At 38.0% G+C, this 71445-nt stretch overlaps 5 protein-coding genes across 6 annotated transcripts; 3 read left to right on the top strand and 2 right to left on the bottom strand.

Annotated features, from left to right (window-relative positions):
- The first annotated feature begins 2170 nt into the window (after nt 1-2170).
- Nucleotides 2171-4489, top strand: LOC113053158 (immunoglobulin lambda-1 light chain-like). Of its 2 annotated transcripts, XR_003277176.1 has the most exons (4): nt 2171-2319; nt 2519-2895; nt 3160-3250; nt 3961-4489. XR_003277176.1 is itself a non-coding variant. In XM_026217946.1 (3 exons), exons 1-3 carry the CDS (start codon nt 2268-2270, stop codon nt 4296-4298), a joined length of 702 nt encoding a protein of 233 aa, XP_026073731.1. In that variant the 5' UTR covers nt 2172-2267; the 3' UTR covers nt 4299-4489. The 2 variants fall into 2 exon arrangements, 1 of the variants encoding a protein (XP_026073731.1); XM_026217946.1 differs by lacking the exon at nt 3160-3250 and having other exon boundaries at nt 2172-2319; nt 2519-2816; nt 3947-4489.
- A 13733-nt stretch (nt 4490-18222) lies between these two features.
- LOC113053150 (immunoglobulin kappa light chain-like) lies at nt 18223-20391 on the top strand. Its single transcript, XM_026217934.1, has 4 exons — nt 18223-18380; nt 18696-18988; nt 19253-19286; nt 19868-20391. The coding sequence occupies exons 1-4, from the start codon at nt 18329-18331 to the stop codon at nt 20194-20196; spliced, it is 708 nt and encodes a 235-aa protein (XP_026073719.1). The 5' UTR covers nt 18223-18328; the 3' UTR covers nt 20197-20391.
- Nucleotides 20392-23673: 3282 nt separating this feature from the next.
- On the top strand, nt 23674-25834 carry LOC113053145 (immunoglobulin kappa light chain-like). The gene is made up of 4 exons (XM_026217921.1): nt 23674-23851; nt 24167-24450; nt 24721-24754; nt 25315-25834. The coding sequence occupies exons 1-4, from the start codon at nt 23800-23802 to the stop codon at nt 25641-25643; spliced, it is 699 nt and encodes a 232-aa protein (XP_026073706.1). The 5' UTR covers nt 23674-23799; the 3' UTR covers nt 25644-25834.
- Nucleotides 25835-40042: 14208 nt separating this feature from the next.
- Nucleotides 40043-57623, bottom strand: LOC113053138 (ubiquitin carboxyl-terminal hydrolase 36-like). Its single transcript, XM_026217908.1, has 21 exons — nt 57482-57623; nt 53172-53433; nt 52835-53056; nt 52591-52701; nt 52288-52390; nt 52131-52198; nt 51717-51787; nt 51509-51591; nt 51245-51356; nt 51024-51164; nt 50761-50861; nt 50537-50672; nt 48896-49249; nt 48347-48553; nt 47762-47877; nt 44888-45553; nt 44581-44768; nt 43147-43332; nt 42849-42964; nt 42595-42729; nt 40043-41720 (listed from the first exon to the last, which is right to left on the bottom strand). Exons 2-20 carry the CDS (start codon nt 53422-53424, stop codon nt 42598-42600), a joined length of 3366 nt encoding a protein of 1121 aa, XP_026073693.1. The 5' UTR covers nt 53425-53433; nt 57482-57623; the 3' UTR covers nt 40043-41720; nt 42595-42597.
- Nucleotides 57624-60314: 2691 nt separating this feature from the next.
- LOC113053130 (metalloproteinase inhibitor 2-like) lies at nt 60315-67013 on the bottom strand. The gene is made up of 5 exons (XM_026217897.1): nt 66730-67013; nt 63767-63867; nt 62887-62995; nt 62650-62774; nt 60315-61659 (listed from the first exon to the last, which is right to left on the bottom strand). Exons 1-5 carry the CDS (start codon nt 66851-66853, stop codon nt 61462-61464), a joined length of 657 nt encoding a protein of 218 aa, XP_026073682.1. The 5' UTR covers nt 66854-67013; the 3' UTR covers nt 60315-61461.
- Nucleotides 67014-71445: the final 4432 nt, after the last annotated feature.

The raw sequence follows: 71445 nt of genomic DNA, 5'->3' as shown, positions 1-71445 counted from the left end.
AAACCTAAACAAAAACTCTAAACTTTATGAAACTAGGGAAAAACATGTAACAGGTGACTCTTAACAAGCATGCAAAGTTTCATGGAGATCGGACCATAGGTGGCGCTATAACAGTAGAAAAGGTCTCAAAACACAAGATTTATATGGTAAATGGCCTCAAATTGTTTGAAAATGCTAATATATTCTCTCAAAAACACTAGATCTTCACATCAAATGATAGATCTCCTCATTCTGAACAACTTTGCCTCTGGGACCAATGTTGTCAATAAAGCTGTTAATTAAATATTCAAGATTATTTAAAAAAGTTACTTTGCCAAAGTAGTCCAAGGCTTTAAGCTGAAAATCAATAAAACCACTGAAGTACAATTCTCTAGACTCTGAAGGTCAATAATTATCAAAAACATGTTGAACAATTGCATTTGGACAACTATAAACCAGTAATTTTATAATATGTTATTTTCACAGTGTACACAAAGGCCTATTAATACAAACAGAAAGCCCACAAATTATCAAAACTGTGTAAAATAATGCCTAATTTCATTCTAAACAAGCATTCAAAATTTAAGAGAGATTGGGCAAAAAACATTACACTATAACAGTTATGTTTAAAAACAGTGTTGTTTGAGTAAATGCAATTTATAACCACTAGATGGCAGCGGAAGACCACTAATGGGCTCATTAAGCAAATTGAAACAGTACTTTTGAGAAGATTTATGAATTCATGCCTAAACAATAAATAAAAAAACACTGTTACAACATTTTAAATCTCACTGAGTTAAAGTTTTCCATTTTGTTCATACAGACTTATCAGTTTTTAAAATTTTGCCACATTATGATTACAGTGAAACCTGAAAATGACATCCAAACTCTTAAAAACTAGTTTAATCATTTAAATTCAGTGCGTGTGTCTGTCTGTCAGCCTATTCTCCGTTTTGGATGTGTTTAACTGTCATCCATACGTCCAGGTTGGCTCAGACCACCTCAGAGGCCTTAATGTGCTTGAACCCCGTAAATGCTGCTTGCAGCTTTAATTGTACTTATTTTTACTGTCACTTATTTTCAGGATTTACTTGTACAGTGATAAAGATCTACCAGTCGATCACGATCGGTGGCTTGGCCACAGGGTTGCCAGGTTTTCAAAACAAAACTAGCCCAATCACATTATTAAAGTGCCCCCAGTGGCTTTTTGGAGCAAAATATCATGTTATTGGGGTCACTTAAACCCGCGGACATGAAGAACAACCCACAGCAACAGTGTTAAAGTAGGGAAACCCACAGACTTGGCAACACTGGTTGGCGAACACTTCTAGGGACAAATGTTTTATATACATATATATACATGACTTGTACATGGCATTGATTATAAAACCTATTAATTTCATATATTAATGCTAAACAAAGCATATATTATTTATCCTTTGGTTTGAATCATTTGTAATGAGTCGTTGTCGCTGTCAAAGCAGGAAAAGCTGAATCTTTTAAGTTTTCTTAGAAGATCTCCAGGACATGAGTGTGTGGTTCTTTGTAACATGAAAAGCTGTTTTATCATCATCATCATAATCATTATAAATGCTTGCATACGTATTCACATCTGCTGTTTAAAGTGTAACCTGCTCCTGGAAGAACCCAGATTTTGTTAGAGAACATACCTGAACCACAAGCATCTTGAAAAACAAAGAGCAATACTTGCAACACACACTCCTTCTCTGTAACCTTGCAGGTAAGCAGGTAAGCATCTTTTTCAGTGCACAGTGTGTGTTCATCTTTTTCAGTGCACAGTGTGTGTTCGTGGTCCTCTAATAGCCACAGCATCATGGTCGAATAATATAACACATAATATATTTATTTAATAGCAACATACAGATGATAATATAAATTTGTAATGGTAAGATGCAGGTAATTATGCAAAATGCATATGCAAGGCAGCTCTCATGCATGGTTACTTCTTGTGTGTGTGTGTGTGTGTGTGTGTGTGTGTGTGTGTGCGTGTGTGTGTGTGTGTGTGTGTGTGTGTGTTGGGGTTGATCTGTGCAGGTGTGCAGATTACTTGGGTTTCTCCCCTTTAGCTATATTGAGAAAAAGCACAGAGATTCAGAAAGGATGAGGAACCGAAACACACTTGAACCACCTGCTTCTCTTTTTTGATCTCTCTCTATCTCTCTCTGTGTGTGTGTGTGTGTGTGTGTAAGCTACATTTTTTTAATATAAAAGAGCCGTGTATCTGAATGCTCTCAGATCTTCTCTGATCATCTACACAAGGTAAAGCCATGAAGATCCTGAACGCTGTGTCGATCACTGGACTCCTGCTCTCTCTGACTGGTAAGACTGTCACTATCAAACAACACTAATATTAATTTACAGATTATAAAATGACTTGAGGAGTAAACCACTTGTGGACATTCGGTCAGAGCAGAGTAATCAACGATGCAATGATGAGATGAAGCTGATGTGTCTTTTTAGTATACATGTCCAAATTAGTGCAGTTATTTAACGTTCATGTCCTTCTTGTATCTTTTAGGTTTAATGGCATATAATTTGAGTCAGGAGAAGTCCAAGTCAGTGAAACTGGGTGACAAGGTGTCGATACTCTGCACTGCAGAAGATGATGATTATTTCATTTCATGGTACCAACAAAAAACCGGTGCTGCTCCTCAGTTTCTGCTTCGTAATGACATAAGAGCAAGTGATTTACCAGCCAGGTTCACTTACACTGACTCAGGCAATCAGGATTATCTGACCATTGATGGAGTGAGAGCTGAAGATGAAGCTGTTTACTACTGTGCTTGTATTGACAGTACAGGAGGCACAGTGCTTCAGTCCAACAGAGCCGTCGTACAAAAACCTCCTGCATGACCTCCTCTGAAGAGTGAGGCCAGAAATCTCCATGAATGTGAAGTGAGTGGAATGCTACACATTATTAACACATTAACACATATTAACACATTAACACACATTAAATCATGTATGATTAATTAATTTGATTCATGTGATCCATTCATTTTCACACTAATCATTTCTCACACTGAATTTTACACATGATTCATTAGTTCACACTGATCAGAGATAATGAACACAGGCTTTATAGAGAGTGTTATCAAGCTTTGGAAGTGGGCTCTGTACTAAATCCACTAAACTTTCTGCTCTTTTGTCCGTGTTCAGAGGTGGTGAAGTGTTCAGATTACAGCGCTGAGGTTTTTGTGCTGAGCTCAAACACCGTGAGTCTCTGTGTTTGCTCAAGGCACCAACCTTGGTAAGAAAACATTTGTTTTATTGATTCAATCCTTATTTCAATGTTTAGGTCAATATGGGTGAATAAGAACATTATTGACAAAAGTTAATCTTTTTTTAATCATTTTAAGGCTGGCAAAAATATACAATTTTAATTATGTTTTTTTAATAATAATATATTAATTTTTTTAAATACACTCCAATATTTAAAATAAATTTTTTTGTTAGTTTTTTTGTTGTTGTTGTTGTCGTTTGTTTGTTTGTTTTTACAAAAAACACTATTGATAATATACATTTTAATATATGCAATTATTTATTATTATTAAACAGAAGAATGAATGAAATATATATATATATAAATGAAGTCTGTGCATTTTTGCAAAGAAGTGGATATCAGGTTGATGCCCAAAATCTGTTGAATGTACCTAAATATAAAAAAATAATAACATGACAAAAAAAAAAGCAAACCGAATGATTAGAAACAATAACAAAAACATTTAAAATGACTCTTTGTAAACTAACAAGGAAGTAAATAATAAAGCACTGCAATACATTGTAAGTAATAATTTGGCATATTAATTAATAGAAAAATCAAATCCACTGAATCTACTTTTTAATCCAAGTTTTATCCTTAACAGACATAAGCCGTATAGACTGTTTAATACTGAGTGAAGAATAGCAACAGTGTTCTTGACGATGGTGCCTCGTTTAATCGAAGTGTTGTCCCTGTAGTGATATCAGCTCGTCCGTCGTCTCCTCCGTCCCTGCTCCTGCTGGCTCCTGCTGCTCCTCTGCTCTCTGAGGGAGATGTCAGTGTGCTGTGTGTGGCTCAGGGCTTTTACCCTGACGGTGTCACCGTGTCCTGGTCTGAGGACAGCAGCGGTGTGACGGGGGACGAGGTGCAGACGGCTCCGTATCAGCGTCAGGCCGATGGCACCTTCTCCCAGACCAGTGTCCTGAAGCTCAGTAAGCAGCGCTGGAGCTCCGGGAGAACCTACACGTGCAGCCTGAGTCACCCGGCGCTTTCCACACCGCTGAGCCAGAGCACCAGCCTCAACCAGTGTGTGTAGACCGATCACACACAGCTGTGTTACATACAGAGAGAAATATATATAATGCATCTCAGTGAACACAACTTGTCTTTAATAATGAGTGTGTTGTCCATTTAAACAAGTTCTTCTGTTATTGTGAAAAGAGTTTTGTGGAGCTCTTCTTTGTTGCTTACTCTAGTAAATAAAGCATTTAAATGTTTCAAATGAAAACTATAGAGTCTAGATGTTTTGCAGTGTTTGTTCCCTTTTTTTTCAAATGATAAATAAAAGTTTCATTTTCAGTTTTCAGTTTTCTTTTCATGAGATCTGATTTGCATATGGTTGATCATCAGTGCATGAAGAGAACAAGAAAACCTTTTTTGGACAGAGAATTAACAAAATGCAGTGAAGACATTCAATCAAGAGTTTATGATAAAAATATGCTGTAATGCAACAACTGTAGAGCACATCTATAGCACAGTTAAAAAAGGCTGTGACACATTTTAAATTATAAAATCAAATTCAATCCAACAGATTTTAGGCTGTCAGCTCCGAAAACAAAAGTGTTTCTCTTCTCTCTCGCCATCTTTTAGTGACATTCATGAGAAATTCAATATCGAGATGTTTGTGTGCACACATTGGACTCAAACTTCCAGAATGCAATTCAGATAAAGATTCATATGATACTTTTTTTTGTGCACTGTAAAACATTTCAAGTCGGTTTAAACTTAGAAACGAAAGTTCACCTGCTGCCTTAAAAACACGAGTTAACTCAACTTAAATATACTCTTTGTTTTAACTCAAAACGTGTTTTACAAGTTATCTAGCTAATGAACATTCGTTGTTTCAACTTTATTCTCTGAGTTTAAACAACTTATAAGGTTACATTATTGAAAACTCATAATCAGCATAAGTCGTCTACTCAAAAATATTTTTATTGTAGGAAAGTCTGTTGCATAAATTTAACATTGGTTTTATGATATTAAACAGTTTTATTGTTACCAAGAATTTTACAAACATTTCATCTTTTAAAGATTTAAAAATGTAAAGAACAGAATGAAAAGTAACAATAAGTGGAATGTGTGTAATCAGTCTAGTGTGCTGGATAAACTGGTTCCCACAGTCGAGTCCTGCAAGCACAGCAGAAACACCATCAGGTGCAGGTGAACACAGATTACAGCAGCGTTATTCACTGCTACACACACTCACTCACACACACACACACTCAGCAAAAGCTTCAGAAATTCTCAATTTACAACCTTGTAATAAAAACACATCTAAACATTTATGCTTCTGATATTATTCAGCAGTACTTCTGTTTCACTTGAAATGGTGGGTAATATAAATTGAACAGTGTCAAGTATCCGAAGTGTCCTCTAAAGACTGCAAATGTTACATGTTCCCTCCGATATATGGTTTGAGACCAGTCTATAAATTGTATCTCAGGAGTTTGTTTCGAAGTCCGTGTATCTTGGCAGAACAGTGGTCAGTTTTAATCTTCATGATCACTTTCTGCAGGAATTTGAAGGAGTATCTCATACTGCGAGGATATTCAAGGTTAAGGGAGTAGATTGTGCCCATTAACAGAGCAAAGCCAGTGGGTATGTCTCTCAGATTGTGGAGAACAATGGTCTCCTCTACCACCACAGCCACGTTGGAGACATCAAGAGGAAATGCATCACTCAGGACACCTTCATGTCCAATCAGTAGTCCAACACGCATTCCCTTCATGACATCCAGGGTTTCACCATGAACCTAAAACAAATGGACAGTATCAATCTTAACTTAAAAGGCATTTAATAGATTTGGTCTAATTATGATCACTGATCATAATATAGATGTGCTCTGTTTGACATAAACCTGGCTAAAACCTGATGATTACATTATTTTATAAGTCCACCCCCCAAGATCACTGTTATAAACATGAGCCGCATCTAAAAGGCAAAGGGGGAGGTGTTGCTTCAATTTATAACAACGTTTTCAGGATTTCTCAGAGGGCAGGCTTCAAGTATAACTCGTTTGAAGTAATGGTGCTTCATTTAACATTATCCAGAGAAACAAATGTTAATGATAAATCCCCTGTTATGTTTGTACTGGCTACTGTTTACAGGCCACCAGGCCACCATACAGACTTTATTAAAGAGTTTGGTGATTTTACATCCGAGTTAGTTCTGGCTGCAGATAAAGTTTTAATAGTTGGTGATTTTAATATCCATGTTGATAATGAAAAAGATGCATTGGGATCAACATTTATAGACATTTTGAACTCTATTGGGGTTAGACAACACGTTTCAGGACCTACTCATTGTCGAAATCATACTCTAGATTTAATACTGTTACATGGAATTGATGTTGATAGTGTTGAAATTATTCAGCCAAGTGATGATATCACAGATCATTATTTAGTCCTGTGCAAACTTCATATAGCCAAAATTGTAAATTCTACTTCTTGTTACAAGCATGGAAGAACCATTACTTCTATCACAAAAGACTGCTTTTTAAGTTATCTTCCTGATGTATCCAAATTCCTTAATATATCCAAAACCTCAGAACAACTTGATGATGTAACAGAAACTATGGACTCTCTCTTTTTTAGCACTTTAAATAAAGTTGCTCCTTTACGCTTAAGGAAGGTTAAGGAAAACAGTTTGACACCATGGTATAATGAGCATACTCGAACCCTAAAGAGAGCAGCCCAAAAAATGGAGCGCAGCTGGAGAAAAACAAAACTAGAGGTATTTCATATTGCTTGGCTGTAAAGTAACATATCCTACAGAAAAACATTAAAAACTGCTAGATCCGATTACTTTTCTTCTCTTTTAGAAGAAAACAAACATAAGTTAAAAGAACTAGTTAATTATAAACCAATTTCGAATCTCCCTTTTCTGTCCAAGATACTAGAAATGGTGGTATCCTCACAATTCCTTCTTAGAGAAAATGGTATATGTGAGGATTTCCAGTCAGGATTTAGACCGTATCATAGTACTGAGACTGCTCTCCTTAGAGTTACAAATGATCTGCTCTTATCATCTGATCGTGGGTGTATCTCTCTATTAGTTTTATTGGATCTTAGTGCTGCGTTTGACACAATTGACCACAACATTCTTTTGCATAGACTTGAACACTTTGTTGGCATTAACCGTGCATTAGCATGGTTTAAATCGTACTTATATGACCGCCGTCAGTTCGTAGCAGTGAATGAAGATGTATCATATCGATCACAAGTGCAGTATGGAGTAGCTCAAGGCTCAGTACTAGGGCCGCTGCTCTTCACGCTTTATATGTTACCCTTGGGAGATATCATCAAGAAACATGGTGTTTGCTTTCACTGTTATGCTGATGATACTCTGCTCTATATTCCTTCGCGGCCCGGTGAATCACACCAATTTGAAAAACTAATGGAATACATAGTCAATATAAAAAACTGGATGACGAGTAATTTCTTAATTTCCTATGCTCTCAATGTCAAATGCAGAAATGTTAATCCATGCATTTATGACTTCAAGGTTAGATTATTGTAATGCTTTATTGGGTGGTTGTTCTGCACGCTTAGTAAACAAACTACAGCTAGTCCAAAATGCTTACTAGAACCAGGAAGTATGACCATATTAGCCTGGTCCTGTCAACGCTGCACTGGCTCCCTATCAAACATCGTATAGATTTTAAAATATTGCTTATTACTTATAAAGCCCTGGATGTTTTAGCACCTCAGTATTTGAATGAGCTCCTGTTACATTATAATCCTCTATGTCCGCTACGTTCTCAAAACTCAGGCAATTTGATAATACCTAGAATATCAAAATCAACTGCGGGGGGCAGATCCTTTTCCTATTTGGCGCCTAAACTCTGGAATAACCCACCTAACATTGTTTGGGAGGCAGACACACTCTTGCAATAATTAGATAAAACGGAACCGGAAACACTTCCCATAACACCCGTTGTACTTACTACATGATTAGAAGAATGGCATCTACGCTAATATTTGTCTGATTCTCTCTTGTTCCGAGGTCACCGTGGCCACCAGATCCAGTCTGTGTCCAGATCAGAGGGTCACTGCAGTCACCCGGATCCAGTACGTATCAAGACCAGATGGTGGATCAGCACCTAGAAAGGACCTCTACATCCCTGAAAGACAGCGGAGACCAGGACAACTAGAGCCCCAGATACAGATCCCCTGTAAAGACCTTGTCTCAGAGGAGCACCAGGACAAGACCACAGGAAACAGATTATTCTTCTGCACAATCTGACTTTGCTGCAGCCTGAAAACTACTGGTTTCGTCTGGTCAGAGGAGAACTGGTCCCCAATCGAGCCTGGTTTCTCCCAAGGTTTTTTTCTCCATTCTGTCACCGATGAAGTTTTGGATCCTTGCCGCTGTCGCCTCTGACTTGCTTAGTTGGGGTCACTTCATCTACAGCGATATCGTTGACTTAATTGCAAATAAATGCACAGACACTATTTAACTGAACAGAGATGACATAACTGAATTCAATGATGAACTGCCTTTAACTATCATTTTGCATTATTGACACACTGTTTTCCTAATGAATGTTGTTCATGTTGTTGCTTTGACGCAATGTATTTTGTTTAAAGCACTATATAAATAAAGGTGACTTTGACTCATCCAAGCTTTTTAGAGAATATATCAAAATGAAGTAAAATCATGATATGTCTTAGTGCAATTGTCATTATTTCATTGGACCATTTCTATATAGAAGTCACAAAACAAGCCACTGGAGAAGCACTAATTAGGCTAAAAGCCACTGTACAGTCAATTATTATAAACAAATAATAACAAACAATAGCAATTTAATTAATTGATTACTATTATTATTGAACCTGGAATGAAAAGAAACGTCAAAAACACAAAAACAGAATCATGACAGTTAAGTGAATACTTTTAATCTCCATCCTTAGTGCTTCAGATTCACTGGTACGTTAACAATGCGTAAATATATTTTCTTACGTAACACATCTTGATTATTTCGGCAGTATCCTCTGAAAAGAAACGTGGAAGACCAAGTAAGGCAGCTGTTCTTCGGTTCTGATTTGTGTCCTACAAACAATTATAAACAACACTGAGTGACTGCATTATACAATTAGAATCCCTATGTTAGTAAATATTGATTAGGGTATCAATTCAGATGTCCCAATTTTATTCCGATTCACAAGAACTCGATTTGATTTAATTAATCAATTTTCAATGGCCCCACCACAAAAAAGTAATAAATTAATAAAATGGTTAAGTTTTTGAAGTCAAAGTCACCTTTATTTATATAGCGCTTTAAACAAAATACATTGCATCAAAGCAAATGAACAACATTCATTAGGAAAACAGTGTGTCAATAATGCAAAATGACAGTAAAAGGCAGTTCATCATTGAATTCAGTGATGTCATCTCTGTTCAGTTAAATAGTGTCTGTTTTTATTTGCAATCAAGTCAACAATATCGCTGTAGATGAAGTGACCCCAACTAAGCAAGCCAGAGGCGACAGCGGCAAGGAACCGAAACTCCATCGGTGACAGAATGGAGAAAAAAACCTTGGGAGAAACCAGGCTCAGTTTGGGGGACCAGTTTTCCTCTGACCAGACGAAACCAGTAATTCCAGGCTGCAGCAAAGTCAGATTGTGCAGAAGAATCATCTGTTTCCTGTGGTCTTGTCCTGGTTGTCCAAGGTCTTTACAGGGGAATGGTATCTGGGGCTCTAGTTGTCCTGGTCTCCGCTGTCTTTCAGGGATGTAGAGGTCCTTTCTAGGTGCTGATCCACCATCTGATCTGGATACATACTGGATCCGGGTGACTGCAGTGACCCTCTGATCTGGACACAGACTGGATGTGTTGGCTACAGTGACCTCGGAATAAGAGAGAAACAGACTAATATTAGCGTAGATGCCATTCTTCTAATGATGTAGCAAGTATATAGGGTGTTATGGGAAGTGTTTCCGGTTCCAGTTTACCTAATTAATGCAGCCTAAAAATCCTTTAACGGATTTGGATATTAAAAGCATATTAGTATGTTATGTGTATGCCAGGATAAAGAGATGGGTCTTTAATCTAGATTTAAACTGCAAGAGTTTATAATTAACACATCTGTTTTTTTTCAGAATTTAGCAGAAAGAAATTACTCGTCATCCAATTTTTTATATTGACTATGCATTCCATTAGTTTTTCAAATTGGTGTGTTTCACCGGGCCGTGAAGAAATATAGATCTGAGTATCATCAGCATAACAGTGAAAGCTAACACCATGTTGCCTGATGATGTCTCCCAAGGGTAACATATAAACCATGTATCCTTGTATTGCAATAAATGTTATGACACCCAAAATTTTAGATACCACTAAAATTTAACAATTAGATTCCATATAATACCACAGCTCATACTACTTACATCACTTTCAAAGATTATAAAAAAACAAGTAAACATTTATTAATTAAAAGAAAAAAAAGAAAAATAATAATAATGAAATGATAATGAAATAATCAGTGCTTTTCAGGTAGGTTATCAGTATTTTTTATAAACCAAAATGTAATTAAGTATACTTAATATCAAATGTAAAATAAATGTTAAATAATTAGTTCATTGTTATTCATACCTCCTTGTCAAGGCACTGCATAAAACTGCTAATGCTCAACCTCCTGCTTGACGACACAGCTGCTTTTTAAAGCTCTAAATGACTTGGCACCAAGGCATCTAGTGCATTTAAGAATGACTGCAGTAGATCGGTGGTGATGGTACTTCTTACGGTAATTGCCCACCTTGAATTTTAAACTGAAAACCCATCCTTTGGCAGAACCTGGCTCTTCGAGACAAGGGTCCTTTGCTACAAGAGCTTTGGCTACACTTTCATACTGATCCTTAGTAGGATATGGAGTGTATTTTGATATCATATCAGCTAGTTTGTCCAGTATTTCACTCCTTACACCCTTGGAGATAACAATGACTGTTCCATCTCTGGCATAGGAATCATTTGCTGCTCTCAGTATAAGTTCAACATCATGGGAAAAGTCAGGAATTACGAAAGGATCAGACCAATGCACTGATGAAGCATTAGTTGGTGAATTCAAATTTGCAGAATCTATTGTCAAGTGAGAAACTGAATCAGAAAATGTGAACAAAAAATTATTTCAGTGTTGCTCAATCAGTTGGTAGATCTTTGATATCTCTCAAATTGCAGAGTTCATTTCCAAAATCTGGATCTTCAAACTGTAGAATGAAGTTTTCTTGCAAACCCAAACTGGTACGTAGTACTTAACATCATTTCTCAACTGACTCAGGCAAACTTGAGTTGCCTTGAGTTGCCATTTCTTGAGTTGACACAGTAATTCTGAGAAGCATCTTGGAGGAATCAGCAGCTGTAACTAGAGGACAATAAAATAAAACGAATGCAAAAGGCCATAGAATTATAGACAAAAGTATGGATGGGCATTTTTAAAAAGTATTGTATTCAAATTAGTTTATTTAAATGACGTATAACGATAAAGACGTTTTTTTTTTTTTTTTAATGCATCAACTTATCCAATTCTGAACAAGCTTACGATAAGTCAATTTCACAAAAAGCTTACATTATATCTTAAGGTTTTCTTTTAGTTGATAACCTTAAACAATATGTAAGTTTAAATCACATTAAAAGCTTCCTTTGTACATTGTGAATGAATGCTGATGCTTTTATATACGGTCACCTTCCCTCACAGCCGCGAACACGTGTTGAGTGCAGTGCGCACGAGCCGTACGCAGCCCAACATTAAATCGGTTACCTGACCATCGACAGCTTTAATCAATTGCATCGCTTAGCGACAAATCGATCATCGATTAATCGTCGACATCCCTAATTTAAAGGATTAGTTCACACACAAGTTTTCTTTTTTTAGGAAAATGACCAATCATTTGGCTAGATAAGACTCTTTTCCTCGTCTTGTATCGTGTGTAGACTTTGATGCTTGCACTGAAACTTACATTTTGACCTTCAACCGTTTGAAAGCCGTTGAAAGTCTACTATATTGAGAATAATCCTGGAAAGTTTTCATCAAAAACCTACATAAACATCTTGGATTACATGGGGTCGTGTAAATTATCAGGAAATGTTCAATCCTTTAACAATTGGTGAGTAACAATTGGACATTCTGCCATACTCAACTGTCTCAAATCTTTAGTTTGCGTGCTTGCTATTTATCAAGGGTTCACTGCATTTACAGCTAGCAAAGCAACGTAGTAAAAATCTAATAGTATTTTTACTTTTCCAATAATTGCTAATTACAGATCAAATATTTAAAAATGTGACAATTCGTGCACATCCCTAGACAAAAGTCATGAAATTTTATAATGAATACAGAACAGCAAGGACCGAATTAAACATATTGTGTCATTGTATTAGGTCAGCAGTGAGTTCATAAATAAAACAGTAAAAATAAAAATATAAAAAAAAGTTCACCTTACCTTATTTTATATTATCCTTCTTAGCTGACTCAGGAGCACTCAGTAGGGCAACACACCTTGATGTGAAAATAACTTTGAGGAGTACTCAACAGCCGCAACTGTGAATAAATAAATAAAAACAGTAACAGATATCAGAAGCAGCAATTAAGACAAAGCCCATTAAAAATTGTACTCAAATAACTGCATGGTCTGCATTAAATTTGTTAAAGTAATTGCATTAAGCCTGCAGTGAGTAAACAAGCTAAACACCAAGATTTTAAAGATTTGTTTGTTTATGTTTACTATACCTTATTGTAACATGAATGTCCTTGGAGTAATGAGCAGCTTTCCATCAACAAGGTATGCGACGAGGGGGATGTAGTCTTTCAGCTGTTCAGGTTGGACAACCACAGTTACTGCAGGGTCTTTTTTGGTGAGCTGGTAACACCTTAGATTTTCCAAGAAGCCAGCTGTGAACAGTTCAATAATGAAAAGCATGCGCCCATCCACTAAACAGATTTAGAGTACTTTTCCAAAATCTGGTAGTCCACTTGTGTACCCAACTGAGATCACCATTCCTTTGGAATATTTTGTGCCATTTAAATACACAGTGGATGTTAATGAAACAGTGTCCAGACCTTTAAACTTGTTCCATGTTGCCAACCTGATAGCAGCACCCAAGATGTCCACAGATACAACAGATACATGACCAGTTTCAATGCTTGGCTTAAAAACACTTGGCATCTCCAGATGCCAACATTAGTTGATGTCTTGTGGCTAACGTGTGAAGAACATTTTTGAATTTGCCAGAATCACGGACCAGCTTTTTAAAGAAAGAATGTTTTGCCTCAAATCTATTCAATTAGGGGAACGAATTATTGGATTAACATAGGATAATGTTCCAAATAATGATGTTTAGGATGCAATTTAGTACATGGAAACACTTTTAAAAGCAACTGTAAATGGTCAGAGATTTTGGCTTGCAGGTAGCACAGGGTTTCTGTTGTGAATGAGGAGCTGGATAACAACTCAACAATTTCTTTCAATCAAGTTTTTTCCCCCTCTGGAACACAGTGGCCAACTAACAGTTGAAGAAATCTCAGAAGTGCCCAGTTCTCGTGTCCATTGCCACCGATAGTTTTTTTTTTTTTTTTTTTGAAAGCTTTTTTATGTTGTCTGGGGTCTGTTAGTTTTTTCATAGAATTGAAATGGGAATGTTTTTATTCTCTCATTGAGGTCATTCAATGTAAAGTACTTCGTAGAAATCAGATCTGAGAGGCAGATGCAGAGCTCCACGGGTACAATTCCTTCAAATGCATCATGTAGAAAATCCGGTGGAAATTCTTTTGCAGCATGAAAGTGAGCCAGTCTGTTTAGAGGACAGTCTCTCTTTATACCATCAACACAAGACACATCACTTTGCTTAAGCACATTAACAGCTTCATCGAAAAATCTTGGTTTTCTCAAGGTAAAAACCCCACTTCTGACATTATACTGCTGAAGATCTACACGACTTGCCGTACAAAATCTGCAAAACCTGTCAACATTGAAAGACTCTTGAAATCCAACAAGTGAGTGTGCACCCAAATTGTCTGCAGATACATACAAAACTGTCCCTTTGAGATCCCTAATCAGAGGCTCTTGAACCTTGCTGTAACCATATTCTTTTATGTGTACAGTTTTGCACAACACAGCTAGATAAATTGGTGATAATGTTGAGCGAAGTCATATGGGTAAATTGGCAATCACCCAATATACCCCACAAATGTTGTGCTTTTTTTGAAGTACCTAACGGATTACAAATTTCAAAATCACCAATATATAGTCCAAGAGCTATACCCTTTTCTTCAGAATCTTGTTTTCTCCATCTCGAAATGAACTGTAATTACCTTCATGTTGACTGGATCTCTCTAGTGTCTGAAGTACCTCTTTTCGTTCCAAAAGTTTACGGAGCAAATCTAAAACAGGAACATAAACAAAAGTATGATTTTTTTCTTGTGCATTTAACACATACTCAACTGGTTCAATAAGAGAAAAGTTATTTTTATAAAACGACTGTCTTTTGCGCTCCATGCCAAGAGGCCCCTCCCTTGAGAGAAATGTGAGTGGGTTCAAAGTTTGTAATTCCTCAGTCAATAAAGTTACAACAGAGGCATCAACAATTCAATTATTGTCTTTCAAAATATTATCATTGAGAGTCTTTATGTTTTGATGAAAAAATTCTCCAATGTCAAATAACTCATCAACTATTTCCTGTACTGCTGAATTTGATACATGTAAAAATGTTTGAATGCGGAGAAATAGAGATCCCAACTGATTTTGGATGGCTTTGCCATTTTCAAGTCCAGATCCAGCCACCTCTAATACAGATTCAGTTTCAAGTATATCTTCAGTATCTGAAACAAAGTCGTCTTCAACAACAGGCACAGAAACTGCAAGCTCTGCCACAAGCTCTGGTCTGAAATTTTCTAAAGTGGAAAGCTTATGATAGCGACTTTTATGAGAAGTAAAAGTAGATAGCACAACAGACTTGAAAAAACAACCTGCAAAGGGACAATTAACAATTTCTCTATTTTTCAAATGAATCTTCAGATGGATGAAATATTTGTAAATGTCTCAATGCTCTAAGAATTAACCTGTATCCTTTTTTATGTTCTTTTAAATGACTTTTAAGTTCTGCTTGGGTTTGAAAATTTTTTAAACAGTCTTTGTGAATACAGATGATGCCTGAACTCCTTCGATGATGCCCATGACACTCTTTGTAGTGCTGTAATATTCTTCCCTGACCATTAGTAGAGAATGCACAAACCCTAAATATCCACTTCATTAAGGGAACATTCTTGAAATCTGTCAAGAGGAAGAAAAATATGAAAAAAATGACAGACATAAGTCAAAATAATCACTAAATAAAGGTGTTAAAAATGTCAAGAATTTTTTTTTTTTTTTGCCATGCATTGCCATTAGATTTGTTGTGCCAAGTTCACACGTAACGTTACTCCGTCTTCAGTGCATATACAGTATGTGTAAGCGGTGCAGAAGCAGCAGCAAGAGCGCATTAGTAGCGCGAAAGCACATTAATATAATATATCTCTCTGCTCGCACGCGGATTTCCTTTGCTCTTGCATAAAACCAGCCGCGCTCTCTCAAATACATGCTCCTCTCCCCCGCACACTTCAAACGTCTCTCCTCTTTCTGAAACAGTTTCCTGTCCCCATACCCGGTCTGCTCTGATCTGCATTCTGATTGGTTCTGACAGCATACTGTAGAAGGTCAGGGCCGCGGAAAATCGTGGTATAAAGCTATTTAGAAATCGTGCATGCTCAAATTATGGTTTTATGATGATTTCGATTAGATGCACAGCCCTACGCTTGAGACGTGTTTTATATTCATGTTATGTTCTACACTAAACATAAACCCTCAAACAGCCAGCTGATCATCACCCTGTGATTTCCACTTAGAGTGTCCAAAAATGAGCTGTGTAATGTTGGCTAAGTTAACGAATTCATCGATGGCAACGGACATTTTGTTCAATAACCATGTACATAGTTACAAACACTGATCTCCATGATGGTGAGTTCAATAAAACAATCTAAACCTTTGTTGATTCTCAATAAGAGCTACTGTAGTCATCTGACAGAAATAAAGTCAATCTGGTTAGTAATAAGTGAAGCTGGTAAGGCTGTTTTTGGAGTTATATAATTCTCCTCTATTGAGATCTTGAGAAATAAAATGTATTTTTATTTCAGTTGATTTCATCTTCGGCTGTGGCTAAAGTGAGTTATAGTTCTTGTGTTTCTCTTTCCTTTGGTGATTCTTCTTGTTAACAGCAGCTGTTCATCATTATTGGTCAATCATCACACAATTATCTTCTTAACTCCAGCACTGCTTCAATGCTACTTTAACAGTCTGTAGTGTGGAAACACATGAGCACTGAGAAGTGTTTAACACCGGAGACTTTGCAGTGAACTATTCATAAATCTTACCATGACTGACGCATTTAAATCACATTTGTGTTTATTCACTTATGTTAAAACTATGCAATCTAAATGAATGGAAAATTTGTATGCAGATGAAATACATACAATTCAAATTTAGACCGAAACATTTGTTTTGTGTTACTGTTGGAAACGTGTTAAAAAACTAGTCGAACAGCAGTCTGTTGACCTATTAAAACCATTTGCATGGCTAAACAATGGATAAATATACAGGGATGGGCAGTATTTCAGATACATATTTAAAATATGTATTTATATTTATTTTTATTTTTATTTTTATTTATATTTATACACTATATTCTAATTCTATTCTTTATTTAAAAAACTTGCCCCTTTTACACTTGCACTCTATTCATTTACTAATTGGTTGTTTTCTCTAAAAACAAAACTCACACTAGCTCCTCTAATCTTTTTGTATTCAATCTGTTTTCTTTTTATTTATTATACACTTAACAAAAGCAAAATATATAGCCCATTTGTTTGGTCGTAGTCTTTGCTGTAATATTGATTTTTTTTGTAGTATTGAGCTCTTTTCCTGCTTCATGGGGAGTAAAATTATTCATATTAAAAGTTAAAAGGCGCACATTAACATACTATATAAAACATGAAGTAAAAACAACAATTTATAACATACTATATAAAACAATGAAGTAGAAACAATTAAAAACGTGTTCTCAGTGATATTGAGTCATTTTTGCCTCTGTTGAAAAGCTGTAGATATAAAAGGAAATGTTAATGATCAGTGAAGCGAAGCGATCTAGTGGAACAAGTCAACTGTGCTCAAACGAAAAAAGCCAGAACAGAAAGTGTAAGCAAATTCACAGATGAACCTCTATTAATATTAATAGCTATTAATAGCTATTAATAGCTGCCTCTCTATTAATAGCTCTATTAATTGCTTTCACCAATGAAGGTCTAACAGACAGCTGTGTGCACTTCTGATACAAAGCTAATAAACAAAATTAGTGTAATGTTGTCATGCCAGAAAGTTTTATTTTACTATAACAACACATCATGAGGTGTTTTATTCCTCTTAGACCACACAAATTCCCCATCCTTATGATCCTTATTTACTAATGAACCCATCATATCTTTTAATGGGGGAAGTCTGTGAAATTAGTTAATCTTTTTCAGTCTCTTTTTTTATTAAAACAAATACAGTTTGTCAGTGACAAACAGCAAAGCACAAACTCAATCCACAAAACCTTCTTTAAAATCAAAATCTATAGAATTGAGAACGAATCAGAACAAGCACATTAATATAAACCTGCTGTACTTCTGTCAGTCAGAGCTGTGTTATAGATCATTAATCAACAGCGCTGTGCTGTAGCAGCAAACAATACACTACCAAAAAATATACTTTGTCTAGAATTCTTTGAAATTAATTTAATATTTAAGTAATATGTAGTAAATTTCTGGTGTTACTATCCACTCCCTCACCCTTACCAGAACCAACATCCCCCCACCCACACCTTTTTTTTTTTCCTTTTTAACTTGTATGCAAATTTGAAGATGCACTGATGTGGTGAAAGTGTGTGTGTGTGTGAGAGAGAGAGAGAGAGAGACCAAGTGTTCTTGCTCTCCTTATAAACATCAAGCATCTTTATAAGTGCACAGGACACACTCTGGTCTCTAATCCCTGATCACCTCCACCAGTAACCATGATGATCCTGAGCACCACTGCTCTCGCTGGACTCCTGCTCTCTCTCTCAGGTAAGACATCTTTTTAATTCAGTTTTGTTTCCCAGTATGAAAGCAAAATGTTCCTGCTTGATTCTTGCCCTCTAAAGCAATTTTTACATTATAACGAATATTGTAAACATAATGTCCAGGTTTATTTGAGAGAAACAAGGTTAAAAAGCAAAAAGACTGGAGGATTGTCAAGCATGAGAAGTGCTATCAATCATCTAATCCTGTCAATCATGTTTCTATTGTAGTAACTTGTTGTGTAGTTGTTGAGTCTAGTGGGAAATCCCACTGAAGAGAAATCAGGACCACATTTAAATTGGGATTCTTGTGTTTTTCCAGGGTTTGAGGCCATCGTGCATCTGACCCAGGAGAAGATCATGAACGTGAACACAGGACAAGACGTAAAGATTCTCTGCAGGAGAGATGATAGTGGTAGCTGGGTCATTTCCTGGTACCAGCAGAAAGCTGGAGGTCCTCCAAAGTTCATACTAGCTGATAGCTACAGAGCCAGTGGTCTGTCCAGCAGATTCACATACACAGACAATGGTGTGAATGAGTATCTGAACATCGCCCGAGTGGAAGCTGAGGATGAAGCGGTGTATTACTGCGGCTGCATCATTTGTCAAAGCCATCACAGTGCTGCAGTTCAATGAGCCACTCGTACAAAAACCTCTGAGTGTTTCAGTCGTCCTGAAGATCTGTCCCATTCAGTCCAGGAGCTCCAATCCAGGCAGGAGTGATTAGAAAACCTTCTTCATGATTTCTCATGCTGCATGTGTGAAATAGCTCCTGATTTGTCACTTTGAGCTTCAGTATTGTGAACGCTGAGGTGTTCAGTGTGAGCAGCAGCAGTGTGCTGTGGAGACCAGGTTTTTGTACGACGCTGTTGCACAGTGAGCAGCTTCGGTGGAGGCACCGAGTTGAGGATCGGTGAGTACTTATCTTTTCCTGCACTTATTGAAAAATAAGATTACTGTTAATTTTCATGAAAACAGACATAGTTAGTGGAATATGATTTGATTTTACCCAAATATAACGTAATGGCCACGTTATTGTCCCATTGCAATCCAATAATATTCTACCAACTATATTAAACTGTATTTGATTTAAATGTTTTAGAGTATTATTATTTGAATTTAAATAATTCAGTGATAATTTAACAAATTAATAATATGTTTTTATTTTTTATATTATTTCTTTGTTTTCTTAAGTGACAAATCAATGATATTTTGTAATAGATAACCACTATGGACTTTTTTTATTTAAAATAAACAATGAACTAATTTACTATAAAAACAATAAAAATTAAAAATGCAGGCTTACTCTTTGTATTTTTGCTTCTATTTCGGACTTCATTTTTAAAAACAAAACAAAACAAAAAATAATAAATTATTTATTTAATCAACTGATTTTAGAATTTTTGCTGTGAAATGTAATTTAGTATGAAATTTGAAGCATGATGGTCACATCAACATTCTCAGTGACTCTAGTTGTAACTGGTTCCTCCTCAGCTCGTCCGTCGTCTCCTCCGTCCCTGCTCCTGCTGGCTCCTGCTGCTCCTCTGCTCTCTGAGGGAGATGTCAGTGTGCTGTGTGTGGCTCAGGGCTTTTACCCTGACGGTGTCACCGTGTCCTGGTCTGAGGACAGCAGCGGTGTGACGGGGGACGAGGTGCAGACGGCTCCGTATCAGCGTCAGGCTGATGGCACCTTCTCCCAGACCAGTGTCCTGAAGCTCAGTAAGCAGCGCTGGAGCTCTGGGAGAACCTACACGTGCAGCCTGAGTCACCCGGCGCTTTCCACACCGCTGAGCCAGAGCACCAGCCTCAACCAGTGTGTGTAGACCGATCACACACAGCTGTGTTACATACAGAGAGAAATATATATAATGCATCTCAGTGAACACAACTTGTCTTTAATAATGAGTGTGTTGTCCATTTAAACAAGTTCTTCTGTTATTGTGAAAAGAGTTTCGTGGAGCTCTTCTTTGTTGCTTACTCCAGTAAATAAAGCATTTAAATGTTTCAAATGAAAACTATAGAGTCAGTGTTTGTTGCCTTTTTTCTAATTATAAATAAAAGTTTCATTTTCAGTTTTCAGTTTTCTTTTCACATGAGATCTGATTTACATATGGTTGATCATCAGTGCATGAAGAGAACAAGAAAGCCTTTTTTGGACAGAGAATTAACAGAATGCAGTGAAGACATTCAATCAAGAGTTTATGATAAAAAAATGTGCTGTAATGCAACAACTGTTTGTGTAGTAGTGTTAAAGAAAAGTTGAGTCTGATCAGAATCTGGGTTTGTGGATGTTCCACAACATTAAATTTAACTGCAAAGGGATAAAAAAAAGGATGTGATCTTTAATATAAAAAAATAATTATAATTGTTGGCAAATTGCTGTAGAATGAGAGGAATAACGGTTTACTAAAATGAGAAATACTATGTTTTTGTGTTGATTTGATGTCACTTGCTGCGCTCAGGGTTGAGGAACCAGTCCTGAGTAGAAATTAGTAGGTGTTTTCATAGCGAATAATTGGAGTTACGGCATTATATTTTAATGTATTATTATTATTTATTTTATTTTTTTTGCAGAAATCTATCTGTTGACAATACTCCTAAAGAGATCACATTTCATTTCTGTCAAAATACATGAGCTTATAAAGACTAGCATCTAACAATTAATTTATAACAATTATGACAGTTCCAAGGTGAGTCTCCAGGGGGCGCAGTGTGCCTCCATGACTTCTTTAACAAGTTTTTTTTACAAGTTGCTTTGTTCTGCTCTGGTCTCATAGAGGACATCTATAGCAAAGTTAAAAAGGCTGTGTCACATTTGAAATTATAAAATCCAAATGAATCCAACAGATTTTTGGCTGTCAGCTCCGAAAACAAAAGTGTTTCTCTTCTCTCTCGCCATCTTTTAATGACATTCATGAGAAATTCAACATCGAGATGTTGGTGCACACACTGGACTCGAACTTCCAGAATGCAATGCAGATAAAGATTCATATGAAGATCAATGTTTACTTTTTGGCTCTTGGCCCTTACTGGTTTCATGATAGATTTTACTCTGGCTCCAAGACTGTATGTTAATAAAAGCACATTTAATACAGTCAGAAAAGGCCAGAGAAAATATCCCTGGATTGATGATGATATAACCATGTACATAGTTACAAACACTGATCTCCATAATGGTGAGTTCAATAAAACAATAAACCGTCAACATCTATTCCTCATATTCATATTAATATTCATTCTTTATTGTCCTCAATAGAGGAAATTTGTTTTCACAGTCCGTATCAAAAGTAACATTCAACACTCATCACATACACGTACAACACAGTATTTTGTACACATGAGTAGATTAGGCTTTCTGTAAATTCAGAGATCTAAACCTTTGTTGATTCTCAATAAGAGCTAGTCATCTGACAGAAATAAAGTCAATCTGGTTAGTAATAAGTGAAGCTGTTAAGGCTGTTTTTGGAGTTATTTAATTCTTCTCTATTGAGATCTTGAGAAATAAAATGTATTTTTATTTCAGTTGATTTCATCTTCGGCTGTGACTAAAGTGAGTTATAGTTCTGGTGTTTCTCTTTTCTTTGGTGATTCTTCGTGTTAACAGCAGCTGTTCATCATTATTGGTCAATCATCACACAATTATCTTCTTAACTCCAGCACTGCATCAATGTTACTTTAACAGTCTGTAGTGTGGAAACACATGAGCACTGAGAAGTGTTTAACACCGGACACTTTGCAATGAACTATACATAAATCTTACCATGACTGACGCATTTAAATCACATTTGTGTTTATTCACTTATGTTAAAACTATGCAATCTAAATGAATGGAAAATTTTTATGCAGATGAAATACATACAATTCAAATTTAGACCGAAACATTTGTTTTGTGGTACTGTTGGAAACGTGTTAAAAAAGTAGTCGAACAGCAGTCTGTTGACCTATTAAAACCATTTGCGTTGCTAAACAATGGATAAATATACAGGGATGTGCAGTATTTCAGATACATATTTAAAATATGTATTTATATTTATACTTTATTTGTATTTGTATTTATATTTATACACTATATTCTAATTCTATTCTTTATTTAAAAAACTTGCCCCTTTTACACTTGCACTCTATTCATTTACTAATTGCTTGTTTTCTCTAAAAACAAAACTCACACTAGCTCCTCTAATCTTTTTGTATTCAATCTGTTTTCTTTTTATTTATTATACACTTAACAAAAGCAAAATATATAGCCCATTTGTTTGGTCGTAGTCTTTGCTGTAATATAGATTTTTTTTTGTAGTATTGAGCTCTTTTCCTGCTTCACGGGGAGTAAAATTATTCATATTAAAAGTTAAAAGGCGCACATTAACATACTATATAAAACATGAAGTAAAAACAACAATTTAGAACATACTATATAAAACAATGAAGTAGAAACAATTAAAAACGTTTTCTCAGTGATATTGAGTCATTTTTGCCTCTGTTGAAAAGCTGTAGATATAAAAGGAAATTTTAATGATCAGTGAAGCGAAGCGATCTAGTGGAACAAGTCAACTGTGCTCAAACGAAAAAAGCCAGAACAGAAAGTGTAAGCAAATTCACAGATGAACCTCTATTAATAGAGTTCTGCTTTCACCAATGAAGGTCTAACAGACAGCTGTGTGCACTTCTGATACAAAGCTAATAAACAAAATTAGTGTAATGTTGTCATGCCAGAAAGTTTTATTTTTATTTTACTATAACAACACATCATGAGGTGTTTTATTCCTCTTAGACCACACAAAATGTTCCATCCTTACGATCGTTATTTACTAATGAACCCATCATATCTTTTAATGGGGGAAGTCTGTGAAATTAGTTAGAATCTTTTATAGTCTCTTTTTTTATTAAAACAAATACAGTTTGTCAGTGACAAACAGCACAAACTCAATCCACAAAATCTTCTTTAAAATCAAAATCTATAGAATTGAGAACGAATCAGAACGAGCACATTAATATAAACCTGCTGTACTACTGTCAGTCAGAGCTGCTGTTATAGATCATTAATCAACAGCGCTGTGGTGTAGCAGCAAACAATACACTCTCAAAAAATAGACTTTTTCTAGAATTCTTTGAAATTAATTTAATCTTTAAGTAATATGTAGTAAATTTCTGGTGTTACTATCCACTCCCTCACTCTTACCAGAACCAACATCCCACCACCCACACCTTTTTTTTTTCCTTTTTAACTTGTATGCAAATTTGGAGATGCACTGATGTGGTGAAAGTGTGTGTGTGTGTGTGAGTGTGTGTGTGTGTGTGTGTGTGTGTGTGTGTGTGTGTGTGTGTGCGAGACACCAAGTGTTCTGGCTCTCCTTATAAACATCCAGCATCTTTATAAGTGCACAAGACACATTCTGGTCTCTAATCCCTGATCACCTCCACCAGTAACCATGATGATCCTGAGCACCACTGCTCTCGCTGGACTCCTGCTCTCTCTCTCGGGTAAGACATCTTTTCAATTCAGTTTTGTTTCCCAATATGAAAGCAAAAGGTTCCTGCTTGATTCTTGCCCTCTAAAGCCATTTTTACATTATAACAAATATTGTGAACATAACGTCCAGGTTATTTGACAGAAACAAGGTTAAAAAGCAAAAAGACTGGAGGATTGTCAAGCATGAGAAGTGCTATCAATCATCTAATCCTGTCAATCATGTTTCTATTGTATGAACTTTTTGTGAAGTTGTTGAGTCTAGTGGGACATTCCACTGAAGAGAACTCAGGATTACATTAATAGCTGGGATTCGTGTGTTTTCCCAGGGTTTGAAGCCATAGTGCATCTGACTCAGGAGAAGATCATGAACGTGAACACAGGACAAGACGTAAAGATTCTCTGCAGGAGAGATAGTGGTAGCTGGGTCATTTCCTGGTACCAGCAGAAAGCTGGAGGTCCTCCAAAGTTCGTATTAGCTGATAGCACCAGGGCCAGTGGTCTGTCCAGCAGATTCACATACACAGACAGTGGTGTGGATGAGTACCTGAACATCGCCCGAGTGGAAGCTGAGGATGAAGCGGTGTATTACTGCGGCTGCATCAATTGTCCAAGCCATCACAGTGCTGCAGTTCAATGAGCCACTCGTACAAAAACCTCTGAGTGTTTCAGTCATCCTGAAGATCTGTCCCATTCAGTCCAGGAGCTCCAATCCAGGCAGGAGTGATTAGAAAACCTTCTTCATGATTTCTCATGCTGCATGTGTGAAATAGCTCCTGATTTGTGACTTTGAGCTTCAGTATTGTGAACGCTGAGGTGTTCCGTGTGAGCAGCAGCAGTGTGCCGTGGAGACCAGGTTTTTGTACGACGCTGTTTCACAGTGAGCAGCTTCGGTGGAGGCACCGAGTTGAGGATCGGTGAGTCATTATCTTTTCTTTGCACTTTCTGATTACTGCTAATTTTCATGAAGACAGACATAGTTAGAGGAATATGATTAGATTTTACCCCAAATACAACTTAATGGCCACGTTATTGTCCCATTACAATCCAGTAATACTCCGTTACTGTATTTGATTAAAATGTATACATTTTTATTTTAGAGTATTATTTAAATTTAAATAATTCAGCAATAATTTAATAAATTCAATAAAAAATATATTTTTTTTATTTTAATTTTTTCCTCAAGTGACAATATATTTTGTAACAGATAACCATTGTGACTTGTATTTATTTAAAATAAACAATGAACTAATGTACTATAAAAAAATATATTAAAATGCAGACTTTCTCTTTGTATTTTTTGTTTCTATTTCTGACTTTTTATAAACAAAACAAAACCAAAAAAAGAATTAATTACATTTAATTAATCGATTTATTTTAGAATCTTTGCTGTGAAATGTAATTTAGTATGAAATTTGAAGCATGATGGTCATATCAACATTCTCAGTGACTCTAGTTGTAACTGGTTCCTCCTCAGCTCGTCCGTCGTCTCCTCCGTCCCTGCTCCTGCTGGCTCCTGCTGCTCCTCTGCTCTCTGAGGGAGATGTCAGTGTGGTGTGTGTGGCTCAGGGCTTTTACCCTGACGGTGTCACCGTGTCCTGGTCTGAGGACAGCAGCGGTGTGACGGGGGACGAGGTGCAGACGGCTCCGTATCAGCGTCAGGATGATGGCACCTTCTCCCAGACCAGTGTCCTGAAGCTCAGTAAGCAGCGCTGGAGCTCTGGGAGAACCTACACGTGCAGCCTGAGTCACCCGGCGCTTTCCACACCGCTGAGCCAGAGCACCAGCCTCAACCAGTGTGTGTAGACCGATCACACACAGCTGTGTTACATACAGAGAGAAATATATATAATGCATCTCAGTGAACACAACTTGTCTTTAATAATGAGTGTGTTGTCCATTTAAACAAGTTCTTCTGTTATTGTGAAAAGAGTTTCGTGAAGCTCTTCTTTGTTGCTTACTCTAGTAAATAAAGCATTTAAATGTTTCAAATGAAAACTATAGAGTCAGTGTTTGTTCCCTTTTTTCTAATTATAAATAAAAGTTTCATTTTCAGTTTTCAGTTTTCTTTTCATGAGATCTGATTTGCATATGGTTGATCATCAGTGCATGAAGAGAACAAGAAAGCCTTTTTTGGACAGAGAATTAACAGAATGCAGTGGAGACATTCAATCAAGAGTTTATGATAAAAATATGCTGTAATGCAACAACTGTTGAATCTGATCAGAATCTGAACTTGGGTTTGCGGATGTTCTACAACATTAAATGTAACTTTTGGATGTAGCTTGGTGCACTCAGGGTTGAAGAACCAGTCCTGAGTAGAGTTATTCCTAGAGAATAGTGGGATTTACAACCTTTTACTTTAATGTAGTATTGATTGTGGCTAAAGCTCTCAAGGGTCAAAGTTTCAGTTTCCATTTTTTTGCAGCAATCTATCTATTGGCAATACTCCTCAAGAGATCACATTTCATTTCTGTCAAAATACATGAGCTTATAAAGACTATCATCCAACAATTAATATAGAACAATTGTGAAAGTTCCAGGGTGATTCTCCAGGGGGCGCAGTGTGCCTCCATGACTTCTTTAACCTCTGGTTTCCAGTGGTGGTAATGACTTCCTACCCAAAGAAAAAATGATCCCATTAAATCTCAGGTTTACTGGTGAACCTGGAAATAGAGAGGACATAACAGACTGGAAACAGTGCTTTTTTTCACAATGAATAAAAAACACCCTGAAACATTAAGTAATGTGATGCAGCACAACATGTAAGTGCCGCATGGACACCAGAGTGTGTTATTTGTTTATACCCGACCCGTGTATCATGTAATGAAGGATGGACAAATGGCAAGGCAGTGAACAATAAGAATATCATAGGACCGGCTAGAACCAAGTACAAAGTACTCTTTGGAACCTCTGACCAATCAGATTCAAGCATTCAGCCAGATTATGGTATAAATATATTTATCTTGTTATGTGTTTAGTAATGCTGCTGCCAATTTTTCTGATTAGTGCAGCATTTTTTGTAACAAGTTACTTTGAGCTGCTCTGTTCTGCTCTTGGACCTTACTGGTTTTATGATAGATTTTTATCTGGCTCCGAGACTGTGTGTTTATAAAAACATAACCATGTACATAGTTACAAAAAAAAAACAATTAAACACTGATCTCCATGATGGTGATTTCAAGCAAACAATAAAACATTAATATCTAAACCTTTGTGAAGAGCTGCTGTAGTCGTCTGACAGAAATAAAGTCAATCTGGTTAGTAATAGGTGAAGATGGTAATGCTGTTTTTGGAGTTATTTAATTTCAGTTATTGAGTTATTGAGATCTTGAGAAATAAAATTTATTTTTATTTCAGGTGATTTCATCTCCGTCTGTGGCTGAAGTCAGTTGTAGTTCTTGTGTTTCTCTTTCCTTTGGTAAATAGTGTGGGCTGAGAGCTGCAACCTGTGTGTTTCACTGTTGTACAGTGTTATTCCTGCTGGACTTGCTGCTGTTTGTGATCGTAGCTCCATGTAGCTTTGTTTTTCTGTAGAATCTCTATCTTACTATCACTCTCTGTTGTTAAAATTTATAAAATATAAATTAATTCTCACCATATATCTGATATTATCTATCAGTCTAATCCGATTAATTTGATAATTTGCTTTTATTCTTAATCAGCGAGTGCAGCATGTTAGCATTTGTGAGCTTGTCATTAGCGTTTCCATTCATGCCTATCGCTGTTTTCTTCTTTTTTTCCTTTCTCCTCTCCTCTCTGTTGAGTCTAAGTCCAAGTAATCATGAAGACAAGACAGTTTCTCACTTCTTCAAGGTTTATTCAAACCCACAAGCAATACAACAGTGCCAGCCATTTACATGAATGGGCAGCAGGTGCAACAACTTCCATTCTTACTCCACACCATTTATAGGTATCAACATGTGGACTACAGCGCCATCTCCTGACAAGTACATTGACACAACATTCCCACTTTACTCAAAACTGTAAATTCCACCCAAATTACATAGTTGGTGCAATAGGCAAAACCTATACAAAATTTACATCCAATACAGTTAGTTTAACAATATATTCTACATTCTGTAACCAGACATATTAGAACTAGAATTTATTTCTCATTTAGCACAAGATAATCAGTGTCTTTTGTACTAAGTAACATAATCATGCAACCAACGCGGAGGGTGTTTCACTCGTGATGAAGACCTTACAGGAACAGATGGAGAAACAATTCGATTAGGCAAGTTCACAAGTTCATTTTTAGGCAACACCGTAGAGGAAGGAACAGACTGGAGGGGCAAGGACACCAGTTCACTCTCAATGTCATTTTCCAGAGGTGCACAAGTTGGAGAAAGATGAGATGCATGCCAGTTTTTTCCATCTGATAACTGGTAAGTGCATGGACCAAGTTGATATACAATTTTCAAAGGCTTTGATAATCTAGGATGTCCTTTTGGAACATGAACTGATTTGAAAATTTTAACTCAGGAGTACAAGCTCTTCGTTTGAGGTCTGTGTATGTTTTCATCTTCTTTTGAGACAACGACACTTTCTGAGTCACAGCAGGATCCTTACCAGTTATAGGAAGAGGGAGAACATTTAGACGACTGCGAAATTTTCTACCACAGAATAACTCAGAAGGAGACCGTCCAGTAACAGCATGGGGAGTAGCACGGTAAATTTGAAGAAAGTCTGTCACTGTTGATTTCCATGGCTTTCCAGACAGAATAGCAGATTGAATAGAACTCTTCAGTACTCGATGGAATCGCTCAATAGCTCCATTTGCAGCTGGATGATACACTGACATATGTCTTGAATGTCTCGATCTTTCAGAAATGCAGCAAACTCCACTGACTTGAACTGACATCCATTGTCAGATACAATGTAATGAGGATTTCCAAATCTGCTGAAAACTGACGTCAAGAAGTTGATCACATTTTTACATGATATTTAAGAAGTGAATGCCACTTCTGGCCACTTACTATGATAGTCAATCAGTATCATAATGTACCGACAATCCCAGGTAGCAGTTTCTTGCAACTGGCCAGTCATCTCCTGATGCATTTATGACAAATAAGTAATTCTCAAACATCTTTAACCAGACACCAAAAGGAATAGACGGCTCACCCGGACATGGTAAGAATGGCGTGGGAAAAGAAGCAACAGCAGACATCTTTCATGTAGAAGAGCAAAATCCTCGTCGCAAATTTGTTAAGTCCAAGTCCAAGTAATCAAGACCTTAATGGGCAAGATTCACCAAAACACGTCCCAGGAACCACAAGACGTGACCCTCTAAACACATAGTCCTTTTGCACAGCAAGTTCCTGACGTATTTAAGAAATATGGACTTAGAACAACAACCACAGCAGCTGATGAAGAGGGCCATCCACGAACAATCTGAGCACGTAATGCAGTCATTTCTGAGCATGATGCAGAAGCAAGAGCAAATTCAGTTGGAGACACAGCAGACATTTCAGAAGACAAAAATGCAACAAACTCCGGCTCAGTATCTGAAAAATCCTCATCAGAAGCAGGCAAGGGTAGGCGTGAAAGATAATCAGCAACCTGGTTTTGAGAGCCAGGATAATAATTCACCTCATAGTTAAAACACAAGAGTCGCTCTGCCCAACGTGCGATCCTCATTCCAGTGCAATCTGTGCCTTTAGAGGAGAGGAGCACTGTCAAGGCCTGATGATCCGTACGTAGAAGAAATTTTCGACCCCAGAGGTAAGTTCTCCATTTTTCAACAGCCCAGACACATAAGTTAAAGCTTCATTTTCAATCGTTGAATATTTGCGTTCTGCTCTGCATCTTGAAGCAAATGCAACAATGTGCTCGGTGTTGTTTTCATGAATTTGAGAGAATACAGCACCAAGTCCATAATCTGATGCATCCGTTGAAACGACAATAGGCAAATTAGGGTCAAACAATGCTAAAGGAGGGCTTTGGAGTAACAACACCTTTACAGTACTGAAACTCTTCTGAGCATCATATGACCAGCTGAACTCAGAACCTTGTCTGATGCAAGCACGCAATGGTTCTACAACTGTAGCGAAATTTGGAATGAATTTATTGTACCATGACAACAATCCAAGAAGGGAACGGAGCTGATGTACATCTTTAGGAACAGGAGCATGAAGCATTGCACTAAGATGATCCTCATCTGGGTGAATACCCTGTGCAGATACAGTATGACCAAGGAAACGCAAACTGCTTTTATTAAAGTGACATTTTGAATCATTCAACTGTAAGCCTGCATCATGTATGTGCTTAAGAACAACCTTGAGCATGTGGTCATGGTCCCTTTTTGTGTGTCCCAAGACAAAGACATCATCCAGATAATTGGCCACATTTGGCAATCCTTGTAGTACAGTTGCTAGCATTTTCTGAAATGCAGATGGAGCTGAAGCAAGGCCATAAGGTACTCGACAGAATCTAAATAGTCCTTCATGGGTGATGAATGCAGTCAAATCCCGACTTTCTTCATGTAACAAAAGCTGGAAATAAGCATTCTCTAAATTAATTGTAGAAAAGATAGTTTCTCCACGCAGCATAGACATCATCTCATCAATATGGGGCAAAGGATAACTGTCCGCAACAACAGCTTTATTTGGTTCTCGCAGGTTTACACACATGCGAATACCACCGGTCTTCTTCTGAACAACTACAATTGGAGAAATCCACGGTGATGCATCCACTCGCTCAATAACACCCAAGTAAAGAAGGCGTTGAAGTTCATCACTGACAGCATTTCGAACAGATAATGGCAACCGTCTAAGTTTCTGATGTACAGGTTTCACCACTGAAGAAGTGTTTACATAATGCACAAATCCTTTTGCACATCCTAGCTTAATAACAGGCACAGAAGCAGAAGTCGCATTACAGAGGCTGAAGACTGAGTCGGTCCTGGAAGTATGGAAGAACCTTCAAACTTGAGACGCAATCCATTAATTAAATCCATTCAAAGAAGAGCAGTGCCACATTCAACTATAAAGATTGAAGTATTACAGATCATATTATCTTTGGTAACAGTAACAGGTAGACAACCAAGCACTGATATTGGACCTTGTGAATATGTCACCAATTGTACAGCAGAAGGCAGCAAAGAGTCTTGTTTAAAGTGTTTTTCATACACAGATTTAGGCAGAATGGAAACGGAAGATCCAGAATCCACAATCACCTCCACAGGTACAGAGGCTGTGTTTGCTGTGAACGACACACTCTTGAAAAATGCACTTTAACAATTATTGCACTTTACAGCAACTGCAGGACATCTGAAATCATTTGCAAAATGTTTTGTAGATCCACATCGATAACATGCACGAGCCAAGGAAGTAGCAGAAGACTTTGAAGGCACAGGCAAAGATTTCAAAGGTGATTGTCTTTTGTAACGATCAACAGCAGGCACACTTGTTGCTTGTATTGCTTGCACAGGTACTAAAGTCTGATTTGAAAAACGTTTAGCTTGTTCACCAGCAGCCTCCATTTGTGTATCAATAGTAATAGCCTTGTCAAGAGTCAAATCAGTCTCTAATAACAGACGTTCTCGAATACGATGACTGTTTACATTCTCCACTAATTGATCTTGCAACATTTCATCATTATATAAGATGCAAACTCACATGTGGTGGCTAAGTCCCGAAGAGAAGCAACAACATTACATTGGGGAACAAAGTGTAGTTTCAAAGTCTCAATAGCATCCTCCATTGTTTCTCCTTGGTTTGGTAAAGTATAGAATAATCTCTGCCCTTCTGTCCCCAAGCAATGAAGAAATCAACTGGCCAGTCATCTCCTGATGCATTTATGACAAGTAATTCTCAAACATGTTTAACCAGACGCCAAAAGGAATAGACGGCTCACCCGGACATGGTAAGAATGGCGTGGGAAAAGAAGCAACAGCAGACATCTTTCATGTAGAAGAGCAAAATCCTTGTCGCCAATTTGTTAAGTCCAAGTCCAATTAATCATGAAGACAAGACAGTTTCTCACTTCTTCAAGGTTTATTCAAACCCACAAGCAATACAACAGTGCCAGCCATTTACATGATTGGGCAGCAGGTGCAACAACTTCCATTCTTACTCCACACCATTTATAGGTATCAACATGTGGACTACAGCGCCATCTGTTGAGTAAAGTACATAGACACAACACTCTCTCTCACTCCGGTTTTTCACACGTTAGTCAAACAACTGGTAAGAATTATTCACCAAGCACTGTGAGTAATGGCTTCTCCTGCTATTGTTATTTGCACCGCTGTCCACATGTATAGTTAAAAAAACCTCCAGCTAGTCCAAAATGCAGCAGCAAGAGTTCTTACTAGAACCAGGAAGTATGACCATATTAGCCCGGTCCTGTCAACACTGCACTGGCTCCCTATCAAACATCGTATAGATTTTAAAATATTGCTTATTACTTATAAAGCCCTGAATGGTTTAGCACCTCAGTATTTGAATGAGCTCCTTTTACATTATAATCCTCTACATCCGTTGCGTTCTCAAAACTCAGGCAATTTGATAATACCTAGAATATCAAAATCAACTACAGGCTTAAATCTGGATTAAAGACCTATCTCTTTAACCTGGCTCACACATAAAACACTAATATGCTTTTAATATCCAAATCCGGATTTTTAGGCTGCATTAATTAGGTAAACCGGAATCGAGAACACTTCCCATAACACCCGATGTACTTGCTACACCATTAGAAGAATGGCATCTACGCTAATATTAGTCTGTTTCTCTCTTATTCCGAGGTCACTGACTTTGCTGCAGCCTGGAATTGAACTACTGGTTTCGTCTGGTCAGAGGAGAACTGACCCCCAACTGAGCCTGGTTTCTCCCAAGGTTTTTTCTCCATTCTGTCACCGATGGAGTTTCAGGTTCCTTGCCGCTGTCACCTCTGGCTTGCTTAGTTTGGGTCACTTCATCTACAGCGATATCCTTGACTTGATTGCAAATGATTGCACAGACAGTATTTAAACTGAACTGAGATGACATCACTGAATTCAGTGACTGCCTTTAATTATCATTTAGCATTTGTTAAAAGTATTGCGCCCTTATACATTAGATTACGGTATACAAAATTAGCTTTAGTTTCTATTTGGAGGTATACGGTTGTGTACGTGATGACGTTATATCATTACGTGATGTTCTCAGCTAAAAAGCAAAGATGTGAACTGATGTTATGTTCAAGTGATGCTGCTAAAATAAAAAGCTGCTGAAGAAAGGATAAGCACTGAGCTACGTTTTGTTTGTTTTCCCACACGCGAGTGAAAGTGAATAGCGCACTCGGGTGCTCAACAGGTTATGGGCCCAGTCACGGAAACAAACGAGCGTGAGTAAAGTTAAGTTCAGTCAGACGCGACATATAACGCGTGCTATAAAGCTAACGATAGAGCTAAACTGAAGAAACATTTAAGAAGAAAGGTCGGTGATCCTACAAAATGGCGAACAGAGCGGTAGGAGTCATGGCACACTCTTTGTTTGATGGATCTGAAGATAAATATGATCTTTGGGAAACGAGATTCTTAAGCTATCTACACACTCTAAAGCTAAAAGAGACTATTTTGCATGAGCCCACCGGTGCTAATGAAGAACAGCTAGCTGAAGACAGACGGAAGAACGCTGATTGCTATGCTGAACTTGTAAGACTGATAGATGATAAAAGCCTATCACTGATAAGACATGAAGCTGCTGACGATGGCAGGAAAGCCCTAAGAATACTGAAAGAACATTATTCAGGGAAAAGCAAGCCACGGATAATAAATATGTACACATCGTTAACTCAGCTACGCATGTCAGACAATGAGAGTGTTACAGACTACTTGATAAGAGCAGAGAACATCATCACAGCACTGAGAGATGCAGGAGAAACCATGAGTGATGGATTAACCATAGCGATGGTTCTTCGTGGATTACCTGATATTTTCAAGCCGCTAGCCGTCCACATAACACAGAATGAGGACGACGTTACATTCACAGATTTTAAGAGAAGACTGCGGATTTACGAAGAGGCGGAGAAAATGAAAGGAACAGAATCCACAGATAATGTGATGAAGACACAGACGAGACAAGGAAAGGGTCCTGCCAGGTACCACACTAAAGAAAGAAAAGATGAAGACACAAATATGACATGTTACAAATGTGGAATAAAGGGACACAGAGCGAGAAAATGTTACAAGAGAGTGTGGTGCAATCATTGTAAAAATAGTACACATGCTGAGTTTCTGTGTAAGAAAAAGGGTGACCAAGATGGCGTCAGAAAGGTTACAGATGAACACAATAATGACCCAGACCATGACCATCTCTTCAAAGCTGAACACTCAGAATATGAAAAACCAGCAAACAAAGTAAAGATGAAAGGGATCATGGTAGACGCAGGAGCTACGTCTCATATTGTGAGTGACATCAGAAAGTTCAGAAGTTTTGATAGCTCTTTTCAACCAGAGACTCATTCAGTGGAATTAGCAGACGGAACGAAGTGCAGCGGAATGGCGCAACAAAGAGGAACGGCAGTGATTTATCTCCTAGATGACGCTGGAAAACAGCACACTGCACAGCTACGGGACGCGCTATACATGCCTTCGTACCCACATGACATTTTCTCGGTAGCAAGAGCGACAACTGGAGGAGCAACAATCATTTTTAAAAGAGGAGACAATCACTTGATAACCAAAAACGAAAGCAGGTTTGATATTCATGAAAGTGGAAACTTGTACTATTTACCAACACTAGAAGAGGATGTTGACCAGTGCAAAGTGTGTCATGATTTACAAACCTGGCATGAAATTCTGGGACATTGTAACTACGAAGATTTAAAGAAGCTACAAGATGTAGTAAGAGGCATGGAGATAAAAGGAAATAAAGTGAAAGAGAAACAGCTATGTGAAGTGTGTACACAAGGAAAATTCACGCAGACCAGAAACAGGGAGCCAGACAGAAAGGCAAAGAAACCCCTAGAACTAATTCACACGGATCTGGCCGGCCCCATGCCAACACAGAGCAAGGAAGGACACAGATATGCACAGTCATTCACAGATGACTATTCAGGTACTATGTTTGTGTATTTCTTGAAGACTAAAGGTGACACAACACAAGCTACAGAGAAGTTTTTAGCTGACATTGCACCTTTTGGAGAAATCAAGTGCATCCGTTCAGATAACGGCACTGAATTCATGAGTCGAGATTTTCAAACACTGTTAACAAGGAATAAGATTCGACACGAAACATCTGCGCCTTATTCACCACATCAGAACGGCACAGCAGAGAGAGGATGGAGAACACTCTATGAAATGAGTAGGTGCTTACTGATAGAGAGTGAATTACCAGATGAGTTGTGGAACTACGCTATGCAAACATCAGCCTACGTGAGGAATAGGTGCTACAGTAGACGTACAAAGAAGACAGCATACGAGTTATTCACAGGCAAAAAGCCAGATCTTTCCAAGATGCAGAAATTTGGATCAACATGTTTTGCTTACAAACAAGAGAAAAGCAAATTTGACTCAAGATGCGAACAAGGTGTTTTCATAGGCTACGACAAGAACAGCCCAGCCTATCTAGTGTACTATCCTAACACTGAAAAAGTCCAAAAGCACAGATTGGTGAAGTTTACAGCAAAGACAATCAGTGAAAGAGAAACACAGACATCTGAGACACACACAGGATATGAATCCAAAGATCTTCAGCAGTGAACTTAATGTTGATCAAAGTATGGAGGATGAACCAGATCAGGGTTTTCAGAGGGATGTTCCAGAGATTTCGCCTGAACAAGCTGATCCCAGCCAGTCAGGTAGAGTTGCAGAAACCGTGTCCAGAAAGAACCCACCAAGAACCAGGAAGATGCCAGCTCACCTACAGGATTTTGAAATTGAGGACACAGAAGACAAACTGCAAACATGCATAGATTTTTGCTACAGAGCAGTATGTGACATACCTCAAACCTACCAGGATGCCATACCATCAACAAACTCCAAGCAATGGAAGGATGCTATGGACAAAGAAATGCGATCATTGGAGGAGAATAAGACCTTCACACTCACAAAATTGCCACCAGGAAGACAACCAGTAGGAGGAAGATGGGTTTACGCACTCAAAAGAGACATTGACGGATCTGAAAAATACAAAGCAAGATTTGTGGCGAAAGGTTACAGTCAGAAACAAGGGACTGATTACGATGAAACATTCTCACCCACAGCTGACATGACAAGTGTGAGAGTGGTTATGCAGAAAGCAGCGCAAGAAAATCTGATTTTGCATCAGATGGACGTTGAGACAGCTTACTTACATGCACCAATAGATCACGAGATCTATATGGAACAACCGGAGGGTTATGAGCAAAAATCTGAAAGAGATGCAAAGTTAGTATGCAAGCTAAAGAAATCTCTCTATGGCCTTAAGCAATCTGGCAGAAACTGGAATGCTGTGTTACATGTATGTTTGACAGAGAATGGTTTTACACAAAACCCAGCTGATAACTGTGTGTACACAAAAGAAAAGCCAAATGAGAAAGTAATCCTGATAGTATGGGTTGATGATTTAATTATAGCTGCTAACAATGAAAGTGTTCTGAAAAATATGAAAAGTATGCTCACAGAACGGTTCAAAATGAAAGACATGGGAAGGTTGAAACATTTCCTGGGCATAGATTTTGAACAATCAGAGGGTCTAGTCAAAATGTCACAGGAAAGATATGTGAGAAAAATACTAGATCGTTTCGACATGCAAAACTGTAAATCTAGGGAAACTCCATGTGAACCAAAGCTTGATTTTACAGAAAATGCTGAAAAAATGAAAGAGCCAAAGAGGTTCAGGGAGGCAGTAGGAAGTTTAATATACTTGTCCACTTGCACGAGACCAGATTTGAGTTTTGTCGTCAGTAAACTATCTCAGTATTTTGCTGAACCAACAGAACAGCACTGGAACACAGTAAAACATGTGTTCAGGTACCTTAAAGGTACAGTAGAACAGCAATTATGCTTCAGAAGGAATGACACAGAGAGGCTAGGTCTGAGTGTGTATAGTGACGCTGACTGGGCATCGGATACGAAAGACAGACGTAGTACCTCAGGATACTGTGTTAATTTAAGTGAAGGAAGCTCTTTGATTTCATGGAAAACCAGAAAACAACCAACAGTAGCCCTTTCTACTTGCGAAGCAGAATACATGTCCTTAGCATCCGCCATGCAAGAATGTATCTACTTAGAGCAGTTGCTTAAGGGTATGGACTCATACAAATACGCACAAACAAAGGTGTATGAAGATAACCAAGGTGCCATTGCATTAGCCAGAAACCCAATCTGTAGGCAAAGATGCAAGCACATTGATATCAAATACCATTTCATAAGAGAAATTGTAAATGATGGCAAAGTTATCTTGGAATATTGTCCTACAGAGACAATGATAGCTGACATAATGACAAAGCCACCCACCAAGCAGAAATTAAAGAGGTTTACTCAAGACATGTTTGGAACATAAAAAGTGTAAAAATGTATGTAACACTAAACTTATGTGAAAGTTTATTTGTTATTTAATTTGTTATTTTTGGTAATACAAATGGCTAAGAGCGAGTGGGGGTGTTAAAAGTATTGCGCCCTTATACATTAGATTACGGTATACAAAATTAGCTTTAGTTTCTATTTGGAGGTATACGGTTGTGTACGTGATGACGTTATATCATTACGTGATGTTCTCAGCTAAAAAGCAAAGATGTGAACTGATGTTATGTTCAAGTGATGCTGCTAAAATAAAAAGCTGCTGAAGAAAGGATAAGCACTGAGCTACGTTTTGTTTGTTTTCCTACACGCGAGTGAAAGTGAACAGCATTATTGACACACTGTTTTCCTAATGAATGTTGTTCAGTTGCTTTGACACAATCTGTTTTGTTTAAAGTGCTATATAAATAAAGGTGACTAAAGCTGTCTGGGTTTTCTCTACAGTGCGGCACTCATTCTCAGCTGGAAACTACCACAAAATCAGTGTACACACAAGTGCTCTAAAACAGCTGTTACTCACTGTCACGTAATAAAACACTTTACAACTGACAAAATCTAGCTACTGTAAGTCCCTGCAAACTAACATAGCAATAAAACCTGATAAAATAGCATGAGTCAAATGAAAGCCTCAGCATAAATATATGGAAAGAAAGTGTAGTTTAATATTACTATTCTATCTTTGTTGTTTTGCCATCAGCTCTAAAAGCTGAAGAAATCTCTCCTTTTCTCCCTGTCTCTTCTTTCCTCTCTTTCTCATTTCTTTGTCTCTTCTTTCTTCTCTATCCTTGGCCTCTCGTTCTTGTCTCTCTCTTTCTCTTCTTCATCTCTCTCCATCTCCTCTCCTCCGTTTCTTCTGCTTCCCTCTCCTCCATCTCGTGGACCAGCTCCTCAGTGTCCTTCCTCTTCCTCTCTGCTCCTTCAGCTGTTGACCTCACCGAGGATGGTCTGGTCCAGATGAGGGAATAAGGTTGGGTGCTGTGATGGACAGTCTGCCCTCTATTTATTATAATAATTTATCCTATTCAATTCAGATAAGACAGAGATATTAATTATTGGACCAAAAAACACAACACAGAATTTCTTGGATTTCAATCTGCAACTAGACGGATGTAATGATAATTCCTCTACAGTCAAAAATCTGGGTGTTGTATTAGAACAGCAACTTGTCTTTTGAAAATCATATTTCCAATGTTAGAAAAACTGCATTCTTCCATTTTAGAAACATTGCCAAGCTACGAAACACATTATCTGTTTCTGATGCAGAAAAGCTAGTTCATGCATTCATGACCTCTAGACTGGACTATTGTAATGCACTTCTAGGTGGTTGTCCTGCTTCGTCAATAAACAAGCTACAGGTAGTCCAAAATACAGCAGCTAGAGTCCTTACCAGGTCAAGAAAATATGATCATATTACCCCAATTCAACAGTCTGTGCCCTGGATACCTATTAAATTCTGTATCTGTTACAAAATATTATTACCTATAAGGCCCTAAATGGTTTAGCTCCTGCGTACCTAACTAGCCTTCTACCACGCTACAACCCATCACGCTCCCTAAGGTCACAAAACGCTGGACTTTTGGTAGTTCCTAGGATAGCAAAGTCCACTAAAGGAGGTAGAGCTTTTTCACATTTGGCTCCCAAACTCTGGAATAGCCTTCTTGATAATGTTCGGGGTTCAGACACACTCTCTCGGTTTAAATCTAAGACTCTACAGTTACCATGACGATTGCAGTGCATCCTTGGACAACAAAGAGGACCATTAAGGAAACAACTAATTCTTTTCCCTCTCTTTCATTTAATGTCAAGTTGATTACTGCTTACATTCTTCCCGACTGCTCGGGACCTGTAACACACACACACACACACACACACACATACATATATATATATATATATATAATGTTACAGGTGATGTTTGATGTAATTTATATACACATCAAAACCATCTTCTGTGCCATGGCCGTATGATTCAATTCAGATTCAGTGTTTTCCTGTGACTCAAGTGGTAGAGCGAGTGCAAGGTTGGGGGTCCGAATCCCAGGGAACACTTTAGGAAAAAAATAGTTAGCCTGAATGCAATGTAAGTCACTTTTAGCGTCTGCTAAATGTATAAAATTAAAAAAATAAATAAATAAATATATTCATATCTTGAACGCCATTACCTGTGATCAGAAAGCTGTGTGACTCCTGGTTTTGATGGTGTGGATGAAGTCTGAGGTCACCTGCAGCTTCTTCAGTCCTTACATCTTCATTCTTTCTCTCCAGTTAAACCGTTTCAAAGCCAACCATTCTGTGAACCACTGATGCTGAAATACCTCCTCTGTATTCAGCTTGATGGTAGCTTTACAAGTCAGGCACTTTCTGAGAAGATCCCTGCATGCTGAACAAGTTAACAGAAGAACTAACAAATACTGCTACTAGTTTGATTGCATCATATAATAATTGCTATTAATAATGTTCATCGTCTGGCTGACTACGTCTTGTATTAATGTTTCTGAAAACTTCTGTCATATGCACACAAACTGACAGTCACCACTGAAATATCACTAAAATACCACTAAATATTGTAGAAACTTAATTTTCTGCAAAGTTGCTTTGCAATGATTTGTATCATAAAAAGTGCTATAAAAATAAACTTGAATTGAAAAGCTGTTATATATGTTTTATAGGACTATCTAACTCTAATGTTGGAAAAAGAAGACCTGAAACCAAGCCGTTCACAAAAATCACAACTTTATTGCACCAGTATATCTATATTTATGTATCTGCAATACTGAATGACGTCTCGTTTTCAGAAAAGGTATTCGGTACAGAACCATCAGTTCAAATATGACAAAGACACTCTCGTGTTCTTCAGCTTTCAGGCTTTTTGAAAATAACCCATCTGAAGTGAACTTCTAAGAGTATATACAGACATCCTACAGAACGCAGGTCTTTCAAACACACGTCTACTGCTTGATAAAATTTCCCACAAACCTTAAATACATTAGCAATGTGCATTTTAACAAGTTTCAATAAGTATTGTTTGCAATATGTTCTATTCATTTTAAAAATTAAACCAAGGCAACTTTTCTAAAACCCAAGGAGTCATGAGGGGATGGTTTATAACAACGAGGATGACTGTTGGGGGGCACAGAGAGCACAAGGTAGACTGTACAGTGTCCTACATAGGAAAGCTTCACTGGTTTACTCCTATGACAGCTCTTCAGAGGATAAGCATGTACTGTACATCATTTTGACCCAATGTATAACAGCGCTGCTAACAGACATGGGACGGACAGGGCGTTTACAGCTCACACAGATGATGTTTGGACCAGCTTTTGTCTAGTTTTTCCCTGGACTGACCCCGTCACAGAGCATCCATGGGATTGCTGTAGTTGCATAGAGAGTAGAAAAGAGATACAGGATGTGACACGCTAACTCAGCCCTCCTGGCAGCAACACAGTGGTTTGTGTTAAGGCCCATGTTTGTTTTTTTTTAGCTCACATGGATGAAATGTATTGCATTGCTGTATGCAGCACTGTGCATAACACAGATTTCTGGATTTTGGAAAATCTGAAGAGATGACGTTTTATAGAAACGGTCACAAGAGAATCGGTTCCCTTTTAAAATGCTCATGTATTCCCTTGGGACAAGAACAAAAAACACTGCTAAGGTGAGTTTGAGAAAGATGAGAGGGTATTCAAGCAGGCAAGACCTGAAAATATACAATCACAGGCAATAAATGTATTGCAATGTAAGACAGCAGGGCTGTGAGTCTCTGACAAATTAAAGTCAACACAACTTCCTCCAACAGAGGCAAGGAAATGGATGATCCAGTCAGGCAATGAGTGCCTAGTGATATCCAGCACAAATATGAAAAAGCTAAATAATTGAGCTAACAAAAGTTGCATAATGGGAAGAGTGATGTTATTTGTTGAGTCTGATTAATTGTGTAAAAGCATTGGTGGGAGGGGCTTCATTCTGCCCTGTTTTTAGAAAGTTTGAGGATTCTCCTCCTAATAAAAGACCCCAGATCAGGAAGTTTTCCCTCACTGGTCATTACAGCCCCAATGCCCGTCGAGTTGTGTAGTCTTGCCAAGATAAAACTGGCCCTGGTAAACATTTGTTCTTATGACAATAAGAATAATTGAGATCAAAGGTCAAAACTGCAGTTTGTCCCATTTCCTATGATCCTAGGATCATAAGTGCACCATTACTGGTGTATATTTTGGATTTCAGATGGTGACTAAAGCCTCAGGAGATGACCTCAGCCTCGTCGCTTTATTTCACAGTTCTGCTGCACTCGGGGTGAACTTGAGTTCTTCAGAAGAATCTGAGACCAATCCGACTGCTTCTGATCCAGTCAAGTAACTGGTCTGGTCAGGCACACGACTGGGAGCCACATTTCACAACTGCAATGAGACAGTGAAACAGCTTGTTATAAAAACAGCATTTCTGTTCTCCAAATTACAATTTATATACACATAAAATAAAAAGTCTGCCTAATTGATACGGTCCTTCTAATTGAAAAACTTTTAGTGCATTTCTAAGCTTCAGATGTCAACTTTACATTGAATTGGTTTCTTCTTTAAATTATAAAAAAGTAATAATATGAATGATATTATAATGTTATACTAACATTAAAATAATGGGGGAAACCCTTAAGATAACATGCAGAAAGAAAAAAAGGCATCTTAAGCGAGCAGAATGACATTAGTGGAGTTTGAATATTTACGTAATCGTTGCATCCATCATTGTAATTGTGATTAGAAATTATATTAATTGCACAGCCCTAGTTCACTTAGATTTTAAATAGAAATATGAAATATTTGAACGGCAAAAATCAACAAATGAAATTAAAACAGATGAAAGCTGAAACCCTTGTCTTTACACCAAAGTGTTTGTTTTCCTAGGTTGACGTATTTTTTCAATTGTTTTCAATGGAAGTGCTTTGATTTTTTTTTAAAGGCAGGAGCATGCTGATCGCGAAGTGTATTTCTTACACTTAGCGCTCTGTCATTTTTTGTTTGTTTTTGTTTTTTCTTGGCGCCAAAAGTTGAAGAATGTTCAACTATGGATAAAATGCTGTGCTCATCACTGTCGTCCAATCAGAGTGGAGGAGGGGCGGGACAAATACCACACACACCAGCTGTCACACATTCTGCTTGTACTACGGCTAAACAACAACGGAGGAGACAGATGGATAATCGTTTAGCACTTTTGTAACCAAGCATAGAGCAAGTGTTTACTACTTGAACTTGGGGGAAAACAAAGGTGTCAAAGTACCTTTCAGTGGTGAAAGCCCAGACTGCTCCTCCTGCCTCCCGGCGTGACTGACCACATGTTACGGTGCTCTTGGATCTTCTGGAAGACGTTGGCATTCCTCCTCTTCTCCTTTTTGTATTTTTTCATTTTCTTTACCTATTCAAGAAGAAAGAAATGCCTTCACATGCAACACTAATATATGTATGCATGTATATGTGTGTGTGTTTGTGTGTAAGGTTTCCACAGTCCTAACAAGTCAAAGTTATAGTCCTCACTTTTCCACTGTCAAACTCACTGTCCCACTCGTCAATGACAGTCTGGTTTTTGGCATAGCGTGCATCCTCTAAGGCGTCTCTGCTGACGGCCGACGCATCTCCTTCCCAACTGAGGACTGATGAATGAAATTATTCAAGACACCATTGAGATTTCAGCTCATGGAGTGAACTCAAGCAAAGGTGCAGGTGAGAGCTTTAAGAGCTAAATGCTTAATCTTCATTCACATTTCCCTCTTAAAGCTGCACTTCACATAAACATAAAAATGTGAAAATTGGAGAGGTTTGGTGCACTACTCACCCTCAGTCCCATAAGCTTTATCGGAGGAGTTCTTGAGGAGCTCCTCGACTACATCGCAGCTTTTCTTGCCATCCCAGCACACAGGAGCAGAGCAAGGGCCTTTCCTCGACACATCATCTGTGTCTTGATGATTCTGCTCACGCTTGTAGCCATCCTGAACCCGGCTGTCCCAAACAAACACTGCAGCTGGAACAGAAAATGACAAAAGTTTAACTCCGAGATATGCTGTTGGGTAACACTTTATAATAACTGCACACTATTAATCATTAATTAAGCATTAGTAAACAGATAATTCATAATTTATAAAGCATTAATAGACCGTAATAATCAGTTTATAAATACAGATATAAATGCTTTATTCTTGATTTAAAAGCATATCTATAATGTGAAATTTCATACTTTATTCATGATTACAAACCAGTTATTTAGGAGTTGCCAGTGATTTATAAGATCACAAGAAATGTAGTAAATTCAGGTAGCTATAAAGCATTTAGTAGTGGTCAGTTAACTATTTATGTGAGCTCATCTAAAGTGAGTCTAGTTATGCCTTGTAAAGCATTTATAAAGGATATTTAAAGGCTCAGTTATCTTCAAAACAAAAAACAGAAACAAACAACACAGTGATACAAAACATAGAAATATTAACAGCCTTTAAATCTCATTTGTAAAAGCTTTACAAGGCATAAATAGTCCTCACTTTAGATGAGCTCACAAAAATAGTTAACTAACAACTACATATGTTTTATAACTACCTGAATTAACCCTGAATTACAGTAGAAATACATGTTAATAAACCATTTATTAACATAAGTAACTATTACTATATGTCTGAATAAAAAGATGCATGATGCACATTCAAATAGTTTATTAATCATTTACTTACAATTTCTAAGTGATCTTATGAACCACTGACAACTCCTTAATAACTGGTGTGTAAATAATGCTATACTTAATTTAGAAATGATAAATTGATCATTAATAAAGTATGAAAAAACAATTTATTAAATACATTATAGATATGCTTTTAAATCAGGTATAAAGCATTTATATTTGTATTTATAAACTGCTTATAAATGTCTATTAATGATTTATAAATGATGAATTAACTGTTTCCTAATGCTTAACTAATGATTAATAGCATGCAGTTATTATAAATAACTCCCGACGAGCTGGATGGCGCCTTGTATGGCAGACACCGTCGTCGGTGTGTGAATGAATGTGTGAATGTGAGGCAAATTGTAAAATGCTTTGGATGGCCATGTGGTCTGTTGAAAGCGCTATATAAATGCAGTCCATTTACCATTTACCATAAAGTGTTACCGGCTGTGGATATGCACCCAAAGCCATAAACTCTGCTCTGGAGTAAAGTCAAACACAATTCAGCCTAATATGTTGAAGTGAATAATTATGGATGTTGTTCAGAGTATATAATACCTGTGCTGGGTTTACCAGGATTCAGCTTGCCCTTATTGCTCTTCTGATGAGGAGACTCGACTCCATTGGTCTCCTGAAGATGTTCTTCATCCCCTGGTCTCTCCTCCTCTTCTCTTAAGTTTTTTTCTTTTCTCTTTTTCTTCTTGGTCTCTCCAAGGTATGCGCTACCAACTTCTTTTACAACAGCACTGAAAGAAAAGAATATGGCAGTTAAAGTGAATTAAGTTATACAGTTAACATGTTATGATCATGAGCCAAGCTCAGAGACTCAATGGCCTGTGATTGAACGTTTCAGTAGCCAACTCACCACTCTGAAACGGTGACTCCATTGCTGAGCTCTTCCAGCTGTTCTGTGAGTCTGTGCTTCTTTTTCTTCTTCTTCGGGACGGGGTCGGTCTCCGGCTGGCCAATCAGAGGCACTGACTGAGGTTTGGTCTCACGATTCTCTGCCACCTCTGATGACTCGAACTCCTTTTCTTTGGCTTCTGAGATGATACTCCAAGTTTCTCCAAGACACCAGTCCTCATCCTGACAGGGCTCGAGATGGGACTGTACACACTCTCTCTGTCCCTCAAGACCTTTGGCCTCTCGTTCCCTTTTCCTCTTCTTTTTCTTCTTCTTCTTCCTGATTTCGGTACTTGGCTTGGGTTCTTCTGGGGGCGAGGCTTTAGGGGCATCCTGCTCGACTTCCAAATGTCTTCGTTTTAGTTTCTTTTTCTTCTTTTTGAGAGTGGGACTGGTGAGCCCCTGGGGTAGTCCTGTAGTTGGGGCTGACTGGTTCTGGCTCTGGATTGGTCTTGGTGTACTGGGCGTCTGGGGATTAACGCCATTGGTCTGTGGAGAGGGAACATGAGCGGGCGGATCCAGAGTGGAGGAGGGACGTTTAAGGGGACTTGATTCTTTAGGAAGGCGAGTCGAAGGTGAAGATTGCACTTTGAGCTGATGAGAGTCAGAAATTCCCGAATTTGAAAATCTGCGCAAGAGACAGAAACATTTGAATTTTTAGGAGTAGAGATGTGGGATGTACTTTGCGCACATCAATATCGCGTCCTTTTTCTCATACTAAACAATGATATTTAATGTATCTGCATTACTTTAAGTGTAGGTTTAGGGTTGGGGTAGGTGTAGACTTTAATAAAAATGCAATCTAATTGGTAGAAAATAATATTTATTGTTGGTTTCCTGTAGCTGTATCTCTTCTAGCTACAGTACAACTGTGAATATAACACATAATTACTGTATTTGTAGTACTGTAATGGTAGGTTTAGGGTTGTGTTAGGTGTATATATATATATATATATATATATATATATATATATATATATTAATAAGTAGCATTTTTCATTGTCGAATTGTACTACCCACTGTTTTAGTGGGAGGTAGGAAAATCTGACAGCGTAGGACAAATCGACAGAACACTAAAAAACGATTTGGGAAATGTATCAGTTCTATAAAAAATGTTTTTGAATCAACTAGATTTCCAGAATATCAGCATTTCTTTCACAACTTGTCGCAATGATTTCTGGGGTTTTCTTGTCAGTGGAAATATTTTAGCTTTTCTGCTTTTAAACAAAACCTCCGCTTACAAGGTTTTTTCTTTTGGCAGGGAACATGTGGGAATTGCACATCTGAAAGAGAGCATGTGTGCTGAGTGTAACAAAAACACTAGGGATGCACCGAAATGAAAATTCTTGGCCGAAACCGAAAACCGAAAAAGAGAAATCCAAGGCCGAAAACCGAAACCGAAACACCGAAAGAAATTATGTGAATTATTAGTAACATTGCATTTATTGCTATGACCGTGTACTAACTTTACTAAAATTAAGACATTGCAATTGCATAAATTAATATTAAAGTTTCAAAGATAATTACAATTACATAACTTATTTAAAAAAAAAAAAACATAAAAATACATAATTACAAATGATGCAAATATTTATTAAGCACATTGCAACAATCATTGCAACAAGCACAGTATAAAATAAAATTCAAACTAAAAATGTATCCCACTCATGTGTATATTTAATAATAATGTACAGGCCTACTGGCCTGCAGAAAGGTTTTAAAATGAACAGTTCTCTCATAAAAACAAAGTGCATTTAGGTGAAGTGCATTTGAAATTTTTCTCTGTAGGACTAGAAAGTGCATCACTTCTCCAGTTGGCAAGACTGTTATCACTTCTGGGGATGGGGACTTCAGACAGATAACCATCTAGCTGTTGAGCAGTTGAGCTTGTCATCTGCCTGACATTTGAGAAATATTTGAGAGAGTGTATTTAAATAGGGCCAGGGCATAAATAAACATTTTTATCAAATTAAAGCAGAAATCTAGCATAATAACGGCTACAATCTGATATTATGTATGTATGTTTGTGTGTGTGTGTGTGTGTGTGTGTGTGTGTGTATATATAGTAGCCTAAGAACAAAATAGCCAACGTATTATTATTATTTGAGGCACTTTCTTGCAGAATTCCACTGAACATATCAGACACCGATGGTGCATGCCACTCATCTGGTGCAGAGACCAGTCTTTTTTTCTGCGCTCTGATCTGTCTTCTGCGCTTGACGCTTCTCCGTCTCCACGCGGGTTCTCCGCATCCAGCGGCGCCTGGATCATTTCTCGTGCGCGCTGCCTTACTTCCGCATCCAAGTAATGGTCTTTATAACGCGGATCAAGCACATTCGCGATGAAGTGCAGAGGATCCGAAAAGATCTCAATGAGACGTGTGCTAACAGACTCTATAAGACTGTACTTTTCTTTGTTTTTACTTCGTGGTCCGTCTTAATCTCTTTAGGAGACGCTTTACTGCTGCGAATAAAGGAATACGAAGAGAGAGAATGTTCTCACTGGTGATAAGTGAATGTCGCGTGGAGCTCGATCGTGGTCTGGGCTATGCAGGTGCACGTGCAGGTCGCGGTTTCTGTTTGCGTCATCACAACATTTCGGCCGTGTTGTTTCGGTGATAAAAGTCTATCGGCCGAAAACCAAAAAGGCCATTTTCGGCCGAAAATTTTCGGTGGCCGAAATTTCGGTGCATCCCTAAAAAACACAGCTCTGACACAGCAATTCATTTACACACAGAACCAAATCCTAAACTTAAACCTTACTTTAATAACAAAGTTGGGGGAAAAAAAAAGTCAACCGTAAAGTGAGTCTGCTGTAGTTCAGAGAGAGGGAGTACCTGTGGTGCGGGTGGGTGGAGGCCCGGCTGAGAAGGTGTGTGGGGTCACTGGACAGATGAGGAGATGAAGGGGGCGGAGCCTCAGTGCTGCTGCTCGGGCTCTGACACGGACTGGCCTGCAGTTATTGACATAAATAAAAACTTTGTGGTCTAAAAAAATATAAAATAAAATAAAACATAGCCATGAAACGTGACAATGGCAAAGGGACCCATGTGGGGAAGAAATCAAGACCAAACAGAAAAGAAAGAAAGAGGGAAGGAAAAAAAGAAAGTGTAGCAGAGAAGAATTAGAAGTTGTTAGAAAGAAAAAAAGAAAAAAAAAAGAAATTTTTAAAAAGGACTGCATTGCAGACTGCGAACCGACAAAACAGACATGAGCTGAAAGAAGTAAAGGTATTATCATCATCATCATCATCATCACAGGATTAATACTGACTAGTCTGAGCTAAATCTCTGAGCTCCAGTCTTTTTTAACACCAGTACATCTCAGAGGAATGAAGTGGACAAACATGGGAAGGCGAGGACACAAAGTGTCTTGAAAACCACGATCAGATGAATCGAGGGTGGATGGAGCTGGAGACTGACCTTCTTGGCGGACAGGGCGAGTCGTTTGGCGGGCGGGGGGGACATGGTGCTGACGGGCTCTGACGAGACATTGGTGAGGGCCTGGGGTTTGAGCTTCACCACCTTCTGCTCCTCTGAGCTCACACGCTCGGTGCTCTTAGCTGGAGACGCTGGACCCATCGCTCTAGAGGCGGCGCCTACAGGTGCGCTCCTTGTGCCGAAACTCTCCTGAGAGGCGACACAAACCACATCTGAGGTGAACGTCACACTAGGGCTGGACGATACGCCCACAAATAATCATCACAATACTATATGACATTTATAACAATATTCATTTACCATTAAAGGGGAAAGAAATGCTTTCCACATGTTGGTTAGGCCTTGTTTGAACACAATAAAACTCCAGAGAGTAAGCTACCTAGTGATTCAGGAGCTCATGAAATCCATTAGATTTTTTTCTCACATCAAACTGCACTTATTTTGAATATTTACTAAATAGGCCTACGTAGTGTTGACTAAATAAAGGGAAACATCTTCAATCCACCAGTTCAACGGTGCACGGGGACTTACTTTAGACTCAGAGGAGGTGTCTGCCGAGGAGCTGTCGGACAGGGATTTGAGTGAGGTAGATGATGGCAGGCCGCGGCCCTCGCTGTTGCTCCTCCTGTCGCTGTCAGGTTTGGGGAGGCCGTTGGATGGAGCAGGAGTGCCGTTGCGGGACTGAGGCTGAGGTATTGGCTTCTTCACTTTCTTAAAGGTCTCCTCGATCAGTGTGGGTCCACCGGGAGGCTTGGGCAGAGCATGGGAGTTCCCCGTACCATTAGATAACTTCGGAGACTGGACCCCTGAACTGAACCTGGCTAGTGGAATACCAAGACCTCCATCCACAGACTGGATTTTTCTCAGCTGAGCGGGATCAAGCTTCTGAAGAAGCGGGAAGAAAAAAAAAGGCAACCCATATATAACTACGACATATTATGACATGAGAGAGATTTATCACCCCATGAATTTGGATTAAGCCATATTGTATTGTTTTGTAAGCTATCGTTCATGGTTTTTCAGTTGTTTAGAAAAAAATAAAAATCACCAAATACTGGTCAGAGAAATGTTTTCAGGGCTCGAATTTCAGCGCGCGATTGCACATGATTCTACTGATTCCCACAGTTTCTGCACTTATAATGTTGGAAATTCACATAAGTTTCAACAAAGAACAGAAGACGGAATGGATCATTTTTTACATGCTTTTACTATTTTAAACATTCAAGTGTTCAATTCAGTGGTCGCTCACAGACAGAGCCACATCGGAGAGCATGCAACTACAGAATGAACTTGTGTTGTGTCTTGTAAATGGCAAAATCCGTCCCATCTTGATTTGTATTCATGTAAACGGTTGATTTATAATAAACATTGTCAGTATGTAGGCTATTCAGTGAATGTAAACACACAACATATGTGTAACAGTTACAGTAGATCTGTGCATTAGCTCTTAAAGAGACAGCAACCTAAATAAACCTGCTGCTGTCTGTCATTAATGATGATTTATACAAGACTAAGCAGTGTTGTTTTAAAGTCAATTATTCAGTATTTCAGTACCTGAATATTATGGTTATAGCTACCTGAAAAACTTAAAACACAGCTCATTTTAGTTGTATCTTGTTATTGTATTTGTTTGTGCCATTGCTTGTATTAATCCTTAAAGGAATACACTCACAGCAGAAAAAAAAAATCCCCTCATAAGAGAGACCTAAAGGGGGAATTTTTCAAAACTAAAATCAGGTCCTGTTTTTATCTGATGCGCTCCTCACATTTAACCTTCACAGCGTTTGTGCTTGTTAGGCACTTTTCCAGATGCAGGTAATTCAGTTCCACCTTTTAAATTTGTTAGGCTCTGCGTTTATAATAAATGTTTATATTGAAGGCAAAGAATTGATTCTATATTGATATGTTTCCATTCATGTTCTGTATACCGCTACATTTTTTGTGAAGTGAAGAATACTTAAATGCATGTTTAATGGTTAGTAAACATTTAGCTTTTTATTTTTATTTTTGATACTTATAATTTATTTTAAAAAAAGATTATATATAATTTGTAAAACAATTCTGATACTGTGCAGCTTTCTGTCCAGCCTTCAATGTAAATATCTGTGATTTTGTTTGGGGAAACACAGGCAAATTGATCTCATTTCTCCAGCTGGTGTCAGACGTGTGTACCTTTGTAACCTGTGGTGAAGACAAAGGTCCATTAAGTGTGCTCTTCTTCAGCTGCTCCGGTGTCATATTAGCTCTCCCAGAGTGAACTATGCTCTGCTTTGTGTTTGAAGCATCTGTATTTTTCTTTTCAGGGATCCTACCACAGAAAAAAAAAAAGTGACTGTAAAAACCAGGCCAATCTACTGGACTAATATGAAGCGTCGATGAGAAAGCATGAATATTACCTCAGGTAAAAGAGGACATAGGCCTGCTGATTAAGAACAACCTTGATGTTACTGGAGTGCACCATCGAGTCATTCATCTGGTACCACTGTCCATTACTGGCCTGTGACAGAGCATTAGCCAAACACATTAAACGTGAAAAAGACTACATCTCTTATGCTCACCCTGTTAAAATATCCAACATAATCTGAACTCATTTTAGTCAAGTCATTGGTTTTTCCATCTGAAATGAATAAACAAGTGAGTTGAATGTAAAAGCGCTGACCTTGACGTAGCAGTAGTAGTGTCCAGCATGGCAGCTGTACCCCGAGTGCACGAGGACAGCGTAGAGCCCGTACATCACAGGATCCCCCGTGCTCTGGGACATGTACGGCCGAATGTTCAGGAACTCTGGGTAGCCCACATCCTAACAGAAAACCATCAATCAGTGCGCCGTTCACGGACTATAAACCGGTTTGCGTGTCAGGGAAACGATTAGGCTGATACCTTGGTAATTTTTCCTCCACTGAAGTTGGCGAAACGTTTAAGCGACAGCGTCAGCACATTTGAGGTTCTGTGGACTGTGAACCTCTTAGTCGCTGGAACTTTCTTCTTGCATCTAAAGCCAGAAAACAATATGATGAACAACTGATGTCAAGCTGCGGCTCTGGAGATGCTAGCATGGTGTTCTGGGCGGTTGCTTGGTTCTCGAATCGACTGGCCTGCAATGTTTTGCTGGTATTGTATAAACTGCTAAGGAAGATAACTCACTTGGCACACATGTAGGCGTTCTCACCGCTCAAAACATCAGGCTTGACAAATAGTTCCAGAGCACGAACGATGTTGGCCGCTTGCTGAAAGGAGGGAAAGAGAGAGGGATTTAATGTTATTCAGAGGAGATTTGGGTCTGGGACAAAAGACATTCATCATCCTAAAACCACTGAAGCGCAGGGCTCTGAAAACAACGCCAGAGTCTCACCCGAATCTCCAGGGTGATGTCCAGGTTTGGGTCATACGTGTCCGACACGCTTTTACAAAGAGAGCACTTCACTGCAAAATCAGAGCAAACGGTGTAAAGATCTCACGCTTGCCAGGAAATATGAAGCAGCACAACTATGCTCAACATCTGCATGTTAGAAGGATTCGTTAAGGATCATGTGACACTGAAGGATTATGTAATGACGCTGCTTTGTGTCACAGGAATAAAATTGCATGCTAAAAAACTCAAACATTTGACTATCACAAACTATCCATCTCTAGAGACCATACAGCTGCTCTCAATCATATACTTAAAATTAACAATAAAATGAGCCAGCAAAATCCTATCACTTTTATTATGTCACACAGGCTTGGATGTCAATGCATCATGTTTACCCGTGATACTTGTGCTTACCTCTAGACCTCAGATAACCCCCAAATATCTGGTGGACCAGCGTGGTGGCCTGTGTCTGTCTGTCCAGTCTGTGAGCAGAAGGGCTCATTATTCCTCTGATCCAATAAAACTAACTCTTGGGCTTTCTGCAGTAACTTAGTTACGCTAGTGCTCTTACTTGGGATATCCGTTCAAGCAAGCTTTCTGCATGGCGTCAATGGTGTAACGCAGAAACTCGTGAGCATCCTCTTGGCTCCCAAATCGAAAATGCCGAGCGATTTCTGAAGGATATGAAAAAAAAAGTCTGGTTATGTCAGAGGATAATTGCAGAAAAGGATAAGTGATGTGATAATGAACAGAAAGGAGCGTCTGGGAACATGCGATCATCACAATGTAGTCATCAGCAGCACTTCCTGTAATGACTAACTCATCTCTAGGCTTGAAAAGATCTTTTCTTGAATAAATTCGAGGAAGCTCTTACTTTTCAGGTCTCGGATGAATGATACGGGTTTGATGGCATTGCCCGTGTTGGCAAAGGCTTGGATGATATGGTTCTGCATTACACAAATCATGCAGAATCCAGATTGGTGACCTGAAGGAGACAAAAAAAGAGGGCATTTATGGTGACGTCCAGACAGGAAACACTCAACACACACAGTTTGAAAGGGAATAAGTGCAGCACACTGTTCACATCCATGCACTATCTTAAGAGTAATACTGCTCACAGGATCGGCTGTGCTCCTTGGAGAGCAGGTAGTTGGCCAGCGGCGGGGTGTAGGTCAGACACTGGACAGTAGAGTTGAGGAAGCAGGTGTTGCCCAGGTTGTGGAGGCCGGCTCCAACCCGATACACTCGTTCCCACTTCATGGACAGCTTGTTCCCAGGGAAGAGCATCTTCTGCGGAGCGGGGATCCCATCGCTCTGCCCAACACTCAGGCTTTCAGAGACTGGGATTTAATGAAGATTATGGAAATATAAATCCTCACTAACAATTATTAACTGAAAAACATCACTGAGAAATGTAGTGAAACGGTGTGGCTCAACCAGTGTCGGTGATCTTACTTTGTCTCTTGATCTGAGCAGGTTCGGTCGGTCTCTGTGCCGCCGCTCCATCGTTTTTGGGATTCAGGATCACATATTTTGTCTTGAGGGTCTCCAGCTGGTAGCTGAAGCCTTTGCTGGCAGGTTCAAACTCGATCTTCTGCAGAAGCACTTTCTTGGCGGATGAAGCCAGTAACTTGTTCAGGTCGCCCTCGTCGCTGGAGTCCTTGCGGCCCGGCTTCAGGGCCTCTTTGAGCTTGTCTACTATCGGCATTGTGTGTCACTGATGAAGAGCAACAGAGAACAACAATTGGAAAACGAGTCACGGAAATCAACACATGAGATTTGGTTTGCCAGACGTTTCAAGAAGATTTCCAATTCTTCAAAGCCAGTGCAAAGTTGGCAAGTAAGATAATCTAGTAGCATAGATATTTCATGTAACTTTTCTGGCGAACTGAGCAAGACGCAACTGAAAAACATGAGCCTGTACATCCGCTCAAATCAAGACACCAGGGGAGATACGAAGTGTGATTTAGCCACAAACCACAAGACTGCACTAACATTGCTTTCGCATGCCTTGCAGATAACAAGCTGCACAAAGATACATGACATGCAGAATACAAGCATTGCATCTGAACTAAATCCAATCTGAGAACAGTTCGGACGCAGCAGCTGTGTTGTGACGTAACAGAAACAGCACTGCTTCTAGGGAAAAGTGCACACCTATCAGGTATTACTGTGACTGCTTTTGAGGATAAACAGAAACAAACAGGGCAACCAAACGGTTCTGAATGTTACTTGCATTAATGCATGCATAATATCGCATCAAATGCACTGAAGCAGATTAAACTTATACACCGATGTTCAAGTAATTACAGAAAACACTACATTGTTTAAATTGCTAAGGACTGAACTAAACTATGAATGAGCAACAATCACCTCGTTTTAAAAAAAAAAAGACGAACATTTACTGAAAATGTACTCAACCACAGGCTAATGCATGATGTAGATGCAATGTCCATTTATTTCTAATTAGAACAGATTTTGAGACATTTTCCAATGCAGTGAATGGGTGCCATCAGAATGAGAGTCCAAACGGTTGATAAAAACTAACAATCCACAAGTAATCTTAACCAAGTCTGTAATCCACTTCCTCCAGTGAAAAAGCCCATTTCTTGATGTCCACCCATGTCAAAATCATAGACAGTAAAAGAAATGGACACACAGCGACCCCATTGGATTCAACGGAGACAAGTGAAGCACACACTTCCTGGGGGTCGGGCGTACTGTGCAGACTCAAACTGAGCTTGATGACGTAGAGGTCACGTGAGAAACCTGTAAGTCTTCTAATTGCTGTCCCAAGAGAAATCTTAATAATCACCCACCGAATCTTGCAGATGTTGTTGAACAATTTTGTCCCATGTCTTTTATGCAGTCTCTATGGGCTTCTCCATTGACTTCATGCCTCCACATCCCCCCAATAGACTCATAGACAGCAAAAGATTGCCTGCGAGCTTCTTCTCCTGTCCATATGGTAATTTCTCTACTGTGCGACAGAGAGTCGCTGGTTATGACGCAATCGTTAGCCTATTTTTACAAAAACTGCTTCTACGGGGCCACAACGTAAGATACAAGGTAATGGAGCCTTTTATACATTTTCGTGTTTCTTTAGAAATAATGAATGGACAAATTGAGTCTTTAAACACCTCAGATGTAAAGGTATTCGCTGTCAAAGTGACGCTAAAATGAATGGGAGTCAATGGAATGCTAACAGCAGGTGGGGGTGCGCTAGCCAATGGCGGCGCCCAGGGGTGCTTCAATAAAATATGAAACCCTGCCCCTCTGACCAAAATCCACCAATACATTTGTTTAACACTATTTAGAACGGTTTCTGATTATAAACGGTGCATGATCTGTGCATATTTCTCTCCCGATTCAGATTTTAATGTTCAATATTATGGAGAAGACCCGAATTTTAGCAACATTTAAAAGATGCCTTAATGATGGGATTATTTCTTACAAACACACACCTCTTTTACTTCGCAAGACATTAATTGATGGAGTGCTGTGGATTAGGGCGATGTTTTGACCAGCTGTTTGGATTCTGACGGCACCCATTCACTGCGATGGAAAATCTCTCCAAATCTGGTCTAAACAAGAAACAAACTCTTCTACATCTTGAATGGCCTGAGGAAGAGCACATTTTCAGCAGATTTTCATTTGTGGGTGAACTATTCCTTTATCGAACATCAAACCTCATTGTAAATTTGATCATGTTTACACGATTGATCGTTCTTTTGGATAACACAAAGGCATTAAAAGAGCCTTCTCGACTCAAAATATCAATCATTACCAGGTTCTTCAGAATCAATCACAAAGCCTCTGTTTCAGCTGGCTGCAATTCATTCTGCTGACAAAGTCTTCATAGATCTTCAGAAATAAAAACTGTAAGATGTAGACTTTGGTGCATTCGGGACAGAACAGTAAGGCTGAGTTGGGTCCTGCATGGTCTTACTCATCAGGTCTAGTGCTGACGTACAGAGCAAGGAGCACGCTGCACATGCATCAAAGCCACAAGGGCAGACTAACCTTCATGTGCGCCTGCGATTAATGGAGACACAGCCCTGCATGAGCTGCAGTGATGTAACAGCCTGCGCCACATGTGTGCATTACCACATTCATCCCCACGTGCACCTCTTCACTCTACTGCCAATATCACATGCAAACATTCACCAGCAGATGCTAAAATAATTACACAAGCACGAATACAGACTCCATTAATATTATCCACATGCATTCAACTGTGCTCAAGCAAACTAGAGGAACCTCAACCACACAAAGAAATGATAAACATCCGGTTTTAATGCTAGAATTCATTTACAACGGCATTATAAAAACAACAAAGAACGTACAAATGAATAATAAATGAGCATTTGACGAGAACATCAATACAATTAATATTTGATAATGTAGCTTGTAAATCATTTAAAGCGAAACACACACACACACAAATACACAAACACACTCCAATCGTTTCCTCAGCAGGCCTCCCCTTATATACAATCAGGAACATGTTTCTCAGGTCAGTAGTGATAAGGGTCCAGTGATGCCTTGCTCTGAACTCCATTGGTTTGTTTTCTATTGGACACATATCTCCATGCAAATGACTCTAGACCACAGAGAGTACGTGTTATTACTATTATATTTTACTGCCATCGTCATGAACAACAATAAATAATCATTTCTCATTCTTACACCCACTGATCTATAACAGAACAGAGTTCATATCCCATACCAGTTAATACAGGAGAACCAGTACATATGATTATTATAAAACTGGCCAAGTAAAACGTTAAGAACACACTGACAATTGGCCTAAAGCTGCAGATTTGTTATTAAGCAAGCCTACATGAAAAAGTGCGTTGTACAAACATTACTGACTCGTTTTGAGACACTTCTTCATAAACGGTACAGAGTCTCCCTGTGGTAAAGGACTTCCGGTTACAAGCACGTGTCCAGCGACGGCTCGTGTGGCATGTACAGTATAGTTACATACTAACCACTATTACTCCTCAGCTGTCTGTGGGTTTATTATACTCTGTGTGTTCAGTTGATCGTGTTTGAGTGCCAATCCTCTTCTGGACAGCGGATTGAACATGACATGATGCCTAGAAGTGCTCTTAGCAGGCAGCTAGATTTGAGACACAGCCTGAAAATTTATCATTTCGCCGCACTATAACCACACGCTTATGAAACGCAAAGTTTAATCATTAAAGTAAGAGATACTTCACCCTGTGTGTAAACGAGCTCGGGTGGATGACATCAGCAAATGACAGCTGACAGGTAATTTACAGTGTGTTCGCTTCACAGTGCATTTATAGAGATTATAAGGACGCAGCTGTTGGAAACTCGTTCAGAAACCTCAGCTGGACAAGGACATCGTGATGACGGGTTGTTTAGCACAAGCCTGCAGTATTAATGTCGATGTAAAAGACTGTGAGCGTCAGGATACTCGACATGAGCTGTGCTAGTCACACGCTAGCAAGCTACTTTAGCATCCGCTTCAGCGTAAACAGTGTTTTCATCGACAGTCCCAATCGTTTCCGCACATTCAGCGCTCGTAATAAGCAGCGACACTGACCGAGCTAGCAGGGTGTTTCGGGAAGATATAAACGGGTTCACATCGTGAGCAGAGCCGCCTATCAAAGAGAGCGTGGCGCTCATACTGCTGCAATGTGCTCCTGACCCGCACACAAGCGTTTTCTGAAGAACCAGCACACATTCGTCCGTAATTCGCCACCAAACGCATGAAAAGAACATCGTGTACGTACCCATCGGTGAATGACCGCGAATCGTTTGATCTGTTTTGATGTTAAGACTATATTCCGTTACGAAGCCTTCATTTTGTTACGTTCTCTGCCCCATGCTGCATTATAAAAGGGCGTGTGCATGCGTGATTGACGTAACGGAGCGGCCAATCAACTTTGAGCTCGGCTCTGACGACACACTTCATTCATAGATCCAGTGTCCAATCAGAGGACGCGAACCGCTTGCCGTCGAACTCTTAACACGGATCCTGCCAGTGCACGCATTGTTTACTCGGGGAGTAGTTCTGCGCGGGCAGAGATTTATCAACCGAGACACGAGAGAGTCGCTAGAGGGCGCGAGAACATGCAAGATCGACAAGGTTATTGTGAAGAACGCCGTGCAAATTTGGATTAAATATGTTTATCTTCGGGTTTATATTATATGTATTATAACAGTGGATAGAAAAGATACAAGGCAGATACAAAACACTGGTTACAACTTAATAATAATAAATTAATTTTCGTCTGGTACAATTTATATTTAAGAGGATCTTTCGCAAGGGGGCCATCATATAAAGGAGTTTTAAAAACAAAATAATGATAATAATAATAAAGATTGGGTAAATTAGATTGGGTCCACCGGGAGGTCGGTATTTCTTATGCAAGAACAAAGAAATGCATGAATTAAGATCTAAGTTTGCTATAGTCGAAAGGATAGACTCCCGAAGAGGCTTCCTAAAAACTGGTTAAAACTGCAGTGTAATGAGTGAAAAACCACAACAGTGCCACCAGGGGTCGCAGTGCGCAGTTCCCATAGACTTGCATTGTTTGGAGTCATATTAACCTCCTGGGACCCAGACCTAGACTTCTGTCTTCTGTAGAGGACATTGTACTTCAGAGCATTTCTCTGAGACACATGCCACAGTTTTAATCCCGATGTCCTGTACAGAGCAGGGCATCATTTCATGCATGTCTTCTGTAGAGGACCCCAGGACGAACATCATGATGTAAAACAAGCATTTTAGGGAAACAGAGTCAATAGGGAAAGAAAATATAGATCAATATTCCTATGAATTTTTAGTTATTACTTCCATTATAACACTTTTTCATAATGGTTTGCCCCGACAAGACATTATATGTATATTTAATATGCAAATTAGATGCGATGTATAGCTACATTGTATACTGTAGAATGGGAATACTAATTTATGGACATTTTACACATTTTATGCATGAAGTAAAATAGTATATCATTTAAGTCTGTTCATATCATGTTATATCTTGCATAAAATAGTTGAGAATCAACTTTTGTACAAAGTTTGGTTAAAAACAGCCTGAGACCTAAAACTGATTGGTGAATGAAAAAGATAAAACGTTTTTTTTTTTTTTTTTTTTTTTTTTGCCTATACATGCCTTTTAATGTCTGTTTATTTATTTGTTTACTTTGAATAACTTAGTAATGGCGTCCTCTTCAAAGGACATAGAATAAAATATAATTTTTCAAAAATGTTTTTTCTCCATTTGCTTCTTGTGCTCCAACCTATGGAAGAGGATTAGGGCCAAGCAATAATAAAATAAATAAATAAAACCATCTCGAGATTAAAGTCATTATAATGCAAGATTAAATTTGTTAAAAAAAAAAAAATGTAAATAAAATGTTTAGAATTAAATAATTAAATATGAGAATAAAGTTGTTGTTTCAAGAAAATCTCTTTAAATTTAGAGGGAAAAAAATAGCAATTAAATATTGAGAATTATTATTCTTACAATTATTATATTACATTTTATTTAAACATTTTATTAACAACTTTTTTCTCTTAATTTAATGAGTTTATTCTTCACATTTTATTTCGATTTTTTTTTCTCCAAATTTAACGAGTTTAATCTTGCATTAAAATGACATTAATCTTGAGATGGTTTTATTGTTTAGTTATTATTGCTTGGCCCTAATCCTTTTCGGTACTAACCAAAATAATGATATTTAAAAAAGTAAAATACACAAGTAAATCAAAAACTTTTTATTTAGTTTATTTATTTATTTTTGTATGATTCTCAGGATGATATGAACACTGTCACACCACATCATTACAGTTTTTTTTTTTTTTAAGGCTTTCATAGTTTTTGAAACTATGTCTCCATTTCTCAAATATCTACACACAAAACCTCAAAACAAACACACAATATGCAAAATGTCACACATCTTGCAAAAGCAAAAACTTCTTTCAAAACTGTTTTAACTCTTCTATTTTTGCGTAGAAACTCAACACACAAATATAAAATAATTAGCCACATGCACACCAAACTACACACAGATGTGAAAAATGTAAAATACCTCTTTTGTGTGTCTTCGGCTTGTTCAGAGTGCAGTGGAGCACAGAAGTTTTATCACAGCACTCCACACATACATACTGTAATGCACTGTATATAGAGTATGCATGAACAAATGATACATTTTACACAATAATGCAACTGAACTAAACACTGAACTGATTTGAGCTATATAATGACACTATTGAATTTGAAATTGAAACTATTGTGAAGCTGCTGTGAAACAATCTATTTAGCAAAAAGTACAGGTACTTTAGAAATAAAGTTGACTTTAGGTCATCAGTAACTGAGTAACATTTAAAGTGTTTCTCAAATGAAACAAAAGAGCTGTTAGTTTCGAAAGATGTGTGCAATGCACAGAACTGAGTTTAGAGTTATGCAAAAATTGTTTTTCAATTTTTGCACACATGTCCTTATAATGTCATAAATATATGTGACTTTATATTTTAAGAGGGTCATTCACGAGGGGACCATCATTTGACAGGGTACATGAGCTGCATATATTAATGACCAGATACTGAAAAATATGAATTGTTCATTGGACATTTCTGCTCCTTTATTCATGAATATCATAACAGTTATCACAATGGGTATCAATGAAGCTTTACTAGACATAACTCTTAATAAATGCAGTTTGCTACGAAGAATGCATAAAAAGTCATAAAATGACAAAACATGAAAAAACATAAACAACAGCACATACAACTGCATATATTTCTGAACACATTCAAAGCAGTATAATTTGGATATAAATTAGAAAATCCTGTATCTATTAAAAAATACATATATTATTCTCAGATGTATGTATGCTGCTATATGCACATTACATTATACAATTTACATCGCACTTATGATTTACATTCCTTCGACAGCCATGAACACATTTCACTTTCTGGTGTACACTACCAAGCAAAGATCTGGACACACTTACTAATTCTGACTATCATACCAGTTCTTTAGTATTACTGTTTTCTCCATTTTAGAATAATAGTTAAGTCAAAACTATGAAATAATACAAACAAAGTATGGGAATTATGTGGTAACAAAAAACTTGACGGCGTAAAATATGAAAAACTATTTGCTCAATCTGTGTTTGAGGAAGTGAAAAACACTGTTGTAACCAATTTCCTCTTTATTGGATTGCAAAAAATATAGCTAAAAACCTTTCTGCCTGTCATTTCAACACTAGAGGTAAGATTCACTTCATATATTAACATGCAACCAAATGTATGCATTCTTCATACCTGGGAAAATAGCACACACACATTATATATTGCATTGTATTTCTAGCAAATTGTTGCATGTCCGGAAGTTTTAATTTATTAGTTTGTTTGTAATTATCATGTTCTAAATATTGTAATACAGTAATGATAATATGCAGTTTTGTAATACCATAATGAAAACTCGACCATTGGCATTTTTAGGATTTTTTTAACTTTATTTTTTTCTATGCAAAATATGATTCATTATTTTTCTTTTTCTTTTTATTCATTTATTTATACAAAAATATTCCCATATTAGATCTTTTCCCTTTGAATTTCTGTAATGGCCCAAACACGTTCTTGACAGGTTCCACGGGCTCTGGAATGCATTTGCAGGATTAAGGTGTGAGTTTAAGGTCACGTAAGCTGTGTTGCGGGGGATTTTCTGAATGAGAGATCGAACTGAGGACTTGTTTAAGGTTCCTCATTATCCATGAACTCTTTTTTAGGTGGGGCGTATCCACGGTACCAGGCACAGCTGCTGTCACTCCTCTTAATGCAGGTGTAATGCTGAAACTGTGTACCTTGAACCGTTCCCTCCATCACCCAATCAGTCCAAAGACACTCCGCAGGGCCATTAATGGAACAAGGAATCATAGGACACTGGACGACCTGCACAAAGACAAGAGAAGAGCTGTGAGAACGAGAAGACAGAAGAGCGACAGATAGACAGATAGATAGATAGATAGATAGATAGATAGATAGATAGACAGACAGACAGACAGACAGACAGACAGACAGACAGACAGAGAGAGAGACAGACAGAGATATAGACAGACAGACAGATAGATGGACAGACAGACAGACAGATCTTCAGAAAGATATACAGACAGACAGAGAGAGAGAGAGACAGACAGACATACAGACAGAAAGACAGACAGATATATAGCTAGATATATAGCTAGACAGATAGATAGATAGATAGATAGATAGATAGATAGATAGATAGATAGACAGACAGACAGACAGACAGACAGACAGACAGACAGACAGACAGACAGACAGACAGACAGAGAGAGAGACAGACAGAGATATAGACAGACAGACAGATAGATGGACAGACAGACAGACAGATCTTCAGAAAGATATACAGACAGACAGAGAGAGAGAGAGACAGACAGACATACAGACAGAAAGACAGACAGATATATAGCTAGATAGATAGATAGATAGATAGATAGATAGACAGACAGACAGACAGACAGACAGACAGACAGAGATATAGACAGACAGACAGACAGATAGATGGACAGACAGACAGACAGATCTTCAGAAAGATATACAGACAGACAGAGAGAGAGAGAGACAGACAGACATACAGACAGAAAGACAGACAGATATATAGCTAGATAGATGATAGATAGATAGATAGATAGATAGACAGACAGACAGACAGACAGACAGACAGACAGACAGACAGACAGACAGATAGACAGATAGACAGACAGACAGATAGAGAGACAGAGAGAGAGACAGAGAGACAGACAGATATATAGCTAGATATATAGATAGATAGATAGATAGATAGATAGATAGATAGATAGATAGATAGATAGATAGATAGATAGATACATAGATACATAGATAGATAGATAGCTATACCTTGCAATCACAGCCCATCTGGTAGCGTGGACCCAAGTTCTTTTTCTGTGTCAGACTCAGAGACTCCCAAGATTCAATGTAGTTGCAAAGATTTATACGCAATGTGCCATTTGAATCCATATTACCTGTGCAGATTAATGAAATGATGTTGGTATAAAGGTATCGCTTCTGCAGTTTACAGAAGCAAAAGCTGTTGGCTTGAACACTATTTTTCACAACATGTTAATTCACTCTTACCAGTAATCAGGTATTCCTTTTTGCCAGTGCTCTCCAGACTGACCCCGCACAAAGCTGGTAAGGGGCCCGTTAAGATGGCATCAATATCTCCGTCAGGACCCTTGTACATCTAGTGAAAGAAGATGGCATAAAGAAGTCAAGTTACAGTCTTGGCTTTCTCTTTTAGTTTAATATTGTAAACATACAATTCATACGAACAGTTTATGGCGCCAATAATTACAAATTATATTTGGTATGCCGTCTTTGTTTTTCAATGTTTTGCAAAGAAAATAATAAGGTAAATTCATAATATAAATATACAACATACGTATAAAGAATTGATGTAGCTATTTTTTATATAGCATTCTGATAACATTAGCAACAGATTAATTTTGGCAAGCCAGGCTTATTAGAAAGATGTGCCTGTGCCAAAATTATATAAGGTTGCTTATTGCACATTTTGTGACACTTTCAAAGTGAAATATCCTGTGAGTAGCGTTAAAAGCGATTTGCATTGTAAGTGCAATGCAGTACCAGGTGAGCTTTTGAGCAAGTTTACTTTGTCAGAGGAGCCATACATATGGAGTTGGTTATGTGATGTAAAGGTCAAAATGTATTCGTTTCCAATTTATGCATTATGGTAAAAGTATTTTGAGGTTATACGCTTGTATCGTGTAAGGAACTGTGCAAAAATAAGATGTTATTAATCAATAATCTGCCCCTGTTATCATAATTTTGTTTGAAAACGATTGAAAGTTGTTGGAGTTTTAATGTCACAGTAACACTATACATGTCGTAATCATGATAACTCCATAATAACACAGCACTAATTTTGTGTTTGGCTCCAGGAAAATAAAATGAAAGTTAGCGGATAGCAACAAAAAGAACATTCTCCACTAACCTTTATCTGTTTGACATCATATTGGATCATTTTGATTGGATTGCCGTAGGCATCATTACCAGTGACCACCTCCTTCTGTCCAACCACTTTGGCTCTGATGACTGGAAAGGCATAGAACAGAAAAAGCCATTAAAATACCATTATACCATTAACCACTGTAAATGGGTGTTATCCTTCATGTGTGGAGTAAGATGTCTTATCTAGCTGCTGTTATTCTGTTCTGTACTACAGGTGCTGGGTGTATGGAGACACATGAGTATTTGATTAGCGGAGGGCAGTGCAAGGAATGTGCTCTCAGCCTGATATTCGGGAAGCCAGTCAGCATTATGACTCTAGCTGTCCTGCTGCTTTAATCTCCACCCTCACACTTCCTGTAGAGAGCATAACTATGAAAACATTGAAAAATCTTACTGAAGTTTTAAGCCGTAGTGTGATAAAACAAGAGATAAAATACCCATATAAAACACTTCCCCTCGTGTGTTTTCAGAGAGCCCATACATACCGTCCGCATATTCAGGCCCTATTGGCCACACACTCAGAATGCACCCACAGGATCCCAGCCTCAAATGAGGCATGCCTCTATCATCACTAACACACACAGGGTTAATGCTGGTTTAATCACAGCCTCTCTTTTCCACACATTCATTCCACACCGAGGCAGAAGATGCACAACACGGGTGCTGTTTTCAGCTTTAGGTATGTGAGGGGAAACCCAAGCCCTCCACATCATTCATTTATGGGTTCTGTAGGTCACGTGGGACATTTACACAATCTACAGATCAGGCTGGACACGCAGCTATAAACAACTACTGGAGGAAGAGTTAAAACAACATCATTAACAACTGACAACTTCTTTCTGAGAGTCATTGTATGAAGGTGTCATTAAGTGTTCGACACTGTTATTAACCTGAACTGAATCAACACTGAGCAGACTTGAGCTGATAATGACAACATTGTCTTCAAAGCTGAACTGAACTTGTTTCCTAAAGAATTAACTTTACAACATTTATGCTGTTATTGAAAATCAGGGAACTTTGAAAATGGTGACGTCATGCGCGTGTGGATTTTAAATGCAAGCGCGAACAAACATGCACATCAATGGCGGAGTACGTGGTACTGTTGTTGCTGGCCAAGAGTTTGCTAACGCTTCTTCAGCAAAGTGTGGATTTACTTCACCAATATACAACATATAATCACCACTTCCCTTGACAGCCCCCATCTACTGGCCTGGAATACGTAATACAGCATTTATGTGTAAACGCCAATCGTTTTGAAAATGGTGTTGTGTATACGTGAAGCATTTAAAAAATGCAAGGGAAAAACTTTTCCGTTTTTGACTACACCATTGACATTTAAACGTAGCTTAAATTGAATCAACATTGAGCGACATTGATCGTCTTCTATATTGCTTAAATAAATATGACTTGACTATAGCCTGAATCTCGAAACCATCAGGCCAGGGTCATGTGGGAGTTTCAAACAGCCAACATCACAGAGCCGCACACAATAACAAGATTGGCAATTCCTGTGGTGCGCACCAGATGTTGTTTTCAGCAAGTCACTAAACGCATAGGTGGGTGTGCCGGTAATTCGGGTACATCACGACTGTGACTGACTCCAGGAACCCAAGTCATGTAATGACCATCTATCTAACGTTAAAGGCAAACCACAATATGTTGCTAGAATGTGGCAATAGTTTCTCAATTCTTGAATTTGTAATCAGCCTGTTGAGAGAGATCTTAATCAGAGGGCCACAAACAATAGAAAATGCATAGGTCATGTAATGGCAGGGTACTGAAGGGACACTGAAGGTCAAAGCATCACAGCCAGATCAGAGGAAGGTTACACACAGTGATGCAATAAAGATAAAGCTAGGCCCATCACTTCAACATTATTAGACTTCCAAGTAGATAGTGGTACATACTTGCACAGCTATCTGATTTGTTATTTGCATGTTAGAGTGATCAATATAAATAAATTCATGCAAATAGAAAGAGTGTGTGTGTGTGCGTGCATGTGTGCGTGCGTGTGTGTGTGTAGAATTAGCAGAACTTGCTATTATTAAGGGGTGTTGTAATTTATTGTTGCCAAGTATATCACACCTTGATATTGTTACATGAATAGGTGTGTTATATTGCTTCATAATGACTTTTGATGTGACTCATCCATTTAGAGTTTAATGTCAGAACCACCTTTTTATTAAAAAAATAAATAAATGTTAGTTTTTCAAGTCAGATATTAATGTAAGAGTCATCAGTCATTTCTTATGAATAATCGTATCCTTTACTCTTTTTTTTTTCCATGAAGCTCCAAAGAAAGAGAGAAAATAATCAGATGAGATACAGTACTTGTTATTCTTTATGTGGTATTCAATTCATTAGATTATATGGAACATTAACACAAGAAAAAAAGGAACTATATTGTGATTTTATATAGTTAATTAAAATAAGGTTTGGTTTAGTTTCTTGTAACTATGGATAATTAACTGTTAAGTATATGTAATGAGTCACAAGGACTCAGTAAAATAAAGTGATCAAATAAAATTAAACTATCAAGAAAAACCAAAGCTTAAATTATTCAATGTTTTCAGGCTGAAAAACCCACCAGACCATGTTGTCCCCTATTATATTAATAACAGCACAGCACATAAACACTTAATATTCTGAACCCAGAGTTATTATAACCTACATCTGTGGATCTAATGGAAATTTGCATAAATGCGAAACATCTTTCCTTTGGCATTTTGAATTAAATAGGCATATTGAAAGCAGAATAACATATTTAAAATTAAAACATCCCTTAAAAGTTGACCATATTTTTTTTTTTTATAAATTAAGCTGTCAGGTGCTGTCTATCATAGAAGGTACACACACACACACACACACACACACCATATGAACACTGTATTGATATAATACAGATATGGTTATGAATCTGAAATAGTTAAAAGCATGTAATCTCACCGACATCCGCATTGCAATACGCCTGCTGAGGATGTTCAGGAGAGCAGCTGCAGGCTTCGGCGAACTGCGCGGCTCCGCAGAGCACGAGCACGAGCAGCAGAGCGACACAGCGCGAGCGGCTCATCTTCTGCACGAGGACTCAAACAAACAAACGCGTGGCTGTACACAAACAAGGTGCCTCCAAAGACAAAGTGCCTTTGAAACGCTGACTTCAGGGTTCAGAGAGAAGCTGACAGGAGAGACAGTGCTGTCAGGACAGTGTGCTCTCTCTGGATCAACCGACCTGCTTTTATTCGCGTCTGAGCTCCGCCCATTTGTATTCTGCATATGACTTTTTGCGCCGACTTAGTCATCATGCCCTCATTGCTTAGGTCGTTAATTGATATTTTGTCATTTTGAACGCTGGCAGACTACAATATGAGTAATATTGCGAATTAATGACAGTATTGCAGAAACAGAATTGGGTAAAGCTGAGCCTCTGACGTTTGGCGCGCCTTGACCTCTCAATGACTACTGGTTTCAGTGTATTAACACCTCTGTGGAGATTTGTGCTCTGTTCTGTTGTGCACCTTTTATTTGAGCGCTTTCACCGTTGTGACGCTGAACGTCCTGTACAGAGCACATCCAGTGCTTTCCAGAGAGACCAAATGACTGGATGTTTCCCTCTCCTTGCTCTTTAAAAATAGCTGACATTCATTTAGAGATCAGATGTAACACCCTAATGGAAACATGATAATATTTTGTAATTATCATTTAAATCTGACTAATTGTCCAATTGTTTGTCATAAATCAACATATCAGGGAAATGTTATGGGGCTTCAGATATTTATAAATTAAATTATATTCAAATTATATATAATATTTAGGCTAAATTAAATATTAAATAGCATCATTAAACTCCTGCTGATTATTACTCTCATTATTGTGATATTTGTTCATTTTATGTTGTCCCAAAAACATATTCATATGCAAATTTGATACATTGTACATAATGGAAAAACTCATTTAATCTTCATACATTTTACACACGTTTTTTTTTATTTTTTTTTTATATCTTTCATAACATAGTTGAGAATCATCTTTATATAAAGTTTGTTATTAAAAAATTAAATCTCAAAAAAAAAAAAAAAAAAATCCCACTGTTTTTGCCTTTTTATGTCTAGCATAATCAATCACTGATAACATTCTGAAAGGTAAACCCCTTATTATCTTAATAATAATAATAATAATAATAATAATAATCAATCTATCTACATACATATGGGCAGTATTTCAGATGCAAAATACAGTATTTTACATACAAAATATTTTCTTGTATTGGGTAATTCTGAGCCTCTGACGTCTGGCGTGACTTGACCTCTCAATGACCATTGACTTCTCCGGATTAAACCAGTCTAGCATAATCACTGATCACAATCTGAAAGGTGAAAGGTTATCCTCTTATTAGCGTAACAATGTTTGTGTGTGTGTGTGTGTGACCCTGAACCACAAAACCAATTTTTCGAAATTAAGTTTTGATATATTTACAGTAGAAAATGTACAAAATATATTCGTGGGAAATGACCTTTGCTTAATATCCTAATACATTTTGGCATAAAAGAAAAAACTAAATTTTGGGGTATTGCTAACAATATACCCCAGTGACTTAAGACTGCTTTTGTGCTTCAGGGTCACACACACACATACACACACACACGCATATGCGCACGCACACACACACACACACACACACACACACACACACAGTATATATATAATGTGGGGAAGGTTGCAGACTACAAATGACCCTATTTAAAAAATAAAACAGTAGTGTAACTATTTCAGTTACATGACTTCACTTAATAATCAGTAAGAAATTGAATATATTGACATCGTCACTTGCACACAGCAATTTCGGTCATTTTGTATTACTTTTTTCCTCTATTGCTGCTATATAACTACCCTGTACCCTGTTTGCACATTCTTCTCTTCTCCATTCCTGCTCATCTTAATATTTATTAAGTCTACAGTATACTGTCCTGTGCATTATACTCTCTATAAAACCATATATGTGTTGAATCCAAATCTTGAATCTTAAGTCTTGAATTACATCATTAAAGTAATGTATGTATTCATAGAGAGATAGATGTGTCAATCATTATTATAAAGATTATAATAATTTTACTTTAAAGCACATCCACCACAAATTCAGACTATGGCACCTCTTTTTGTTGCTTTTTATGGAGACAGTACAGATTTAAAATCATTATAAGATATACTGTAATTTAATAGTTATGATACTGTTTTTGATATCAAATCTTTGCAAAGCTATGACACGAAACACTGGCATCTTACAATGCCTCGAAAACACTGTTAATTTAATAAATAAAGCATATACACAAACCCAAAAAGGAAATAAAACATTTTTTTTCTGTGTCCTAAAGATTAGTGTCTCATATTTTAGAGCAATCAATGCCATTTTGGAAAGAAATCAATAAAAATATATTCAGATGTGACCCTTCTTTGTAATCATTAACATTTTCATGACTATATTAATTTAACAGATTACAGTTACATTTATTTTGTAATTAAATTAAAGTAACTAGTTACTCTCCAACTCACACACACACACACACACACACACACATATATATATATATCATGATTGACGCTGGCACATGAGGTCACACAAGTTCACACAAGATCATGACGCAAAAGTGAATTGTATGAGAGAAACAACAGAATGCTGTCTCTTTGTAAAGAGAAATAAGGAACTCAGAGCATCTAGAACATGATGAAGGAAGTCCGTCTTGCGAGATGCTCTGTTGAAATCACTTGCATTAGCCTCAGACTCTGGGAAACACGTCTGCATCTCACACACATCTTCACCCTCCTCCCACTCTTTCCTTCTCTCTGGTGACTTTCTTCTATGACACATGCCTTAGGGTAAATATGCTGATTTCAGACATATTACGAAATCAGACATCACTGCATGCTTTACATGCTTCACACTTAGATACGGAGACCATCTTAGTCCTAATGTGAGCTTTAGGCCAATTATTTATTTATTCAGTCATTTATTCATTGCAAGAATCAGAATGATGGGGAATTTGTTTCAATTTCCCTTAAACAAATCTATTTAAAAACAACATGTGAGTGAAACTCATTGTGTGTTATTGTGGTTCACCCTTCATTTATTAGTTTGGGAAGCCATGATGTCATTGTTTTAAACTCTTTCTTGACTTGTACGTCATAACAAGTGTCTGGGCTCCAGACTAGTGAGCAGAGTTGTAGCTGTTATAGTGTGCTGGCTGCTCATTTACACTGTAGTCTGACACATTGGTCATTGCTCATTGTCTAAGAGGATATTTTGGCTGGACTACCAGATTTACACCCATGCGCTTTATATAAAGTAAAAGTTTTACATTTTCTGTAAGTATAAATGATGTATTCGCCTCCACAATGCTAGGGTGTTGTTCTTTGTTTCCAGGATGTTATTCTGCAGTGGCTAGGGAATGACTAGGTGGTTGCCCAATAGCAAGTCTCTTTATATTTGGTCTCTTGATATAAATAATATGATCTAAATGTAAGTCTGTGGGATGTTTTTTTCACGTGTGTTTTCATCTACCACAAAAACCTCAATCTTGGCTAACTTCCCTGCTTTTTACTAGCTATTTTAGTACATAACAGAAAATTATTGAAGAACATTGAAGAAACTCTATGTGGTTTTGTTTATATTTGCAATTTTGGAACCCCCTTCAGTCAAGAAAGTGTCATTTATTGTCGTATATAGTAACTGAAGTGGATAGACGTACCAGAGATCATGCTGCTGTGAGCACGTAGGAAATACTGCTGCTGCACATATAACATACAGGTTCTTCTCAATAAATTAGTATCTCGAGGAAAAGTTCATTTATTTCAGTAATTCAACTTAAATTGTGAAACTCATGTATTAAATAAATTAATTGCACACAGACTGAAGTAGTTTAAGTCTTTGATTATTTTGATTGTGATGATTTTGGCTCACATTTAACAAAAACCCACCAATTCACTATCTCAACAAATTAGAATATGGTCACATTGATCAGCTAATCAACTCAAAACACCTGCAAAGGTTTCCTGAGCCTTCAAAATGGTCTCTGACAATCATTGACATCCTTCACAAGGAGGATAAGCCACAAACATTCATTGACAAAGAAGCTGGCTGTTCACAGAGTGCTGTATCCAAGCATGTTAACAGAAAGTTGAGTGGAAGGAAAAAGTCTGGAAGAAAAAGATGCACAACCAACCGAGAGAACCACAGTCTTATGAGGACTGTCAAGCAAACTGGATTCAAGAATTTGAGTGAACCTCACAAGGAATGGACTGAGGCTGGAGTCAAGGCATACAGACGTTTCAAGTAATTTGGCTACAGTTGTCGCATGATTTGGGATGCAATGTCATCTGCTGTTGTTTGTCCATTGTGTTTTTTAAAAACCAAAGTCACTGCACTCGTTTACCAAGAAATTTTGGAGCACTTCATGCTTCCTTCTGCTACCCAGCTTCTTGAAGATGGTGATTTCATTTTCCAGCAGGATTTGGCACCTGCCCACACTGCCAAAAGCACTGAAAGTTGGTTAAATGACCATGGTGTAGGTGTGCTTGACTGGCCAGCAAACTCATCAGAACTGAACCCCCATATATAACATACACGACATTACACCATAGCAGATCTATGCAGGTGGAGCTGGGGATGTG

This window comes from Carassius auratus, chromosome 3 (assembly GCF_003368295.1).
Source record: "Carassius auratus strain Wakin chromosome 3, ASM336829v1, whole genome shotgun sequence".
Lineage (NCBI taxonomy): Eukaryota > Metazoa > Chordata > Actinopteri > Cypriniformes > Cyprinidae > Carassius > Carassius auratus.
Note: the sequence above shows the minus strand (reverse complement) of the source record. Positions and strands in the feature narration are given on the sequence as shown.

What these genes read in the sequence shown, in the direction of transcription:
- LOC113053138 (XM_026217908.1), bottom strand. Translation starts at nt 53,424, where the DNA reads ATGCCGATAGTAGACAAGCTCAAAGAGGCCCTGAAGCCGGGCCGCAAG. An exon ending in ACATCACCCTGGAGATTCGG is followed by an intron (nt 51,592 to 51,716) that starts GTGAGACTCTGG and finishes CCCTCCTTTCAG; the next exon opens with CAAGCGGCCAACATCGTTCG. An exon ending in GGAGTCACCGTTTCAGAGTG is followed by an intron (nt 44,769 to 44,887) that starts GTGAGTTGGCTA and finishes CTTTTCTTTCAG; the next exon opens with TGCTGTTGTAAAAGAAGTTG.
- LOC113053130 (XM_026217897.1), bottom strand. Translation starts at nt 66,853, where the DNA reads ATGAGCCGCTCGCGCTGTGTCGCTCTGCTGCTCGTGCTCGTGCTCTGC. An exon ending in ATGATGTCAAACAGATAAAG is followed by an intron (nt 62,996 to 63,766) that starts GTTAGTGGAGAA and finishes TTCTTTCACTAG; the next exon opens with ATGTACAAGGGTCCTGACGG. An exon ending in AGATGGGCTGTGATTGCAAG is followed by an intron (nt 61,660 to 62,649) that starts GTATAGCTATCT and finishes GTCTTTGTGCAG; the next exon opens with GTCGTCCAGTGTCCTATGAT.
- LOC113053150 (XM_026217934.1), top strand. Translation starts at nt 18,329, where the DNA reads ATGATGATCCTGAGCACCACTGCTCTCGCTGGACTCCTGCTCTCTCTC. An exon ending in GCATCATTTGTCAAAGCCAT is followed by an intron (nt 18,989 to 19,252) that starts CACAGTGCTGCA and finishes TGTTGCACAGTG; the next exon opens with AGCAGCTTCGGTGGAGGCAC. An exon ending in AGGCACCGAGTTGAGGATCG is followed by an intron (nt 19,287 to 19,867) that starts GTGAGTACTTAT and finishes GTTCCTCCTCAG; the next exon opens with CTCGTCCGTCGTCTCCTCCG.
- LOC113053145 (XM_026217921.1), top strand. Translation starts at nt 23,800, where the DNA reads ATGATGATCCTGAGCACCACTGCTCTCGCTGGACTCCTGCTCTCTCTC. An exon ending in ACTCCTGCTCTCTCTCTCGG is followed by an intron (nt 23,852 to 24,166) that starts GTAAGACATCTT and finishes GTGTTTTCCCAG; the next exon opens with GGTTTGAAGCCATAGTGCAT. An exon ending in GCGGCTGCATCAATTGTCCA is followed by an intron (nt 24,451 to 24,720) that starts AGCCATCACAGT and finishes TGTTTCACAGTG; the next exon opens with AGCAGCTTCGGTGGAGGCAC.
- LOC113053158 (XM_026217946.1), top strand. Translation starts at nt 2,268, where the DNA reads ATGAAGATCCTGAACGCTGTGTCGATCACTGGACTCCTGCTCTCTCTG. An exon ending in ACTCCTGCTCTCTCTGACTG is followed by an intron (nt 2,320 to 2,518) that starts GTAAGACTGTCA and finishes TGTATCTTTTAG; the next exon opens with GTTTAATGGCATATAATTTG. An exon ending in ACAGGAGGCACAGTGCTTCA is followed by an intron (nt 2,817 to 3,946) that starts GTCCAACAGAGC and finishes GTTTAATCGAAG; the next exon opens with TGTTGTCCCTGTAGTGATAT.